The sequence below is a fragment of the Sceloporus occidentalis genome, unplaced genomic scaffold, assembly GCF_023333645.1.
Source record: "Sceloporus occidentalis isolate IW3139 unplaced genomic scaffold, rSceOcc1.0.p SCAF_7, whole genome shotgun sequence".
Taxonomy (NCBI): Eukaryota; Metazoa; Chordata; class Lepidosauria; order Squamata; family Phrynosomatidae; genus Sceloporus; species Sceloporus occidentalis.
The window spans coordinates 83,222,001-83,294,089 of NW_028316987.1; positions in this window are offsets into that span (position 1 = coordinate 83,222,001).

A 72,089-nucleotide genomic window follows, 5' to 3' on the forward strand; every position below is an offset into this window, starting at 1 on the left:
AGAGAAGACAGGGGCTGCATCTGCACTGTAGAAATAATATAGCATGACTCTGCTTTAACTGTCATGGCTCAATGCTATGGAATTCTGGGATTTGTAGTTTTGTGAGATGTTTGGCCTTAAATGCCAGAAAGCTCTGGTGCCCCACCAAATTACAAATCCTACAATTCCATAGCATTGACCATGACTATTAAAGTGGTGTCAAACTACATCATTTTTTCAGTGACGAAGCAGCCTAAGAGGTGACATGATGGCCATCTTTAAATATCTGAAGGGATGTCATGATGAAGATGGAACACACTTGGTTTTTTTGTTTGTTTGTTTTTTGCTGCCCCAGAGATAAGAACACGAACCAGTGGATGCTGATTACAAGAAAAGGGATTCCACCTAAATATTAGGAATATCTTCTTGACTCTAAAAATTTTTGAACTGCGGAACAGAATGTCTTTCAGAATGGAGGGGCATCTTCCTTTAAAGGTCTTTAAACAGAGGCTGGGCGGGCATCTTTCAGGAGTGCTGTTGTTGGTATTTCTGCATGGTTGGCATCTCAACTAGATGGCTCTTGCACTACCTTCCAATTCTTACATTCTATGATGTGCAGCTGGACATACCTGGACACTTGCTCCCTTTCTCCCCGACAATAATCTTTCATGGCAGTGTCCCTATGTTCAACAACTACCATATTGAAGTGGACTGGAAAGGAGTTACACATATGGAACATTGCACTCTGGACACTTCATTGCAGGATCAGTGCCATAAAGCTCCAAATTCACATTCATCTTCCTCCTGTTGTGTTATCCATTGTGTTTATTGTCCAAGGGCACTAAAACATGTCTGGATGTAATTCTGATTATCACAGATCTTTGAGATTGGAATGCTTTTTCTGATTTAAACCCCTTTGACTTTTAAGTTAGTAAGTTTGTTTTTCTTACCAAAACCCTTACACACTGAGAATTATTTTTTCCTGGAGCACTAAATCCTCAGTCACAGTTTTGAGGGTGACATTTTGGGTGAAGTCTATAATTTCCCTTGGTACCATCCTCATTTCCTCAAAATGTTCCATGCATCCAGTGATGTCTTGTGCTTTTTCTTCTCCCATTAGAAATGCGATGTCCCCTGACCTTGAATTGGCAGAGTAAAAAGTCTTGTCTAGTTGTCTAAAGTGAGGCTTCCGTACTGTGCTTTGCTTCCTTCTAAGTACATGACCATCTCTCACAGGAAAAGATGTATAAATAAAAAAATAAACCTGCATAATTTTGAGGTGACTGATCTTTAATACTTATTTATTTTATTCATTTTATATCCTGGCTTTTATGCAAAGGATGGGACTCAGGGTGCAAGAACATTCAGTTCAGTTCAATTCAATTCAAAGATTAAAATAAAGGCAACCCTCTGTATCCACTGATTCTTTAGTCTAGGATTCAAGCATCCATGGCTTGAAAATATTCCGAAAAGCAAACCTTGACTTTGCCATTGTATGTAAGACTCATCATTTTACTATCCATTGTATTTAATGGGACTTAAACATCTGCAGATTTTGGTATCCATGGAGGGTCCTTGAACAAAACCTCAGCAGATATCAAGGGCCCCACTGTACAAAGTTTAAAATGCAATTTTAAAACACACCATAAAAGAAAATCCTGTGGAGGAAAAAACAAACAGGGTCAATTGCTAAAGCCCACCTGAATGAATAGCATTTACCTCTGGCAGACAAACAGATGGAGAAACAGCCAAGCTACTTGTAATGGATCAGGGCCTGATTGGGGCCAGTATACTAAAACAGACTCAGGAAAGACATTCATTCATTCATTCATTCATTCATTCAAATATTAACATGCCCTGTGTATCCAAGGATGATATACAATAACATTAGTTCAGACAATATAAAATAATTTAAATTTTAAAGCTGTAAAAATAAATTACAGTCTAAAAACATTAAATAATAGCAACAAGATAAAACCATTTACACAAAGAGATTCAGTACAAGCATCCAAACCCAAATGCTTTGATAAAAAAAAAACACCCTGCATTTTAACTTGACACTGAAATGATCCCAGTGTCAATCCAGCCCCCAAGGAGAAGATTCCATGGCAGAGAAGGATCCTTCGCATGTCCTCACGAAGCTCCTATTGGAGGGACATAAAAGAGAGCCCTTCCATCAGATTTTAGTCCTTGGGCAGGCATATAAAGTTAGTGGCATTCCCTGAAATATACACAGAAAATAGCCTTATCTGTGAAGAAATTTTATTTTCTGCACAGCAAATGTGATTTTCTGCATAGGAAACTTGTTTTTTGCACAAAAAAGCCCAAACTGCAAAGATTCTTACCTATCTAGGGGGGTGACTACCTGAGCCAAATAAAATGGTCTCACTTAGTTCTCATAGCAAGCTGTCCAAACAAAATGCACGATGACTGAGGCAGAATCTGGACCTTTACATTGTCTCAGGGCTTTAAACCAGAGGAAAAGAAGTGTGGATTTATAGCAGTTTTGGGCAGAATATCTGGATATTCATGCATGCATGTGGAATGCACTCCATAATGATGACAATGGTGGTCTGTGGGGAAGGGGGGAGGAGTTCATATATATATAGCTTAAATCAGGGGTCAGCAACCTCCGGTCCGCGAGCCGGATGCAGCCCTCAGAAACCTTTTGGCCGCCCCCTGCCTGCCCCTGCCGCCGCCGCCGCCACCGCCGTTGCTGATTCTGGCTCCCAGGCGCCACCATCTTTTTCAAAATGGTGGCGAAGTCTTGCGTGACCTTCCCTGACCACAAAAAAGGTCACGCGAGACTTCGCGGGGGCCCGCTGCGGCTGCCGGAGCCCTCGAACAGGGCTCCGACGGCGGCAGTGGGCCTCAGGGAGGCCTGTTGCCGTCGCTGAGGCCCTCCAGGAGGGCTCCGGCGGCGGCAACGGGCCTCCCAGAGCCCTGTTGCCTTCGCTGGGGTCCTACAGGAGGGCTCCGGCGGCGGCAGCGGGCCTCTGGGAGGCCCGTTGCCTTCGCTGGGGCCCTCCAGGAGGCCTCCTGCCATGGCAGCAGCCCTCTGGGAGGCCTGTTGCCTTCACTGGGGTCCTCCAGGAGAGCTCCTGTGGTGGCAGCGGGCCTCCCAGAGGCCCGTTGCCTTCGCTGGGGTCCTCCAGGAGGGCCCCAGCGGTGGCAGCAGCCCTCTGAGAGGCCCATTGCCTTTTCTGGGGTCCTCCTGGAGGGCTCCAGCGGCGACAGTGGGCCTCTGGGAGGTCCGTTGCCTTCGCTGGGGTCCTCCAGGAGGGCCCCAGCGGTGGCAGCAGCCCTCTGGGAGGCCCGTTGCCTTTGCTGGGGTCTTCCAGGAGGGCTCCTGCAGTGGTAGCGGGCCTCCCAGAGGCCTGTTGCCTTCTTTGGGGTCCTCCAGGAGGGCTCCTGCAGCAGCAGTGGGCCTCCCAGAGGCCCGTTGCCTTCTCTGGGGTCCTCCTGGAGGGCTCCAGCGGTGACAGCAGGCCTCTGGGAGGCCCGTTGCCTTCGCTGGGGCCCTCCAGGAAGGCTCCTGTGGCTGCAGCGGGCCTCTGGGAGGCCCGTTGCCTTTGCTGGGGCCCTCGAAGAGGGTTCCTGCGGTGGCAGCGGGCCTCCCAGAGGCCCGTTGCCTTCACTGGGGTACTCCAGGAGGGCTCCTGTGGCGGCAGCGGGCCTCTGGCGTCAGGGGCAGGCAAAGAGGCGGAGGCCTCCAGCGCTGGCGGCCCCCGCTGGCTTTTTTGCCGGCCTCTGTCAGGGCCTGGGGCCCCGTCAGGGGCCGGCAAAGAGGAGGAGGCCTGGCCCCCGGGGGGTGTGGAAGCTCTGCCCCCGGGGTAGAAACTCCACCCCCGGCACTCAGCCCCACCCCCAGAGGGTGGAAGCTCCACCCCCCCCCCGGCTTCGGCCCCCCAGTTGTCTGAGGGACAGCAACCCGGCCCCCGGCTCAAAAAGGTTGCCTACCCCTGGCTTAAACAATTCATTATATTCAAAATAAGTAGATTTAAGACAACAGAGATGTGCAGTGGACCCTTGTTAAACCTTGGGGTTGGCTCCAAGATCCCCTGTGGATAACAAAATTTGTGGATGCTCAAGTCCCATTAAATATAATGACATAGCAAAATGGTGTCCCTTATAAAAAAATGGAAAATCAAGATTTGATATTTGAAATTTATACTTTTTTTTTAACCTTTTCAAACCGTGGATGCTTGAATCTGTGTATAAGAAATCCATGTATAAGAAGGGCCTACTGTATTTCAGTTCTGGACAGGGAGGAAGTTACCAATTTGATTTTGTAGAGGAAGCTGACTTGCATGAAAGATGCATTTTTGGTGTCTATATGACTGTTATGCAAACTTATAAAGAATAGAATATATATTATTTTATGTTGTTTTTTGATGTTTGTTCTTAATATAAATACAATACAAAACAAAATAGATAAAAAGATATCAGAGTTGAGACTCCTGGTAAATTCTTGATGCTTTCCAGGGCTCTACAGCATTCCTGGATCCTGGATGTCTTATTGACACCAGAATCCCTAAAACACACTTCTCTGCCAAAAGGTACCCTCCTCAATTTCTGAGTTGCTAGGCAGTGAAGGTTCATTATGGGATGGTAATATGTGACCTGCTTAGTACACATGCATATGAAATGTGACCTGCTAATTTGTGACACTATGGCTATGTAGAAATAGCCTGCTGTGTGATTATCATATGGGAAAATATATATGCATGAATGTCTCTTTCTTTCCTTTGTGTCAGTCTTTTGGGTCACAAGACCACTGATACCTATTTGCTGAAGCAAATAAAACTACAAATTCTTATTTCCCCATGTCAACATTGGCTTAATCACACCAGGGCAATGGATATCGCCTTGTTATGCAATTGATTGTCTGTTGCTTTGAACTCTGCCTAGACTCTTACTATTCTTTTGGATTATCCTTTGGACTGCTTTCCTGGACTGAATACTGTCTTGTGAATGACCTGGTCAGGACTAGACTACCTCTGCTTTTCTTCTGACACATCAGTGAGCTTGGATGCTCTCTCCCGCTCTCTCTGCTTAATACCTTAGCAAGACACTAAGGCTTTGTTCTTGGAGTCTGGCTAGCTTCCCAAGGACAAAACAGGACAATGCTAGAGGGAGAATGAATGTAGTGTACTGGTTAATGTGCTGCTGCACACTGCTGCAACCTATCCCACTTTATGTGTTATTCCTTATTAATAGCTTTTGCCACCTTGACCACACTTTCATGTTGCTTCTCCACATGTGTCCCAAGTTTTCTTCTCTGAAATGTTACAGGGTATATGATACTGAAAAGGATTCTAGAGGCCATCTGCCTGGTGAGAGGACCATATCCAATACAGTTGCAAACCCAGACTGGCCCTTCTACACAATAGAACATCTGCCCACCATAGATGAAGTTCTGATTTATGAAGATCTTAGCCACAAAAATCTACTTTCTCCCATGATTGGCAGATTGTTTTATTTGTAAATGTGTCCAGATAGATTTAATTTGGGGTAGATTTCGTACTAGCAGGAACACAATTTTCATTACTGTAGGAAAGCTGCTAGTGAGCATGCTCAAACGTTAGATCTTACATCTTAATTACCTTAGACTAAGCATGAAAGCTTATCATTAAAAATTGTATTTTTGTTACCATATTAAATTCAGCTATAGCCTATGATTGCCTCTCCACCAAGGAAACATAGCCATTAATTTTGAGATAAGTAATTTCTTTGGGAATAAGATTCTGAAAGGGTATTTAGACTTATCAGTCATATAAAAGCGTTCATATATTTCAGTGGGATTTTAATATTCACAGTGAGTAGAATTTAGCAGTCTCCTTCTGTTCCTCTTCATTTCAGCTGAGATGACATACAATAATGTAGTTTGTTGTTTTCCTGGAAATTAAGCAAAAATATTATCAAAACACAATATGTCGAGCTTCAGTTTAGATTGCAGTGATATTATAATGTTCAGCATAATTAAAGCAACAGACAGCAATGGCAGCTGATCGCTTCCATGTTGATGGGGTGGGGGATCCATTTAAGGGTTTAATCCAAATTATAAAGGAATTTTTCATGATGCTGAACCTATAACTTTGAACCCAAACAAAAGCACATTCAGTTGTTGTTATCGTCATTTATTTATATAGTACCATCAATTTACATGGTGCTTTACAGATACAAGGGGGAAAAAACAATGCGTCCTATCAGACATTGTGAAGTGTGTGCATATACATACAGTATGTGTAGATGCATGTAAGACACCAGCCACCAGGTGCCATCAGTGGACTTAGGTTCTCACAGCTAAAGTACAACACTTTAGGCCTATGATTCCGAGTTGAGGTCCAATATGCCAAGCAGAAATCAGATGGGGTCAAGTAGAAAATGTAAGTGTTAGTATAGAACTGTAGATGGTTATTCTTGAAGTATGAAATTTTCAAATGATGAGAATTTCCAATAAAGTCAGCATGGCAGTAAAGGCTTCAGGCAGGACTGAAAGTGTAGCAGACAGAAAGTAGTGGCTGAAACTGGTCAATTCCTGACACTGTTTTTCCTCCCAGTTTGGGAATCCTCTATGGATAAGCTTCACATTGAACTGATCGAGAGGTTGTACAGCTGGGCGGCATCTAGCTGCCCCTTTAGTGGCTGGATCGGTGCCGCAGCAACTGCATGCCATGGCACTGATCCAGCTTCTGGAGAGTGCAAAACGGAGCCACAAAAAGCGGTTCCTTTTTGCACTCTCTAAAGGGTGTCATAGTCGCAGCCATGATGCCGTGCATCATCTAGTAGGGTGCGTGGCATCATGACATGATGGGGTGGAGTCATGGTGTCCAGTGTGCAAATAAAAACAAACAAATAGCTTCATTTATATACCACATCATACTGAACTAACAGTGTCTAAACGGTTTACAACTGTAAGCTAATTGCCTCCAACAAGCTGGGTACTCATTTTTGCGACCTCAGAAGGATGCGGATGCTGTGCCGTGGGTCCGCCCACAGGCCAGAACAAAGTGCCAGTCTGTACACTACCTAAGTGTCACAGAACCTGAGGAAAGGAGGACAAAGAGCCTTTGGTAGCCATATCCCAATAGTGATACCACCAAAGACAAGCCAGCTCAAGTTTTAAAATCTTGTGGGGAGGATTTTCTCTCAGTTCTACCACAAGTTGGGTGAGGGGACAGCCTTCTAAGTGGTTGTTCCCAGGCAGTGGGACTCCTTCTAGTCTATCTTTCTACCCCGAGGCAAAATCTTTATATTTAGGCAAGACACTGACTCTTAATTCATGCGGCAGATGGCTGTTTTTTCTGTGATGTCTTGTCCTTTTGTCTTTTTATTATGTTTTTAATTTGTTTTAAATAGTGTTAATGCTAAAGTCGATCCTCCATATTCTTTATCTGTGGATTCAACCATCCGCAGCAGGAAAATATTTTTAAAATATATAAATTGCAAAAGGCAAAGCTTCATTTGACCATTTTATATAAGGGATATCATTTTACTGTGTCATTGTATTTAATGGGACTTGAACAACTGTGGATTTTGGTATCCATGGTGCCCCAGGAAGCAAACTGTAGGAGGTCCCAAGGTCCCAATGTATGCTTTTAATAGAATTGTTTATTTAATTGTTTTTAACTTTTGCTTAATATGATTTTAGCTGTATTTTGTTTTAATGTGTAGTGCATCAGCTAGGGGACCCATGCTGGAAGCAAGGCAAGATAGAAATAAAATAAAATAAAAAATAAAATACTATCTGCAAGCCAAATTAGGCTTGTGTGCCAGAGTCCCCCCTCCCCTTGGTTTTATTTTAAGACAACAAAATTATAACATTTCAGGCTAAGATCTCTAAAAGTGTATGCATTCATGGCACATTAATTGTTTGCAGTATTTATCCTACCTGCTGAGTGGATAATTGAGGAGAAGGGAAATGGGAGACAGCAGACAGAAATGGAAGAATTCTGAATTTGCTCATTTTTGACTGCAGTATGTTGTGGGTAGATTTTAAAAAAAAAGCTTCAACATAACATTCTCAATTTGTAATAAATTGGTACCTCTTTACTATACTATACCTTTCTTACTGTTGTGAATTTTCTTTCCCAATTTTTTTTAAAATGGGGAGACTAAAAATTGCAGCTGACCACCTACAGACTGAAACTGTACCAAACAAATTTCTACTTCGGCCTTCAATATTAACTTGTCCCATCACCATCTCTCAGCAATCTTCCAAGACTATAATCTCCCCAGGACTGTTTAATATGTGGCCTGACTCTTGCAATGTGCAAATAAAACATGTTTTAAAGTGACTGTTTAGCAGACTAATAACATCAGTGCTTATCGCTTATATACATTCATGCTGCTGTACAAACATTAACTAATCACCAAAAGCGAGAGCAATCAAAATGTCAGGCGCTCTCTGGCTCATGTCCTGCCTCACACATCCATAATAACAAGGATAGGGAGGCTATAGCTCTGGGCTGAGGAAGAAGCAGGGGAAGCTTCACCTTAACCAGCACACACTTCGATATATTGTCATAAACTCTTAGGAACAGACTTATGGAAGAGAGGGGAAGGTTATCCTCCTGCTGATAGAATTCAGGAAGGACAAGGTTACAGACATGGCTCAATCACAGGAGATAAAAAAAAAATGAAAGCCCAAATATGTAGGGTAGGATCACACATCAACACTGCAAAGCATAATAAATATCCATATCATACTCTCCAATAGTTCACAGATTAAAACAGGGACAAATGTGGCCAAGCAACATCAGGGTGTGCTCAAGATGGTAAAGTTATTAATGAGGATGATCAGAGAAGGTAGAAGAGGCTGTACCAGGTTGCTTTAGCTTGTGCCTACTGGAAAGGGCAATATTTTGCCCTCTCCTTTCCTTCCTGATGAGTTGAGCACAAACTATGACTGGAATCCTGTTATCAGCTTATACTTAATTAAGTACTTAACTAAGTAACTTCTCCTGATAGAGCACACACACCCCCCCTCAAACATGCTCTGATCATTGGCAGAATGGTCCTCCTTCTCCTCATGTAGTTGATGCCCGGTAAAGTGGGCTTTGGGGGTAGTTACAATCATGGAAACAGTGTCAAAATCATGACCAAGATCTTTTTTTCATTATCCAGAGGGCCTGTTCCCCCACCTCCACCCCCATTCTGGTGTCGTTCTCTTCAGACGATGCATGTCACAAACCCTAGTTCTGTTGCAAGCAGTCTGGACAACATCTGAAATATCCCAGACCAGAAACAGGGCATAACAACATTAAAACAAATTAAAATACCTCAGCTGTAGGTTGGAATCTTTTGGGAAGGATCTGGAGCCATGCAGAAGTTGTTGTCTGCACGGGTGTCCTGTTGTGCTGACTGGTTTGTCCACCGCCACCAGAGGTTGCTTTTCTTTTTTTAAGGTCAGAACAAGGCCCCCAGCATAAGACCATTGCTGGGCACTATGTTCTGACCTCAGAAGTGAGTGTCTCACAGTGGCAGCTGATGTGTCAGGTGGCCCAATGGGATGCCCATGCAAACAGCTACCACTGCAAAGGAATGGAGGCCAAGCTAACGGAATCTGTTTATTTATTTTATATTTATTTTGCTATTTATAATATATTTATTATGGTTGGGGCAGCTGAAGGGCCAGGATGTTCTCGGCTTTGTTCAGAGGGAGCTTGCCTTTGCCTTCCTCTAAAGCTGAAAGAGTGTGACTTGCCCAAGGTGGATTTCCATGTCTGAGTGGGGATTTGAACCCTGGTCTCTAGAGCTGTAGTCCAGTGCTCAAACCATTACATCATGTTGGCTGTCAACTACTTTTTTGTAATTCATGTAGAGAACCACATTGGCTCCCATTAAGATAGGATATTAAAGACAGACAGACAGACAGACAGATGAGAGCCAGTGGTGTATAGTGGTTTGAGCATTGAATTGCAACTCTAGACACCAGGGTTTGAATCCCCTACTTGGCCATGTAAACTCAGTGGGTGACTTTGGGTAAAACATGCACTCTCAGCCACAGAGCAAGACAAAGACAAAATCCCTTCTGCACAAATCTTACCAAGAAACCCCCGTGATAGGCTCACCTTAGAGTGGCATATGTCAGAACTGACTTGAAGGCATATAATAATAATAAAGATAGAGAGACAGACAGACAGACATTGATTACCATTACCTTCTCTATCCTAGAAGAATAACAAGACATTATGTGAATGGGCTTTTTCCTGAGTTTTACTTCCTCTCCCTCTGTTTAGATCTTGAAGAGAAATACCCTGGCTCAGGTTGGCTTCTAGCCATTCTGGCCTTTCAGTCTGCAGCCTTGCTACATCAACATCAGCTAATCTTCTGGCTTCTTCATCAGCCTCCTGGCTGTGACTTAGCCATCCTGGCTTCCAACTCCTTACAGCCTGCCCTTGGTCTGCACAGCTTACTGCCACTATGATTAATGATCATTTGTTGATTTCATGATGATGATAACTACTTCTTGCTCTTTGAATTAATATCAGTGGAATGGATCTTCCATCCCAAATATCACCCTTGGGGAGGACTTCTTTGAGCTGGCCAACTAGCAGGGCTGGTGAGAGTTAAAAGACTGTAAGGAGTTTTTGTTTATTATTCCTGTCTCAGAATCAGAGTTCCATATGGAAACAAATACAGTGTTTAGTTTTTTGTGGGTTATTTGGGTTATGTGGCCACGTTCTAGAAGAGTTTGTTCCTGATGTTTCACCAGGATCTATAGTTAGAAGATGCCAGCCACAGATGCTGGCAAAACATCAGGTACAAATTCTTCCAGAACATGACCACATAACCCAAAAACCCACAAAAGACTATGGATGCCGGCCATGAAAGCCTTCGACTTTACAAATTCAATGTTTTCTCCAGACATTGTGTATTGCATGTATTATTAAACCAGCTTACCTCTGTCTGGTTTAAGGATTAATTCGGGCCACACCCTGATCTTATCACACAATTTTTACCACCAAAATTGCCACCCAATTACATCTCGGGGCCATCCCCACTTGCAGATCCACTCCTCACAGTTCTTCTCGAATCGGGGAGTTTTCCAATTTAGGAAAATGGCCACCGGAGGAGGTCTGTAAGTGGGGATGGACCCAGGCTGTATTCGGGGGGGGGGGGGGGCTGCTTTCGGCAGTAAAAAGCATGTGATAAGACCAGGGTGCCACCCAAATTAACCTTTATACCAGATAGAGGTAAGTCGTTTTATAATACATGTGATAAGCTCCGTTGTAATATGATCATACCAATTGCCACAGTCAATGGGGGATACGTTTATACATATATCAGTAAGTGAGCTAAAATGCAGTCTTATCCACATATATCTGGAATGAAGCCCCACTAAATACAGTGGCCAGAATTACATTGTGGTTTTAGGCTAAAGTTACTAGGGTTGTACTAACAGACCTACTTCTTCCAATGTTGTGTAAGGAAATACCCAGTAACGCCTTACACAACAGCTGAGCTTGGCAGCACAATGCTTTCTAGAGAGTACAAGTCTATGCTGTGGCCCCAGTGACCACTGATTGACTGTGAGTATGTGCTGTGTTCTCCCTGTCTGACAACAACAACAATTTTTATTTCTTCTCTTGCTCTCCCCAAAGCTCCAGCGGGGTACAACATGGATTAAAACACATATAATCATTTAAATGCTGTAAAACACTGTTAAAACACATAAACCTAAGACACATTAAATTAGGAGCATATATCCCTATGCAATGTCAGGAAAAATAAAATAAAATCTTGACAATAAAGCCTCATGATAGCTTAATTTAGGGTTTCCGTAGGTTGGAAACAACATGAACGCACACAACAAATATTTCATTCCATTATTATTATACCTCCCCTTTTTAATTGTAAGATAATTTGAGGACTCATTGCTTCAAACTGACATTTTATATTTTCTTCCTGAACTTTTTTTTTTTTTTTTAAAGATCACAAGGATTGGGGGAAATGGAAACAAAACAATGATTATAAAATAAACATAATCTTCACACTTTTCAATGGTTCTAAGCATTCATTTGAAAAAGGTTTCATGGATGTCAATACAGTTTAGGATCTTGACAGTCTTAACTCTCCCATTAATCCTTTTGTTTTGAACTAATCTCCCAATAACAAGGAAAAAAGGGAACAGGCAGGTAAATGGGAAGGAGGGCTGTTAATTCCTATAAGCCAGCAAATTAGTTACAGAAAGTCAGGTTGGTAGAAGAAAAGCATTGCCTCACATGATGTCTAATTAAATGTCTTGTTCCCCCAATAAAGCAGCTGTAATGCTAACAAAGGAGAAACATGAATTGTTTCAATATTAAATATGCCCAATGAAATGGAGACTGCTTTGATGTGACAGAAAGGAGATTTCAGAAATCATATTATCTTCATCCGAAAAAAGGAGGAAGCCTCTTCCCAATCTCATTGAAATGTAAGAAATTGTAAGGAAGGATAACAAAAAGGAAGAGAGAGAGAAAGAGGGAAATAAAAAGAGAGAATAAGACTACAGTGAAACTATGGTAAGGTATATCTCTGGATATAACTGTGAAGGATTATAATATAAAGAGACAGTTTGGAGCTGCAGATCGGAAAATGTCTTAGAATGAAAGCTTCTGCCGGCCCCTACTGTTCCTGCTTTGCTGGTGATTAAAGCTCATGAAAGTAATATAAACAGGAATGGATAAGAATAAAGAATGGGAAGAAATAGCTGCAATGGGTGGGGAATTCAGCTGCAAAAAAGGATGGAGAACTGCAGGCAAGCATAGGTTACTTTAACATTGATTTGATTTGGATGAAAACTAAACCTGACATTTTGACCCTAAACTATTGTTCACTGGTATAGCAGTACTCAAGGATTATTGTGTCTCTGTGTGTTTAAGGATACACACACACACACACACATATGGTTTTTATAAAATTGATTGTTTAATCTTGTTGTAACTTTTGTATCTTGTGGATTTTTAATGGTATGCTTTTTAATTTGTGGTAAGAAGCTTTGAGTCTCGAAATGGGAAAAAGGCAAGACAGGTAAAAAGAAGAGGAGGAGGAGGAGGAGGAAGAGGAGGAGCAGCAGCAACTGGTCTGGAAAGAATCAATTACTTGGCATAGAAAAAGGAAATTCCACTCACCTATATCAAATGTAAACTGCCTTGGAAAGATTGCAGCCTTGATGAACAAGGAGATTATAATCAATCAATCAATCAATCAATCAATCAATTAAAATCTCAGAGGCTCCATTACTTGGCATAGAAAAAGATTATTCCACCTCCCCATTTCAAATGTAATCTGCCTTGGAAAGATTGTAGCCTTGATAAAAAAATGAGAGATTATAATCAATCAATCAATCAATCAATCAATCAATTAAAATCTCAAAAGCTCCATTACGTCTGCAGATGATGACCACTTACAGAGTTCTAAAAATTCTTAGCCCTGTCTCTCTCTACCTTATCGCACACATTTTTTCCTTGTTATGGGCATGGGAAGGGGACGCTCGGGGCCACATGAGGCCAAGAAAAAACGCATTTTACTGCACACCAAAATGTCCTAAAAATGGCCCCATTCCATCGCCCAGAGCTAAGTCGTTCCCATTCAGTGCTGAGGTGCATCCTTTGGCTTGAACAGAAGTCTTCCGGCCGAGTAAAATGGCACATCTCAGCACTGAATAGGAATAGCTTGGCACCGGGCAACAGAATGGGGCCATTTTGAGGACACTTTGGTGTGTGGTAAAATGAGTTTTTCTCGGCCTCGTGCAGCACCGAGCATCCCCTTCCTGTGCCCATAACGGGGGGGGGGGGGGATGTGTGCGATAAGATACCTAGTCTCTCCCTCTTTGTTTGTTTTGAATACCTCAACACAGACCTAGATGACATATTTTATGCACAGATCTAAATGACATCATCTCTAGCTACCAGGGCTTCCAGATTCATCATAAGGAATTAGCAGCCTTGCTAAGCTACAATTTTGTTGTAGTTGCTTTTTGGCAAGAGCCTAAAAATCATTTTGAAAAAGAACAACCAAAGGTCTGCATCATGACCACAGAATAAAATACAGTGGTGGTTATTTTGGTGTCAATAGGATTCTTCATTTGGGATATGCAGTGGGAGATTTAGTTTAGCCTACAAAGAGAGTCCGAATGACACAAATTGGATTTAGCTACCAGTTTCCTGGGAATTTATGGGAACAATAAAGCAGGTGGAGTACTCCTTGATAGTTTTAGAGGATTGAAACAAGGGAGTTTCAAGGCAAAAGCCATATAAAACGTACACTGAGGAGCACCAAGTTCACCAAAAAAATAATGAAAATATGTGCACATTCTGCAGGAAATTGCAGGGACTGTGGTGAGACATTTTTCTTGAAGACATTTATAGAATTTTGTTCAATTGCTGGCCATTCTGGGGGCTGCTTTACATAAGCAAATTATCTCCTAAACTCTGTCTCCTTGTCTCCACATCTCTAAGCCTAGTTTTAACAGCCACTTTTCATGTATTTGAACACGTCATGTTATGATGTGAGATAAAATGGATATGCCATGGATGGATGTTACTAAGCTACATTATTTCTGACACTTTGCATGGTTATAAAAGAGTGATGGGGAACATTATGCCTTGGCTTGGTGGTGAAGAACATCCATAGAGCCTACATCTTGCAGGGTATTTCAACTGCAAGCATGAATGTTTGGGGCCCTAGAAAAGTTCAAAAATAGAGCCCACTTTCTATTCGTTTGTGACCTATTTTACACACATCCAGAAATAAATAGGAAAGACACAAATGGTGGAGGGGTAAAACTTGGGCCATACTTTGATCGACTATGTCCAATCCCTTCTATAGAAACAGGGCCTCCTCCATGTGGAATATGGTTGAGGCAGGAGTTCCTTCCTGACCTGACTGATCAAGTCACCTTGTACCTACTGCCATGCTTTTCCTTCACAGCTTATCAGTGGCCAAACATATCTGTGTGGAGATCAGCCTTGTTCACAATCCCCTTCAAACTCCAAACTGTTATAGGAGACATGTCCTGAGATGAATCCCAAAGACCATTACCATTCCATATTCTCATAACCACCAACATTTCACAGATGAAAAAGAATACAGGATATTCCACCCAAATGCCAAGTACTGCAGAAAATGCAAGGTGCAATAAAAGGAACCTCAAATCACATGCAATAAAAATGAAACAAAATGTGTGTTGGAACCCTACTTTATGTTTGCATAGTGTAAATCTACACTTACACCCTAACACAATGTTTACAATGCCTCACTACTCTCCTGGATACTGTCACTATGTAACCAGTTCAGTCAGTGTGTTTGTGCATTGTCCCATTGTGGAATGAGGAATGCACAGGGATTGTTTTTGTAATCCCAGTGAATCACGTAGTACACTGAAGTTACACTGACAAGCATGTACACCTGCAAAGCTGTAATCCTGTTGATTAGTCCTGAGCAGACGACAACCATTGAACCAGTTGTTGAATGGTGAGACAACACATAGGTAAATCTAATTCATTCAATGGATCTATCCTAGCCAAGACTAACTACAGGATTTAGGATCATGTGAAATGGTTACATGTACAGAACTTTGTTCATGTCAACCTGAACTAAATACATTCATTGTATAGCAGCCCAAACAAGTACAGCTGCTTGTATAAGGTGTAAGGGGAATAAGTGAATGGCAACAGGATTCCAGCCATTATTTTAACTGGACAATGGACCCTATCACATGGGGTTAAAAGATCAGTTTACCTTTCCCAAATTCAGTACTAATTCGGAAGGCACACATAAATCACCACTGAATAGCTGCCCAGGTCGTCTAAGCCACTTTGGTGGCCATTTTAGGAGTCAGAAGATTCCATTTTGGACAAGGGGCCATGGAAGCAGCTTAGATGACCTGGGCTGCATCCGAGATGGACCCCGGTGGCAATTCGGTGGCGATTTATGTGTGATAGGAACTGGCTGCCTCCTAAATTAGCACTCAGTTCAGGAAAGGTAAGCTGCTCTTTTAAACTCATGCAATAGGGTCCTAAATGAACCCTGCAATGGACTCAAAAGAGTTTGTCTTCAGTTCATATGGTATGGAACAGTTCCTGTGCTTAGTTTGGCCAATTCTTTATCCCTGAAAGAGGACACAGGTTTTCACCAAATCTGACACATTAATTTACAAAGTGCAAATTAGAAATAATTGCTATAATGCTTGTAAATGCAATACCATTAATCTCACCATATTGAAGAGGACAGTTACCAGTGATGTATGGGTCTGCTCAATGCCCTGTCCAAAGACCAAACATGGATGGGCAATTTAAAAATGCCAGTTATTCTTCCTCCATATGAGTTTTGCCTTATGAATTGGATTGGAAAGACCTTCAAATGAAGAATGTCTTCAGAGAGTACTCAGACAGCCTTTCAGAGAGAAAGCTGTCCTCTGTTTAGTAAGGTACCTGGGTCCAACTTCCCTATGTTAGGCTGCAGACAACCTGTGGCCCTCCAGATGTTGTCAGACTGCAAATCCCATTTTGTGTTGCCTTTGGTTATACTGGCTAGACTGATTAGAGAGCCTATCTAACAACTTCTGGAGGGCTAGCAGTTGCCCACTCTTGAATCAGGTATTTTTTATGTGCCTAATAGAACATGAAATAACTTCTCCATTTTGCAGGAGCTGGAGTCGATGTGAGCCGTTTTCTTGCTAGTTAGCTATGATTTATCTGAACTTCCTGCACCTTACCTCTAAGCCATTCCAGACTCCACTCTTACAAAACACATCTCAGAAACGGCTTCCTTCTAACAAGGCCAATGTCATTCCCCACCTCCTCTTCCCTAAAGCCTTCTTTTGCAATTGCTGCAGACTGGGATTTCTATTTTCACAGCAAAGTAACCTCGAGCAAGCCAAGTATGAAGTCAGTCAAACTAAGCCATGAAAGATCAGGCTACCAGGATTTTTTTTTCTTTATCAGGATTTGTATGTCATAAGATTCTGTGCTTCCAAAAGAAAAGTGGGGGAGATCTGTAAGATTTGTTACAGTCCTAGAGAGTGCATGGAAAAGGGCTCTCATTCAAACAATGTAGATATTTTTGATATAGATAGCAACATTTTTTTAAAAAAAATACTTCATGTTACTTGTATTTTTTTTTCTTTTGAAACTTTTTAAAGACACAAGTTACAGATTTGCCAGCCTTGATGTGTTATTGATAAAGTCATGGGAAACTGATGTATCATTGAAGTTTAGTTAAGAAACTCCTAGTTTAAATTTTGCCTCTGAAATGCATTTGCTAGATGAATGAACCTAAACCAAAATTCTGCTGCTGGTTTACTCTTGGTTACACCAGTGTAAACCTTTTCTTTAGACATTGTGGAAAGAGGCATCCAGAATCTCCTTGTGAGACATTTTCACTTCAGGTACACAAAGACATGTAGGTGAGGCTCAGTCTGTCTGTCTGTATTATTCTGGAACTAGCTAGCTGGAGGACTACCTATTGTTTCTTGTATACAAGTTCAACAAAGATCAAGCGAGGGAAAGAGGAATGTTTGTTTATTGTTTATTGCTTCTGAGTTGACCTCCACTCATGGTGATTCCATGAATGAAACATTTCCAAGATAGCTGGTCTTCAGCCGCTCTGCTTAGGTCCTGCAGGCTCAAGTCTGTGGCCTTCTTGACTATGTCTAACCATCTGATATATTATTTCCCTCTCTTTCTATTGCCCTCCACCTTTCCCAGGATTATTGGTTGTTGTTTTTTAATGTCATGTCTTCCCATTATGTCGCCAAAGTACAACAGCCTCAATTTAATAATCTTGGCTTCCAGTGGGAGCTCTGGCTTGATCTGTTCTTGGATTCATTTGCCTTTTGGGCCATCCACAATATCCTCAGCTCTGTTCTGCAGCACCACATCTCAGATGAGTTGGTTTTCTCTCTATCTGCTTTCTTCACTGTCCCAGTTCTCACATCTGTACATACTCATGGGGATATAATGGCTTGGATGATCCTAACTTTGGTGTTCAGTTTTATATCTTTGCACTTTAGGATCTTGTCTAGTTCTTTCATAGCTGACCTTCCCAGTCCTCTTAGCCTTCTGGTTTCCTGACTGCAATCTCCATTATTATCAATGATTGATCCAAGGTATAGGAAATCTTTAACCATTTCAGTTTCTTCACCATATATAAATTTTCCATGGTCATTACTTTTGTAACTAAACAAAATGATCCTATAGTTTAATGACTGTAATATTGCTAAAGCACTTTAGCACAATAGTTATAACTACTACATAGTAATAAATAAGGCTCAGTGGAAATGAATAAAATTCTGAAATGTTTCATGAGTCTAGATGTGATCAATGGGAGGGGAAGGGAGAATAACATAAGGCAGGAGAGAGTGAGGAAAACTTGGGATAGTTCAATAAAGAGTTTGAATGTAAACTTGGTAATATGCAAGTAAAATCAATATAAAAAGAACTGGAAACTTTCAACACTGCAAAAGATAACAATAAAGATAGGCAAACACAGAGAAGTACTTATATAGTTAGGTAATTTTAAATTCTGGGCTTACTTTTCCTCTGTGGGAGATGTGCCTCACAGGGATGTAGCTAGGATGTTAGGAAGGGGGGGGGGTCCAGACTAAGTGCCACCATTATAATGGGGCTTGGGTGTGGCGGCGCAGCAGCACGCACCATTCATTTTTCTAATGTAAGGGGGGGTCCGGACCCCAAGACCCCCCCCCCTTGGCTACGTCCCTGTGCCTCACATCCTTCAAAATGTAGTTAACTAGCCCCAGTGTGTGTGTGTGTGTGTGTGTGTGTGTGTGTTTGCAAAGAAAAGGAGGTTTTCTGCTCCTTCTGCTTGGAATACATCTGCATTGTAGTAATAATGCAGTTTGACACTCCTTTATGTGTTGTAGCTCCATCTTATGGAAGCCTGGGATTTGTAGTTTTCCAAAGCCTTCTCTGCCAAGGAATGCTGGTGCCTCACAAAACTAAAATCCCAGTATTCTGCAGGTTGGAACCATGGCGATGTCAAACTGTGTTATTTCTACAGTGTAGATGCACCCTGAGACTCTTGCCCCAGATTTCTGCCCCAGATTCACCACTACAGCAAGGAAATGAAAGATGTATGTAAGCAAATGCAACTAAACAAATCCTAGTAGCAGTGCAATTCATCTCCTCCCCCCTGTTGAAGACCATAGAGGTGTACACACAAGAGAGGGTCCCCAAGGGGCTCACCTTTAACTTTCTTGCTTCACCTCTTACTAATGTATCTCATGTTGGATGCATTACAAGACACCAGTTTGCATGAACATGTAGCGGTGAGACTAGTGAATAGCCTCTGCTTCTCCTTCCTGCATGTGCAACCACATGAATGTTTAGGAAGAATGAGGGAACATGAAAAAGTACTCGGAAGGCATGATGGAGCCTCAATGAGCCAATTAGAGCAAAATCTGGAATATCCAGGATTTCAAGACTGACGTTTTAAAGCACACACAGCCACTGGTACTCAGGGAAGGAGGGGTCCTTTTATAATTTACAGCGCTTGGGAGTCTGACCTCCAATTTTCACTCTCATAACTCTAGTAAATGTTATTAGTGCATTTTAAAGTCTAGTCAGTTGATGATACATCCTCTTCCAGCATGAGCAGTAAATAAAAATCCTAAGAATGCAAGAACTTAATGTTATTTATATCTATCCAAGTTTACCAATTAATTTTACATTTAGCATAAATATCGTGCAGGGGATGGGGGTAGGAGCCTTAGTGGTGCAGTCAAGTTAGGTCCCAGGATTGATTTATGAACCCTAGGAAGCCTTTATGAAATCTATACAGTTTTCTGTTTATTTTATTAATAATGAAGTGACAAATAATTCTTTTAGTTTGGTGTTCATCTTTGCTTATTAATTGCCTCTTGAAGTGATGTTTAAGTAGTAAACAAACTGCAAATCAGACAGTTTGTCTGAAGCCATAAATTCTCCAGATGAGGATGGGTAGAAGAGAATATGAAGATGGAATTGAGTATCTTTCTGTGCAGACAAAGCAGTGCTTACAGCATATTAACTTCTGGTACACTGTCAAGAACCAGTCCTTTGGCAATCATGGACTATTTAACCAGTATATTATTGTTACTGGTAATAGAAGTAGTAGTAGTAATAGTAGCATTTCCATTTATATTGCACTTTCTCCATCAGAAATGGGAGTCAAGGTATCTTATAAATTAAACCAGATACAGTATGTATAAAAACATATGCAATGCTATTGTGAAAATCTGATAAAACTATCACTGACATTAAACATAATTTAAAAATTATATTAAAAAATAAAAAAAGATGTTGCCAAGCAGTACAGCATGCTATTAGAGCTCCTACTTTACCGTCAGCTCCCTAACACCTGGTATAATAATAATCATCATTATCATCATCAGCAGCAGCAGCAGCAGCTTGCTGAAGGAAGAACTAATAATATTCCAGTCTATACAAGAAAGGAGTTCCATAATGTAGGAACAGCCACAAAAAGGCTCTCTTTCATGTTCCCACCAGGTATACCTGTGAGGATGTTGGGACTAAGAAGGGTTTCTCCCAAAGAATCCAGGGAGTTTTATGTGGAACAATATAGCCCTCCTTTTCACTGTATTGTGATTATATCTGGTTCGTGTAGTCCATCATAATAAAAGAAAAAGTTCACATCTTTCAGAGAAAAAAAATAGTTCATAAAATATTGAGGAGGGTGCCATGACAAGACAGGGCCAGCCCTGCCATTAGAAAGACTGAGGCAGCTGCCTCTATCAGCAGATTTAGGGTGTCGTGAAACCTAAGGGAACTACAAATTGTTTAATTTGTTGTATTTTTTTTCTTGCTAGTGATGGACAGAAGGACATTTTAATGCTTTTTCAGATAGCAAAATAGCTTGGGTTAGCTTTGTGGGGCAACACTTTTCTCTCTATTTGTGTGAAATAGTATGATGTGAGAGTTACAAAGCAGAGATGAAAGACATAAGGAACCACTCTGACATGGTCTGCATAGAGAGGAATGCTAAAACGCTAACATTCCATTCCACAAAGCTAGTTTTGCTACAAAGAAGCATAAGGTTGCAACTGCATTCATGCAAATGTATTCTGGAGTCCCACTGAAAGCAACGAGGCTTACATTTGAGTAACCACACATAAACTCATGCGGTTCCCTTTTTTCTGTCCTTCCAAGGCAGTGAACATTTGCCTGTCGGGATGCTATTCTTTCCATGTCTCCAGTGACAGCAATGCTGACTCTGCTAAATCCCCAAAAGGTATCAAGCGTAAGCATTTTTCTTTCTGTCTGCCTCCCTTTCTTCCAGGTCCAAGCTTTCTAATCAAGCTGTAGGGTACCTTTTGTCACTCACAAATTGCAATCAGATAAAGAGTCCACTTTCTCTTTATCTGAATATTCAAGGATAAATAGCAACCAGGATATACCTCTACCTTCTTGCCCATGCACATTCTACCATTGTTTTGATTCGCAGAGTGTGAGATAGTAGGGATGTGGATCCTTGATTATTTCATCCCTGCATACACTGATGCATAATAACTGTATTTTTCTCCCCCCCTGTGTGATAAAAACAGGTTTTTTTGCTTCTCCCCTCTCCCATCTATTTGAGCATCTCAACATGTTACAGCTGATTTTTCTACACAGAAAAACACCATTTGAGATGGGAGTTCAAACAGAAACACATTTCCAGTGGGGGAAAACATGTTTCGTCCACTTTTTGTTTTCTGTGCAAAAAAATAAAAAATCCCCATGAACATTTTGGGAAACTCAAATATTGGAGAAAACTGAAAGTCTCATTGCTCTATTATTCTTCCCAACATGGTCCCAAGTGTTGGGAAACCCTTTTTCTTCTCTAAAACTAGGAAATGGATGGTAGAGAACATTTATTATTATTATTATTATTATTATTATTATTATTATTATTAATTTAACATTCTTTCCATCTCTATGAAGCAGACATTTGAAAAGCATGAAGAGATGAGAGGCATGGGGTATCATTCCTCAGTATTTGTGACTAGTTAAACCATTCAGTCATCTAGTTCAATCTAATTTGCACATGGAGTGAGGATACTGCAGACTGAGAGGTATATGTAGCCCTTAATTGTATGTGATTTTATTTTGCATCATATAGGTCTTTGATGCTGCTAGTGCAGAATTTCTGAATTCTGGATGTTCAGTCTCTGGGCACTGCAGTAGCCCTGAGGCAGAAAACGTTCCTTCACTGCCTTCTTCTCTTCTGTTTCCATCATTGATAGCTATGGTTGCCAGGTGTGTGGGTGCCACCAGAGACCTCAGAGATTTGCTGTGCTTCCCCAGGTCTCCAGGCAGAGAGATAAATCTTAGGGCAACTCACACTGAAGATAGAGAATGTTTGTCTTTTGCATGTGAGCTGCTTTTAAAGATTGGGGCATCAGAGCCATCTACACCTGTTCTCAGCTGGCATCAGACCTCACTGGGTAGTGAAAAGGTGTTTATGTCTGCGTTGTGTTTGTCCAATATTGGAGCACCAAGAAGCAAGGGAAATTTACTTCACCACTGCACCTGCTATCTGGGTTTCTTTTTCAATTCAAACAGCAGCCGGGGAGGGAGCTTTCATTGTAGGAAAAGAGTTTTCCTCCTGTCTATGTGTGCCAAGGGTTTGAGGCTGGTTAGCCCCATAATTCTCCACTCTACAAAACCTGAGTAAAGGAAATGGCAGAAACAAATTTTGATGAACAGAATACCTTAAAGAGAACCCAAATGAGATTTGTTTGCTCAGATTAACAGGCATTATTCACAGAAAACCTGGAAGCAGTTCTTGCCTTGAAAGGCTCTACAGGTGTCACAGATACAGTTAATGTTGCAAATTAAGATTCAATGTTCAGGCAGACGGGGACATGGAGGATTTATTACTGACTAAAAAATGAGAATGTCTGCTGGGCTCCCTTAGAAAAGAAAGTGTCCCATAGGTGAAGAACAATTCTAGGCATTATCTGATTCATCTTCACCTGTGGCAGCACTGAATAACAGCAATAATAAAAAAGAAATGATCTGCATCCTCCTTTTTTCAGAAATGTGTTCCCCTAGCTGCAAATAATTTGATATGTTTACTTTTTGGTTCCAGGCTAAAAGCAGATGATGTTGATTGCTCCTCTCAGTCCAAAAGTAATAATTCAGCTCTACTTTCTCCCTCTGTCTTTAAATGTCCATCCAGGTCCACCATTTGAAAAAGTGAATCAGCCATCTTAGGTGGTAGATCCAAGGATGGCATAGTAAGTGCCCTGACCATTCCTTGTTTAAAGGCCCTATCACACCACACTACACAGTTATAGTGCTATGATTCCACTTTAATTTCCACGGTTCCACTGTATGGAATACTGGGATTTGCACTTTAGGTAGGGCTATTCTGAAGTCTCAGTCAGAGAGCTCCACAGAATGCAGGGATGGCAATTAAGATTGAGTGTGGTGTAGTGGTTTGAGACTATAACTCTGGAGACCAGAGTTCAAATCTCCACTGAGCCATGAAACCCACTGGGTGGTCTTGGCAAGCCATACTCTCTCATTCTCAGAGGAAGGCAATGGCAAACCCCCTGTGAAGAAACTTGCCAAGAAAATCCCATGACAGGTTCACCTTAGAGACACCACAAGTCTAGAAGGCACACAACAACAACAACAACAACACTATAATTATGCTGTGTGAAAGGGCCTTTAGAGAACAGACCTCTGTGTGCCTGTCTTGAACATCTAAACACGGTCCCCTTCTGTATGTCAAAGAAAGGTATCCCATTCCAGTGATGATGTAAGATATACCTGCCAGTCCAGTACCACAGTCTACAATGAAAGAAGGGAGTACAGGGGTAAAGCAAATAGCTGCATTACCCCTCAAATAATAATTCTGTCCCTAAATGAAATTTTCCTTCCAAAATGTCTAGCATTGAGTGAGATGCTGAAGATTGTTCACATCTAGAACACTGATTTGAATGCCTAAATTGTATTTCTAAATCTAGTTTTAGGTTTCTTCAATACTAGAAGTTTAGGGGCTGAAGGAAAATGTTGTGGGGTTCAAATTATTATTAGAAGGGTAATGTTCTCATTTTGCTCTCCAAATAGTTATACCCTTGAAGGGGAACATGTTTCCTTTCTGCCTGAGGCAGCGTTAGTCCAGTCCTACCAAATGCTACTGCTGCTCATTATTCTTGGGCCAAATTAATGCCATTAACTCCCCCTTTTAATCTATGACTACCCTACAGATCCTTGCAGTGAGAAAAAACCAAGAGGCCTGTGTAAAAGTACTGATGTTTAGTCATTTATTTACTTATTCAATGTATAAATCATGCTGTCCTGTTTCCCAGCTGTTTGGGGTGATGTGCAATAAAAAACATGATTAAAAAGACAAGTTACGCAAGAAATATAGGCACAACCCATACAAAACAATTTGAGAGTGGCATTAAAATTTAAAATGAAAGAGTGGCAGAATATTATACAGTGTTAGAAGGCCCGTAGTATAGAATCAGCTTTTCTTCCCATCTTATGCAAAATAAGGAAAGGGATAATTTCATTTCTTTAGAAAGGAGTTCTACAGATGGTGTGCTAGCGCTACCACTGAATAGGGCCTATCTGAAATATCCACCAACATAGTTTCTGGATCATTTTACTGGGTAGTGATTGATGTTTGCATGGACAACTTTTTGATGTGGCCTGTAAGGACCTATACTTTCCTTATATGTTAAGATTCGTCTTTGGGATAACCTCCCATTAAAATGACATCTGTCAAAGAAAAACTGAAATAGAAAATGCCAGAGCATTCTCAAAGGAAAATTGCCATAGGTATGTGCTATTAATCCTTCCAAGTAATGTGATTGCCTTAGAATAATCAGGTGAAAGCAATACACACAGGGATCTTCAGTGTATATTCCAAACTATGAGCCCCACATCCCATTCTGGGATCAAGGGTAGGGAGGTGTAATAAAGGAGTCAAATTCTAACAGGAAGCACTAATAAACTGGGGACAAACTTTCATAACCTAGAATTCTCCCAGGATTCTCCCTTGATAATATACACTTGTCTTGGGGAAATAAACCATAGTGTATGCTCTCTTTCAGCCTAGTCTTCTATTTCAGAAGTGTATTACTATAGTCATTTCTGTTTTTTTCTCAGATCCTCTGATCACCTGAACCCCCATGAGACCTTCATACTTTATTCATTCAAGTCACATACAGCAGGGGAAACAATAAGACCAGACTGTCGGAGACGGTCATAACAAAATCATCTCTCTTGTGTGGGAACTCAGAAATTGGTGGCATGACTAAAGATGATCTAGCAATCTCCCTGTGGACAGGAACTGATCCTAATCCCTCCAGCCATGAAGCTGTGATTGCTCTTACTACACTGATCACAGAAAATATAAAATTCCATAAATAACAGGATTTCTTCAGGTATGTGAGCACATCTGTTGTTGTTGTTTTTTTCCTTGCAAGCTTTTGAAAGCTTTGCAAAAGTAGGTCCTGGAAAGTATGTCACTAGCCTGGATAACTAGTTTTTTCATAGAAGGTAGCATATTTTCTCCATAAGTGCATCACCTGGGAGATTCAGTACAGACAAAATCTAATTCTTTTATACAGAATTTGTCACCAGAAGTGGCCATGAGCACCAACTTAGAGCGTTCTAAAAGGAAATAAGCAAATCTATATTGGATAGTTCATACAGGACATATGTCACCTACAGTATCAGAGACAACAGGTCTATGAATTCTAGTTGCTGAGGGAAAAACAATAGAAGGTTATTACTCCCAGGTCCTGCTTCTGAGTTTCCCAGAGGGAATTGGTTGATCACTATGGGTAATACGATGCTGGAATAGATAGGCTCAGCATGGCTTTCTTATTTTCATATCTCCCTGCTTCCTGGTAAATGAGTTGGGAAAGGGTTATACATCAACAGGATGTTCATTTCTGAACACCTTGAGTTAAAGAATCAAGATAAGAAACACATCTGCCTAAATCCCTGGAGATGAACTACTGAAAACAGTGGTCATGTGGTGGTGTTTTTGCCTTCAAGTCATTTCTGACTTATGGTGACCCTAAGGTGAACCTATCACTGGGTTTTCTTGGCAAGTTTCTTCACAGGTGGTTTGCCATTGCCATCCTCTAAGGCTGAGAGACTGTGACTTGCCCAAAATCATCCACTGGATTTTCATACCTACCAGAAGTTTGAACCCTGCTCTTAAGTTGCAATCCAGTGCTAAACCACTACACCATGCTGGCTCTCCCTTAAAAGGGTGGAGAACAATCCATCTAAATGGTCTAAGGATTTTCTTCTGTCTCAGATGCAGATCTTAGCATGTTGAGAAGGGTCATTGGGAGAGTCAACCAAGGTAGAATGCTCAAAGTGAAGACACTATCTTATGATACATCCATCTTGTTCAGGTAGGAATAGTCACATCAGCAGAAGAAAACTGATAATTCTATTGGTGAGAAAGGTAGAGAAACTGTGGAAGGAAAGCTTTTGTGCAAGAGCACCAGTAGGAGGTAATACTGACAGAGAGGATCTCTTATTGACAATGGCAGTGGTAGTTTAGCTAACTTCCATTGGTACTGCACAGAATGAGATTCTAGTAACCCCCTCCTGAATGTCTTTTACCTTGAAAACTTTATGATGAGACAATCCAAAATGAAACAAGAGATAGTGGAAGATAAGACCCCCAGGTCAGAAGGCACTCAACCAGCTGATGGAGAAGAGCAAAGGACAATCTGGCAGTACATGCTTCGGTTAATGTTATTAGAGGTGAAAGGAAAGTCCAGAGTTGTACAGTACACATAACAGGAATGCAGAATGTGAGAATCATGATCAGCAAGCTACAAACTATAAAACAAATGTGGATTGGTATAGGATATTTTCAGTAAGATAATTGCAAAGTACTTTATTCTGGAAATTAAAATTTATTATAGCACTAATAGATTGACAGTAAAAGTAGTCAGTGGTTATAATGCAGACTCTGACCAAATAATGCCAGTAAAGCTGCATGGAAAACTTTTTACTATAACCATGATCCAAGTTTATACTTCAGCTACAGAGGAAGAAGAAGAATCAATGGATCTGTGAACAAATTGAGTATGAGCAAACTGATGGCATCCTTACATATCTGTTGCACCACTGACAGTACTGTCCAGAAAATATGAGTAGGCACATTAATGTTGTCCTTAAGAATGTAAGAAGACTGATTCTGGATTAGACCAAAGGTCCATCTAACTAGTGTTCTGTTTCAGTAAAATCCAACCAGATACTTATAGTAAGCCCACAGGCAATACGTAACAATCATCATCTTCCCAAACAGCAGGTATTCAGAGGCATACTATTTCTGATACTGGAGGTAATACATAGCCTTCATTCTCAGTTGCCACTGATAGCTTTATCTTCCATGAATTTATCTAGTTGCCTTTAGTCATCTAACTTGGTGGCCATCACCCACAACTATGTCCTTAATGGCTTTCTATCAAGCAGTCTTTAGTTGTGGATTTCCTCTATTAGCAGGAAGATGGATTAGCTTATCTTTTGGATGCCTTTGACCTCTATGATTCTATGGATTTCCCCAACATTTAGCTTCAATAGATAACTGTGGGTTTTTGTATTACTAAAAGAAAATATTTTGGTAAGATATCATATTAGTAGTAGTAATAGTAGTAGATGGATATCATATTATATTCTTCAGATCTCTTGATTGCCTTGATTGTTTAGGAGTGGGTTCAAGACTAGCATGCTGAGAAAAGCTGCCTTGGGTCCCAGTCTTGGGAGAGGGGCGGGATATAAACAAACAAACAAACAACAACAAATAACTAACAGATAGATATGGAATAATATCAAAGCTGTATGTTCTACACAGTGAGCTCCAGATTAATATTGCAGCTCTGTTCTTAGAAGAATTGAAATTTCCGAGCACTGTTTAGGTTTTTGTTGTTGTTGTTGTTGTTGTTGTTCTGTGCCTTCGAGACATTTCCAATTTATAGTGACCCTAATGCAAAACTATCATGGGGTTTTCTTGGCAAGAAATGTTCAGGGGAATTTGCCACTGCCTTGCTCTTAAACTGATAGAGTGTGAACTGCTCAAGGTCACCTGGTGACCTGATTCCTTGGCTGAGCAGGGATTTGAACCCAAGTACCCCAGAGTGCAAACCCAACATTCCACTCCACTGTACTGTCTCACATCACTATAATTGGAATCTTCCTAGAACAGTACTGGGAATCAGCAAATCCACTAAGATATTGTTGGAGGGCAGTTTCCAAACCCCTTACCATTGGTTATTCTGATTAGACCTGGTTAGAGTAGCAATCTGACATATCAAGGGCCTCATGATTCCCATCTCTATCCTAAATCTTGAAGGCTTGTAATCAGTTGAGTTCAAGTGATGGTTGGGATGACAAGTGTGTGCATATATACAATGATTCAGATTATATAGTTGTACAAAACCCATCATATACTGTATATAATGGAACTTGTGCAGATACAAAATCTGAAACTTTCCAGTCATTTCCAAGTCCAAATTATAAACCTAGCAGATTTGCCATCATTTCCAACTGAAGCAAATCATCCATTTCTGTTTTATCATAATGGTTTGTGCTTTTGATTGACCTGATTTTTTTCCCCTGAAATTTTGCTGGGTAGCTTTAATGAAATAGATGGCCATTGCTGGCGTTGCCAATTTTTTGTTTTTTAACATGAAGGATTCAGCTGTATCAGACATTGTGAAAAATGTGCTGTTTTCCTAATCTGTTTTCTCCCTGTTTTTATGAAACCCTAAATCTATGTGCAAGAAGTGCAATTTATTAAATGTCATGGATGGGTCATCTGACCAGTAGTTTGAGCAAAAAATTCATATCCCATGATTCTGAAGGCTGAAAGGTTAATACATAACAGATGCTGCTGTGGAGGAAACCATTACAGGCAATGCTTTTCAATCAATGAGATGCTATTATGAGCAATAGAGCCAATTTCTTTTAATCAATGAACCTTTATTACTACATTTACAAAGAAAGAGGCCATATGCAGTTCCTATAAAACAGTTTGTTGTTCTCTGCCAGTGCTCCCCTCCCTGGTGAAAGCTCTAGTCTTTTTCATAAACTCTGAGATCCCTGCTACATGGCCTCTGCGTTAACTCAGCAAGTAAGGCTGTCTATTCCTGTAATTTAATCTCTGTTTTAATTTTTAAATCAATATTTCAGAATTGAGAAATGACAAATTCATAGTCAGCATTGCTCCATTTGACTATCTTCTCTATCTTTCTTTCTAAAACAGAACAAGTGGGAGTGTGTCCTACAATTGTCTAATGAGAGCAGGTGACTACCTCACTACACAATTATACCAACCATTGTAGAGGCTGGTATTCTTTTCCTCCCTGTGCAATATTCAAAGCCCCCGCCGCACCACACCCTCAGCCATTCTGTTGCTGATGGAGAGTGGAGGGGATCTGAATAGCATGTGGCTATGTCCCCATAACCAGACACAGATTGGTGACATCATCTCCTCTGACCGCCAGTGGATCTTGGTGCAACATGTCCACAGCCAGACACTTCTCTAATGTTCGCTGCTTTACATCAGCAATGGTATAGCTGTGTGTGGGGTGCATGAGTGGGCTATCACTGTGATATGCTGGGTCCTGATGGTAGTAGTGGTGGTGACAGGGAAGCAGTAGCAGATGCAAGATCTCAGTTATCATTCCACTTTAACTACTTCATCTTTTGGAATCCTGGGGTTTGTAGTTTAGCAAGGCCTGAGAGCTCTTTGGCTGAGAATTTGGTAGGCCCCTTCCTATAACTGTAAATACCAGGATTCCATTGGATAGAACCATGGCTATTAAAGTATAATTCTAGTACAATAATTGTGAAAAGGCCCCAAAGTAAGGAGAACATTGATTTGTTGTCATGTGCTTTCAAGTCATTTCTGACTTATGGTGACTCTAAGGCAAACCTATCATGGGGTTTTCTTGGCAAAATTTGGTCAGAGGGGCTTTGCCATTGCCCTCCTCTGAGGATGTGAGAGTGTGACTTGCCCAAAGTCATCTAGTGGGTTTCATGGCCAAGCAGGGATTCAACTATCAGGATCATCTTTGACCCAGGAAAATACAGGATGAAACAGAACAAATATGTTGCAGCTATAGGATAAATATCCTTCAGCCACATTGCCCCAAAACCCACAAAAAACTAATTCTTAATAATCTTGCCTAAACCACAAGTCCCAGGATTCCATACTGAAAAACTATGGTAATTAAAATGGGGTCAAAATTGGGTTGTATGAAGGGAACAATTGCAGCGGGTCTCAGGGCCATTTTTCTTCCTTGTAAACTAATGGGGACAACAGAGACTGCCAAAATTACCCAAAAACAAAAGCCTAGAAGTGACTGGAAGTCTATATCTAGTTTTGAAAAATGCATGTTTTAAATGTTTAAACAGTGGAAATCTGTTTAAAAGGTGAATTGCTATTCTTGGAGGTTTCCAAGAAAGACTATTAATCCCCCCCCCTTTTTTTTTTTTTTTTTTTTTTTGTAAAATAGGGTAATCTGGAAAAGTGAAGGACAATAAAAACAACTTGGGGCCCACATTCAGATTAAAGGCTATACTTGGCCTAACATAAAATGTAGCTCTTCTCCAAATTGTGATGGACAGATCTCTTCCGGCAGGCCTTCCCGGAATAGATCCCGGCCATGTAACACTCCCCCACAGACATATACAAATGAAGACTCTGCCCACCGTTATTTTATTATTGTAGTATTGTTTTTAGATTTTTATCTGTAATTTTAATGGATGGAATTGTTTAATCCTTTTTTAAGGAAGGGAATTGTATATATTGTATTTTTTTAAAGGTTGTATGCCGCTTTGATTGTGGAAACAAAAAGCGGGATATAAATTAAAGTTTTATTATTTATTATTTTATTATTATATTATTTCTTTAACAGAAAATTTGGTAACAGAAGTAGAAATAACATGGAAAGAATAGGGACTGGTTCCTATACTACAAAACAGAAGAGTAATTGAACATGTTCCAGCAAATGTTTTATTCAAAACTAACAATATGCACATGTGAAATGAAATGATCATATTGGGCAAGTCTTGTATAAATAAACAAAGCATTTTGAACCTTCTAGAGATCACCTGAAGGCTTCTTCCAAAATATTTTGAGGGATACCTTTTTCTTTCACCAGTCTCCACTTTTCATAAGATTTGCATTTTATGTTTGTTTAAACATGCTGGAGGGAGCTGATGAGGCCAGCTTATCTTCTCCCTGGTTTCTCTCTGTGTTGCTGTTCATGCATGCTCAGAAAGGGTTTTTGGAGGCACCTGATCTCACTTTCTCTGTTGTAGTCAGGAACAGATGGTTACTGTAAGACTGTCTATAATAAAACCTGCTCTTTCCCAGGTAACACTTTATTGCATTTTTAAAAAACTGAAGGCACACCATTTTACAAACACCCTTATAATCCTGTCTAGTGGAGAGAAAATTTTGGATTTTTTTAATTCTAGCATGAAAGCCTGAAAGAAATGAAATTTACATACCTATACAGTGGAATCCTATACATGCTTACTTATAATAAAAAATAATAAAATCTTTATTTATATTTCCTGCCTCTCCCCATGGATTGAGGCGGGAGTACATCAGATAAAATCACCATTACAGCAAGCACAAAGTAATCCAAAATTACATCAATTAATTAACAAAGCAATTTCAATAAATTAATACAAATCCATACCTATATATGATTAATGGAAGATAGGGTGTTATCCAGGTTCAGTTATGGTGGATCAAATGTATAAGCCCGCTGGAAGAGATCCATCTTAAGTTCTTTCTTGAAAGCATCTAAGGTGTTGATACAATGGATCTCTTCCTGCAGGCTGTTCTAAAGTCTGGCGGCAGCAGCAGTAAATGTCCTGTCATAGGTCGATTTCAATCTGATTTTGGGGTACTCTAATAATATCTTTTCAGATATTCTGAGTGTGCAGGGCGGATTGTATAGGGAGATACGTTCCTTCAAGTAACTTGGGCCTGAGCCATGTAGGGCTTAGAAGAAAGCCTGATGGAATTCATTGGGGTTTATTCCCTGGTTAATATGCACAGAATCTGCATAGAAACACAATAGAAAATAGTTGTTTTAATGCTATCTTGATGTTTTTCACATGTCGTGGTCAGTTTTCACAAAACAATTTCTCTATTTTCTTTGTTTTGGGATGCAATGGTTCATTCAGACTTTACTGCTGTCACAAAAGCTCTGTTTCTCAACTGCACAAGGATTAGAGGCTTGGACTCTATGCCCAAATCCATCCATGTTTAATTTTTCACCATGAGTCTTTGTATTCAAACCCGATTTCCTCTCCTGTCATATCTGTAGAATTTTTTTTACTCCTGTTTTTTTTTAAACCTAGTTCTTCTTTAGACCTCTTTGTTTCAAATTTTATTTTTCAGAGCCTCATTGTTTTTCTCTTTGTGGTAAAGCTAGATTTAAAAAGGAGGAAGAGAAAGTGGAACAGGAACATGATGATTAGGTCGTTTTAACCATTTTTGAGATCGTTAGTGATTGACTTACTGTATTCTTAGCAATTAAAGATTAAAAAAATGGAAGGCCATCCATATTAAGATATGGATTCTTAAGAATGGTACAGTATTTTAGTAGTTTCCATAACAAAATAATGAGCAGCAAATTGCATCATAAACATTTTATATGGTAAGATAAAAGAAACTCACACATGAAAAGTTTCGTGTTTGGATTATTTTATCATACTTCATAAAAAAATTAACATGCATTTACTGGCCTTTATCTTCTTATTTCTGTAGATAGGAGCATTATGTAACACTGTCAGGGCATCTCTTTTTGAAGAATTTCCTTAAGTGAAACCTTGAATGAAGATTTCACCCCTGTGCTGCCCATCAGTGGCTTCCCTGCCTGGATGTCATCTGATGCCATGGGTGGGGGGTTCCCAGGGAGGTAGGGCTTCAGGGGTGCCATAATTCATGCCCATAGACAATTTGTTATATAAATTAATATTTCAGCTTGGCTTCCATTTTCTTCTAAATGCTTTCTTTAAACGTTCCTAAGTAAAATAACATTTTCTCCAGAATTTTCACAAATTCTGTTGTGTGATGGCTTCTTTGATATCATCTACACTTCACCAACTGCACCATTGTGCAGCACTGTACTTTCAGTACATCACAGCAATCTCTTTTTTTCTTCCTGCTTCGGTGAATTTATAAGTCAGAGTAAATCAATCTGAAACAACAATTATAATAATAAAAATCTGATAAATTATCTATTGGCATGACTTTTGGCACACCCTGTATAGTATACAGTGGAGGAGGAGGAGGAGGAGGAGGAGGAGGAGGAAGGGATAGAGAGAGGTGCATGGTGTAGTGGTTAGTGTGCTGAACAAGGGCTCCAAAAGACAAGGGTTCAAATCCCTGTTCAGTCATGGAAATCCAGAGTGACCCAGGTCCCATTCTCTCTCAGCCTTAGAGGAAGGTAATGGTAAACTTCCTCTGAATAACTCTGGCTAATCAAACCCTGTATGAGTGCTGTTAGAATCAACTTGAAGGCACATGATACATAAAAATAGTTGCAGGAAAGCAACTGAACAGAGTTGTTTTCTGATAGGACCTTGATCCCAGAAGGATGCTATAAAAATGAAGAAGATGTAATAAAATGAATGAAAACAGGTGTTCATAAAAAGCATCAGACATTTGGGCTTTTGCCTTCCTTGGTTATGTCCATGAGAACAGGAGTGACAAACAGCATCCTGAGCAGTTACAGAATTCCCAGGGTCCAAGCATGGAATTCATAGAATGGTGATGGAAACAAGATGGGTATTGTCCCCTAAATTAAGGCCATAAAATATCAAGTCTAAAGATCATGTATGTCTGTGTGAGAGAATATGTATATGGAGGGGGAGAACAAAAAGTGAATCTGTGTGTGTGTGTGTGTGTGTGTGTGTGCACGCGCACATGTGTATGCATGCGTGAACACAAATATTGAAATAAATTATTGGAAATAAATTATTGGAAAGGGAAAACTTGTTACTTTCCCAGAATCCCCCAAGAAGCATAGACCCCACCAAAAATGGTTGAGGAATGTTAGGACTCCTAGCACCCAAAGTAAAATTTCGAAGCTTTGATCTGACATGTAGTACTGTCATGCCCATAGGCAATTTTTTAATATAAATTAGTGAATTCAATTCTCATTTACTTTACACCTTTTTGTGATGTCCTTCCCCCTGCTTTCTCCATTTCTTACACTATTTGCCCAATGCATTCCTTCAAAAGAGTGGGATACTTCTAGCTATCCCAAGCGTGCTACCAACCTGAAAGGCACTGCTAGCCTGCGGATATATTTTGGATACCCAATTTTTATTTACTTTAAAAAAAATACTTAATTCTAGTGGCAATTTCTTGCTCGTTTTGATTCTGTGCATAGGATACGGTTATAAAAATGGAGATGTGCCAAAGCCCAAAGAGCTTTAATACTGAAATAATATGAAAAACAGCTTGTTGTTTCTATGGCTTTAAATTGCATGTTGAGAAAGCAGATGGCCAGTTCCTGGGCGGTAATTTCAGTATTGGAAATATTGTGGAGGGCAGGTGGGAGGAGGGAATCAGTTTCTAATGATACCTGCTTCTGAGGAAGTACATTTAAGTCTGCAAAAGCCTATGCTGCCAACGTTTTTCTTTCTCTCAGTCTCAAAGGTGCTACAAGATCTCTTTGCATACTAATAATACACTTCTAAATGTTTCATATGTTGAGAGTTTTAGAAATGAACACATATACACTCTCCATATATATATATATATATATATATATATTCCAAGTTGACAATCCAACATTCATTTCCATATCCCTAATAATAGTGTATTTCAAAACTAGCATAACAAGTGTGAATGTCATAAATTTATTGACATTCTAAGCAACATTTTCTTCTTATTTATTAAAAGTAACTTTTAAAGGCCTTTTTAGAGGGATTTTCATATACTTATTTTCCAAGATTTATATCCATCTTAATGTTGTTTTCCCCTCCAAGTACTGAAAAGAAATGTGTAATTCAACAAGGAATGGAAAGGGTCACTTTTTGAACAATGGTATGAGTTACAGCATTGAATTACTTTTCATAAAACACTGTATTGAGTAACAGGAAAATTTACTTTTTAAAAAGTCACGTTGGCTACATACGCACTGTAGAAATAATCCAGTTTGATACCACTTTAACACTCATGACTCAGTGCTATGGAATTTTGGCAGTTGTTTTGTGAGACATTTTGTCTTTGTCAGAGACCTTTTAACAGTTTTTAAGAACTGTTGTGACACATGAACATTCTTGCAAAGTTCTCAGAGAGAGTTCCCAGAATTCCATAGCATTAAGCCATGGCAATTAAAATGATGTCAAACTGGATTATTTTTTCAGTGTGAATGCACCCTAAATTAAGTATACCTCAATATAACAATTTCATTTTGGCTGGAAAATTGTTGTTTTCATTCACCTGCATAAATTCCATTACACATGTAGTTGTGTTTTTTTTGGCCACTGTGCAAGGAATATATTCAGTATAGGGTTATATAAATGAGTTTATGAATGAATGAATGAAACTATTTCTATACCGCCGTTCCTACGATCACAGCGGTTTACAACATGTGATGAAATACAAAAATACAAAATACAACACAATAATCCCCCCATGTTAAAACAATACAAAAACAACATTAAAATCCATCATTCATTCCAATTAGAAGTTTAGAAGTATAACCTTTTCACATGGTCATAAATCCTATTGCTAGTTCACATTACAGAGGAACCATTGAATAAATTGTACTTACCTACATGTAGATTCAACAACTGATTCAATGAGTCTGCTCTAGTTAGGACTAACCAACCTATGCAGTTGTGTATTCTTGGGTGGCTCATAATTATTTGTCAGGGTCTTCAATGTACTTAATTTGCTGGGATCACAGAAGCAGCCAATGCGTATTCACCATTGCACAAGGAAGCATAAAACAGGCAAATACACAGTCAATTGTACTATGACCATGTTTAGCAGAAGGATGATTAGTGCAACTATTGTAAAACTATGGGTAGATTTGCCTTACACAAAAATGATGTTTTTGGCCCTTTTGTGTGGTGTAGAGGATAAGAATACTTGATTCCAGAATGGATCTGGTGGTTTGAACATCTGGAAATGACAGATGACCTTTGTTAATGGCAGATCACCCTATCCTCAATTTAGTAAGCCCACTCTGATTCTGTCATTCAGCATGGAGAACACAGGGGAGAACAGATGAGCTACAATCCTCAGATGACACATTCTTGCTAGGATATTTAAGATAACGGATGCAGTAAGCTGTGTTGCTATGAAGGATGGGTTTTAAAGGGGCGTTTTTTCTTTTAAAAATGCTTCAATGGAGGCTAAATTCAAATCCAAGAGTGACATAAGGCTCTGGTGAAATAAAGGAAAGGCACATAAGAACACAAATCTTAAAGCCTATATTTCTTTGCTGTTGGAAAATGTATTTTTACATTTAGGTTCTGCAGATCTTTGTATTTTAAAGTGTTCAATTAATCTCACTTCCCAGAGATACTATTTTCAGTCAGATCATTAGACTTGATACCAAAGAAAGAAAACCTGGCTTTTTATCAGACAGATGTGGCAGTTACGTTTCAGCATTACAGATATATTCTCAACATATTTTCTCCAGAACAGCTAGTACTTAGGCAGAGTCTGAATCTTGTTTTCTGGTGACATTTAAGACTAATGCCCTGTGTGTGATGATCTATCAGTGAAGAATCACCTGGCCCTCCTTACTTACATTTGAAAAATAGGATTCATGTTTCTAAGTTTGCAGTTGCCTACAGTCCTCTAAAGAATTCTTCCATTCAGTGCCTTCCCATTTATTATTAATACAATGGCTGGCCCTGAGAAATGGACACAGTTGGACTTGATGATGCACTCATAAAATTGTAGAGTTGGAGGCATTGGGAGGTTTTGCAGGCTGTGTAGTCTAATCCTTTTCTCAGTACCTTAAATGCTGTCCTTGGTTTGAAGATCTTTAGTGAGAGAAAGCCCATATACCTTCAGCAGTTCCTAACTTTTGGCATTAGAGAGGTACTGAATATAGTTCTTCAGTGCAATAATAACCAAAATCCACAAAACAGCAATATCTTTATTGCCAGCCAAAATGCACAGAGTACATGACACAAGCTTTTGAAGCTCTTCTGGCTTCTTCATCAGGCAAAGGGATTAAAAATTATACAGGAGAAATAAATATATAATGATGTTAGAGACACTGAGATGTTGTTGTTCTCAGTAAAGATGGTATGGGTGGATATCCATGTAGGCAGAGGTTATTACTTTTGCCCATATGGGATCTGGAAGACAAAGAGCTTTAAAGTCCAAGAAATAAAATTTAAGCTCCAATAGCAGCACAAAAACTCTATTAGCAACACAAAAAGATTCTTAGTGTTCCAGGTTGCTGCTTTCTTTTACAATGCTACCCACCCCCTTATTAGGCAGAGAACAAGTCCCACAAGGGACAATGTCTCAAGTGGATTCTGGTCTGGAATAGCCATTTCCCCACAGATAATAATGTCTTGTATCTTTCACCAGCTCCTGAAGGCCAAAAGAAAAAATATGAGCTACAGCAATGGAATTCCATGTGATGTAAGGATGGAAAGAATATATAAGAATAATCCTAGACTGACAAAAAATCTTTGCAATTCGCAACTTATTCTGTGCAAAATTTACTTATGTTTGATTTGCACTGCAAACAGCATTCTCCATGCAGAAAGAAATATTTCCAAGGAGAAATGTTACTTTCTGCACAGAAAAAAAATCTGTTTCCTGCACAGAAAATGCTGCTTTATGTGCAAAACATGCAAATTTTGTGCAAAATAACTCCCAAATTTTGAATAGGCTTTCGAAATCCAATCATGAATGTGGTTTTCAAAGTCTTTATTGCAACAGGAAGAAAATGGCTAAAATTACTCATTGCTTCCTTTGATAAGATAATTAGTGATGAATTGCATCCCTAATGTTGTGGTTGCCTCAACATCCTCAATAAGCCAAATAAGAAAGATTTATCCCAGATCTAATCCTATAGGATGGAGAAGGATGTGGATTGAAAATTAGATAAAATGGCAATGGGGTGTATGTGTGTAATGGAAATAAAGTAGCAAATCCTGTGTCTCACTTAAGAAAATAATCATAACTAAAACAAAGATCTTGTCTGCATCAGCCTGGGTACTCTGGGATCAGCCTGGAATATCTTAGCCCTAGAGCTGCCCTGACCTACCCCATTACCTGACCCTCTATTGTTAGGCTAGGTGGCTGTTTGAAACATGTCCCGCTGAACCACTCTGAGCATCCACCACTGCCATGGGTCACTTCACTCTGAGCTCAGAACAAGGTGCCCAGTGATGATCACATGGCTGGGCACTTCATTCTGACCTCAGAACGAGTAACTTATAGCAATCAGTCAGGAAAGAAGTTATCATTTGTTGAGTTGTAGTAATAATGTAATAAAAGAGCACAATTTTAACTCACCAAGATGGCTGAAAGGCAGCTGAGCAGACACTAGAGCTGCATCCACACTGCAGAAATATCTAATTACTTTTACAAATAACATTGACCCCTTCCACACCATATCATTCCCCCAAATGCCCAGTCTACATCTGGAGTAGCTAAAGAGAAATACAGTGATCAACAGACAGCCATTTTATGAAACAGATGCCATGGCTGCTGTGTATTTTAAAGAGACCTGGTGCAACTGAAGTGGCTCATAAGGAAGGATGTATGTGCGTGTGAATACGTTTTAAATCTTTATCTTTAAATCACACTGCCCCAGTTTTGCAAAGCCTCCACATACACATTTGACCTCCCTTTTTCCTTTGAAGCTCCACACATGATAACTTTTGGTTCGCCTTGAAAGGTGTGACTTGCCCAAGAATGCTGCACTTTGTTCACTGAACAGGATTTGATTTAGGGTCTCCCATTTTCAAACCTGCCCTTTTCCCCACTGTACCATACTTATTCTGTATTAGTAGTTCCTGATGATCTTTGGCCTGATCAAAATGCTAAAATTGCAATTCTGAAATAACTTACTTCTGAGCAACCCTATTGTTAGGGAAAATGGATTGATATGATTTTGAAGATGGCATCCTTAGCATTTTGATCAGATAAAAGCAAATATGAAGAATACAGTATTGCAAATACTGAAATGAAAAGAAGCTCATGGTACTAACTTCATCTGAATAGATAGACTTCACTATTACAAGATAGGAAAAACACATCAAGAATGCATTATGGATGACTTTTTTTTCTATTGGAAGTATAGATTACTCTTGAACATCTTTAGCTTTTGGTGCAGGCCACATTTGTATCCTGCATTTGAGTTATATTGAAATCTCCCATGGCTCTACTGGATAACAGGGAATATATGAAATCATCAGTCATGCTTAAGACAGGAATGACAGGCCAAGAGAGAAATTGTCAGAAAAATAATCTGTGCTTCAGAGGCAATGGGAAACTTCTCTAGAGTTCATCTTTTCAAAAAAAGATGATTAATGCAACTCACTCTTTGCAAAGCAATTTATCTGTATAAAACTTATTAGTATAATGAATTACTTCCTGAAAGAAACACTGCTGTTGGAACTAAAACCTGTACTACTGACTAATGGGAGTTTTTGGATTTGTTATGACTGAAAACCTGGGGATTCCTTGGGACTGTGAAATGAGAGCAGCATTTGGCAGTTCTAATGGAATTCCTTGCAGTGCCAACTTCTGGGTGACCACGGTTGGCATACTGCAACCCAGATACTCTCTCTATAGCACTCTCTAGTAGCTCTGATGCCCATGAGGCAGTAAATCAATTCCTGGTTTTAGTATGAACGCAAAAGGAACCTCCAAATAGATTCATCATCTTGGTTAGCTCTTTTCAAGTTCACACTAAATCCCAGACTGGATTCCTTAACCCGCTGACATGGAGTTTTTGGCATTTGTTATATGGGAGCTGCCAATTACTCCTGCCCGCCATTCCATCCCCACTCCTCCAGAGAGGTGGCACCCCTGAGAGAGCAAACAAGAGCAGTAAAGAAAACGAGTTTTATGTGGGGGAGGATAAGAAAAGGTGGATTTATAGTCTTTTGACCAAGCAGTTTTTAAACTCTTTTGAGCTCTGGTTTGCTCACTGTTTATTCTGGATTTCACATTCTTCCCGCTAGCTGCTGCCATGACCTCTGGCACCTGGTTTCTTATGGAAGGGACTTTGGTTGCTTTACATGAGTGACTGAGCCGTGGGCAGGGACACCAGAAAATTGTTCACATGTAGCCTGCAATCCCAGAGAGCTCTCCACCCTGAATGAAGAGAAGCAGCAAACAGGGAGCTTTTCATGACAGTTCAGTGGTGGACGTTTAGGGGAAGTCCAAGAAGTGGGACAAGCTTCATGGAGGAGAGCCCAACTCTCCTACTACAAGTACAATTTGTCCTGACCAAGCAGGTCAGCCCACTGAGGAGATGTTGGAGTAAGCTCTGTGACAGCACAAGAAGTCTAGAGCAGTCTATTCTTTCCTTTTCTCCAAGAATAAAAACAACATAATTGGGGAAAATACCTTTAAAAAGTAATTAGAACAGCCTACTGTATATACTCGACTTTAAGTCAACTTCATGTATAAGTCGAGGGCAAGTTTTGCGGCTAAAATTAAGGATTTTGACATGACCCATGGATAAGTCGAGGTTAAAACCTAGGGGCATGCAACAAAGGATCCACAGGATGAAGCAAGGCCAAAAATTCCCAGCAGGCATGTTTGTGCTCACAGTAAAGGCTGGATGGATGAGAGAATAGAGGGGTCAGTGATTCCAGGAGAGAGTATGCTTTTGCCTTTCTCCAGGTAATGTTTCCTTTTTAAAATAAGAGTTAAAGTACAGTGCATACACTGACCCAGGGATAAGTCGACTCAGTTTTTTGGGGGTCAGTTTTTTGACCAAAATTTTTAGACTTACACATGATTATATACTGTAAATCTTATTGGTAGGTCCAAGCACTGTCCCACTGCCAAATTTTGCTTGTCCCCAACATGATCAAAATCCCATTCACTCTGAAATAAATCCAGTTTCCACCAGGAGAACAAGAAGGTCAATGGCTTTTTTTTTTTTTTTAAAGAAAGCTGAAGCACTAACGTCAGATATGGTTTCAGTTGATGTGAGGGGAGAAAATGCTAATACTTTTTTTTAGTTGTTGGTGGTGTTTTTTTAAAAAAATATTTCTGAATAATTCTACTAAAGTCTTCTCTGGTAGAAATGTCAACTGTTTCAATCATGTTTCATTTTTAGATGTTGTGGGGGTGAGGGGGATGTAAGGAACAGTGGCATAATTGGCCTGAATGAAACTGAAACACAGGTCAGCCATAAAACAGTAGATATACAACACAGCTGTCTGTGATTTGAAAATTAAAGAGTTTTTTTTTTCTGGTGGGGGGGGGGAATAATGTTAAAATGGTCTTCTCAGCACCTTGTATTTAACACTAAGATGAGACGTTTTGGTATACAATTCACATTCAAAGACATTTAGGTGTACAATTCATATTCAGTGTATCCCCACCCCACCCTGATCTGCACATCCCTTTGAAATAATGGAACCTGCAAAATATTTTTGTTTCTTCCATATTATTATGAGTTATGCTCAATAAATATGAAATATTAGACTTTGATGCATAACACAGGAAAACTTTCTGTCACCAGACTCTGCACATTTGTTACGAAAGCATACTGGACCAGCTAAGGCTGGTGTGACCTGGACCTGTCCATCTAAACAAGTCAAGCCTTTTTCTAAACTGCAAACTGGAAGTTGTACTCCAAACTCCCTTCTCTTGCTGACAGGGAAATGGTTGCATTGATGAAGGCAATAAGGGCTTAAATGTCTTGTTTACCTCCATGAAATGGAGACCTGATGAACTGGCTCAGACTGGTACATCCCGCACCTGCCCCATTGTGAAATATCCTCCAGCTTGCAGAGAAGCTGAGCAAACCTATTTGGATTTGAAAGAGGAGATATGTCTATATTGATTGGCTTTGTCCTGTGTACACAACCCAGTTATTCAATACCAGACAAACCATTTAAGAGTCATTGTGAGAACATAAAGGGCACATTAATTTCTGCCCTTTTGTAAGCACATGTTTTGGTTGAGGTGTTGTCTTCAAAAGTTAGGAAGACCTTCCAATACAGAGAAAAAGAGAAAGAATCCCTTTAAAAAAACTGCTCCCCTCTCTTAGACCTACTTCCCTGTTGCAATCTCTAGACATCTTCTTCACATTGCATGGTGAGAAAATCTGTGTGTGTGTTTTCACCTGTACTCTACTAAGTTTAGCTCTAGCCCTTTTTAGATTGGTCAGGAGTTTTGGCTCAAGGTAGAGTTTTAGCTTAATATGTGCAGTGTGCCAGGAAACCATTGCCTCTATTCATCTACTGCTGATGGATTGGAGTTTGTGAATATATGCCAATCTCTCTAGAAGTCAAAATGACTAAACTGAGGCTATTGCTCTTTGAGCATATCATGGAACAACATCACTCATTAGAAAAGATAATAATGCTTGGCAAAGTGGACGACAGTAGGAAAATAGACCATATTATAGGTAGATTAATTCAGTCAATGAAGACATAGCCTGAGTTTGCAAACTTTGATGACTAGAGCTCTTGGAAGACTGTCATTCATATGATCACCATAAGTCAAAGCTGATTTGACAGCATTTAAGAACAACAGCATAAGCCCTCCTTCCTGCCCCACTATAACTGAGGTGGTGTGTGAATGGACAGGAAAACCTGGCTTACCATTGGGGCTTCTGGAGCCACAAGGAAGATAAGATGTTGGCACTACCTGCACCCACAATAGCCTGATACTAGCAGCACATCTCAGGAAATTTCCACGCACATCTCAGGAAATCCCTCTTTTTTTCTCATGGCTTTTGAAGGCAACAACCATCCTACTCAGCATTGGTACACTATTCTGATGGTATTGTTATGATAATGTGTACTTGTGTGATCAGCTTGCATATCTGCAAAAGGAATGGCACCAGAGTAGCCATGAGAACTTGAAGGTGAAAGTGTTGTGTGGGGATCTGGAAGCTTCTGACAGGAAAGATCAGCAGTTTGCCTACCCACTGATGCTCCTTCCCCCCCATCAATGCACCAGTATGCAGTCCAAATGCTCAAGGAATTCTTCACAATTTCCACCCAATTCAGAGCAAACAGGCACTCTTATTACTCCAGAGATTTGCCCTCGAGTTCAAATTGGCCCCTGTTTCACCCATTTTGGCCCCGTACATCATCTAAACAGCTCAATGTGTAAACAGGTGAGAATATTTCTTTTCTTCCCCTCTCTGGTTCTGTACCAGGAAAGCCCAGCTGGTAACATGAAAATGTAAAAGCAAACCCCAGAATGATCAAAAGTATCATACTTAGATAAGAGAAGGAAGACTTTGTAAAATTTAAATTTTGTTCTGAGTCATGGTGGAGGGAAAGCAAGAATAACTTATTAATGCAAATTGTTAAGAGTTTTTTAAAAAAATGATGGCGGGTTGAGGGAATCCTTCAAGCTTTTATCCTTTTTCTGCATCTGCACTTACAGAAGAAAAAAGAGAGAATATAATTGCTTTGGAGGGGTGCAGCTAAATTAATACCAGTTATGAGGAAGATTAAAGAAGCAAAGCTTTTGGGCTCATTTGCAAAGTGGAAACTTCACAGTGGTATTGCTGAAGTTTCTTCCAAACTGGGGGAAAATGGCTTTCATAGAATATATCTATATATATATTAAAAGACTTAAGAGAGTTTGCTGGTATCAAGGCAGTTGATACTGCAAGAGGAATTGCAATAAGCAATGCAAATGAAATGCCCCAGTCCCAGGCTCAGTGAGGACTTGTTTGCATACTAATAGCAATTGCAATAGCATTTACATTTTATACCACTTATCAGTGAACTCAGCACTCTCTACGTGGTTTATAATCTGTAAACCAATTGCCACTAACAAGATGGATACTCATTTTATGACCTATGAAAGGATGGAAGCCTCAGTCAACCTTGGAGACCTGGAATCAAACTCACAACCTTCTGGTTGCAGTACCGGCATTTAACCACTGCTCCACCAGGGCTGCATACTAAGGAGTTCCTGAGAGGAGAAGCTAGGAAACTGCCACAGTGGAAGCCACATTGGTTGGCAGGGAACGCCATATCACTGCCAGCGAGCCAGTGTTTTCGGCTGTCTGAGGAAGAGGAGTTTCCTTCTCTGGTCCACCTATTTATTATATGGATGGCTGGATACTGACACTGATTCTCAGTACTAAGACAGTCTCCCCTACCCTCTCTTCCTCTTTTCTTTTCCAGCTTGTGTTTTGATTTAGGCTGTATTTATTTACTGGTTAACAGAGAAGGGAAGGATTTTTTATAAAATCATAGGAACCACAAGTCATTTAATCCAACCCATGCTGAAATACTCAATGAAAGCACTTTTCAAAGATGGCCATCAAATCTGTGTATAAAGAATTCCACAATAAAGGAGACTGCATTACCCTCTAAAGCAGTCTGTTCAGTGGGAGACACACTTCCAGCATGCCCAAATACCTGTTTTCTTCTGAAGTTCCTCTCAAAATAATGACAGAAGTGAGATTTTGAGAGGAGCATATGAGAAAAAAGGAAGTATTTAAGGGTAGTAAAGGGTTCTGGGGTGCTTCTAGGGGTGGGTGTTTTACTGTATTTTCACACTTTTGAAAGCCATTGCTGCATGATTTTGGTGCAAAAATTGTCTGAAAATCATGCCAATTTTTTTAAAAAATTGGGGGGGGGGCTGATTAAACAGCTTTAGGGGTCTTAAAGGAGGGCCCAGAGACTGTATGCACTGTGGCCTTACATGGAATTACCTATATCTTCACTCTTGGTATTTATTTTAAACAAACAGCCCATCAAGGCTGCCATCAGGATTGGGAGATGGATACCTTGTGCTCAACCTTTTCTCCATCCTTTTCTATCTCTCCAAATCATCACTTCAGTGTCCCTCCTCCCTGTCTCACACAGAGAGATGTTTGTAGTTTTTCTCCTGCAGATGAGAAAAGCAACTGGAGTTGTGAATTTGAGAAGAAAACAGCTGTCAGGAAATGGGTCAATCACTCCCTCTCCCCCTGTCATTTCTCAGCTCTCAATTGCAACAACCTTCAAGCAGCAACCTTCTTTTTAAAAAATGAAAAGTAAGGGAGAAGAAAAAAATGGAGAGTGGATGGGACTGTGAATAAAGTGCAATTTAACATTCAGATCTTCAAATATTTTATTCTTTTGACAAGTTTGCATGCCATTGTTTACCAAAGGGCCATTGTCAAACAAAAAGGATGGATGTTCACATGGGTGTCTTTTGTCATCAAGGTTAAACCCACTAGTGGTTTGCTCACTGTTCTGTTTTAAAGCAGGCAAGCACCCAAGAATGTATAGCCCAATCTCACAGGCACTGACCTGGGGAAAACCAGTCCAGTCCCAAGGTGATATAAATATCTGTAGAAGCAGAAGCTCCAAAGGAGACCTCTTCCAGGTAAGGCATGACACCTATTTGCATAAGGAGGTCTGTGTAGCCCTTTTATGCTAGCATCCTCCTAGGTGGTGCTACAGTCCACAGCATTTCCAGAATGATGTGTGCACACAATTCTGTGTACCCCCATGTGCCAGTCTGAACACCTCAGTCCTCTCCACAATCCTGCACAGATATACTGGTAAAGTATTACAACTATACTAGCTTTCAATAAGATCTTAGTCAACAGGTTTTTGTCATTAGCAGACAAATTATGTCCAAAGACGGTTTGGTGTAGTGTTGCTTTAAAAAAATGCATGTGTCTTTTGTGACAGTTTCTCCTTCTTTCTGTCCTTCTCTGACTCTTTGTAAAGGGGTGGGGGAAATCAACATGAAGCGTGTCCATTTAGAAAAAAGAAAACTAAAATGAATTCGTGACAGATACTAAATGGGTGCTTATGAAATTGATGCCTGAAAATAAGGTGCCTGATGACTGGAGGGGAAAAAGAGAGAGGGGGGGGGGGGGCTATGGAACCGCAGTGGATTATGAATGAGGCATTCAGCATCATGGAGAGAATATGATTACAAAAATCAAGAAAGGCGCATACAGAAAAAACCCTGAATGAGCTGAATGTGGCAGGATCTTTGATTGGGCAATGGAACTGATGAAGCGAGGCGGGTAGAGATTCATCAGGAGAAAATAAAAGTGAGGAATTAGAATAGCAGAGTCAAGGAAGGTAAATATATATATATGTGTGTGTGTGTGTGTGTGTGTGTGTGTGTGTGTGTGTTAGCTTTGGTGTCAAGAACAATGTTCTAAGTCACTCTGTCTCCTTCCAGTGTCATCAAGGCAGCAGATGGCAAAGAGTTAACGATGCTGGGAAACATTGCCAACTGCTTCATAGAGCGTCTTATAAAAGGACATGGAATAGGAAAAGATAGTCTAGAAGAGCTAAAGGGGCCTAAATATTCTAAAAGCACTAGATCCTGTCTGATCCTGGCAGCTAAGCAGGGACAGCCCTGGCTAGTACTTGGGTGGAAAACCACCAATGTAGGCTATATTTCAAAGGCAAAAACACAGCTCAGTATTCTTTGCCTAAGAAAACCTTATGAAATTCATGGGGTCACCTGTCTGTTTTTTTCAGCTCTCCCTTACTTTCTTCCCAGTGGTGATGCAGCTAAAAATGTCCATCTAGACAGAGGATGAGGAGAAAAGAGGGGCTGGACAGATGCAACAAAAACTTTGTAGTTTCTTTGTGAGATGCTTTGTTACCTGACATATGCCTGTATAGGTCTCACACTTTTCCTATTGCCTTCTCAGGTTTTAGGGACACAGTTCTTTGCAGAAACCTACTGGTGTTCTCCACCTCCCCCCCCCCCCCCCCCCCAGTGGACCACAACCAATTTTTTTGCTTCTGATTCCTTTCTTGGGTTTATTTTTGTTGGTTTACTTGTTTCTCTGCTCTGCTTTTTATCTTTTCTTTTTTTGTCAACAGACTTGATCACACCAGAATGTTTTGCTGCTAAGATCGTGTTCTTTTCAAAAAGTGCTATGCAATTGAGACTGCTCTCTTCTTTATCACACCTTCACAATCTTCATTATCTTTCTAGCCTTCATTCATGCCCATACCTTATCACATGCAGCATTTGGCACTGCCAGCCTAGTATTTCCCTATGACACACACAAAGCGACACCCCCAAAGAAATATAAATGAAAATTCATCTTACCTTTAAAAAGGCTTTTTCCCCCTGGGGAGAGGAAGACTAATTAATAGACTCTGTGATCACTCTGCCAGAGATTATGGTTGTTTTCCTAACACAGGAACTCACTGGCAGACCAAGGGCAAGCAACACCTGAAGCCAACCCACAGTCCACCCAAAATCAGGTTTAAAGCAGAAATGAATTGTTGTACAGTACTTCACATGCTAGCACCACAGAAGCAGGAAAGCAGGTAATTCATGTAGGTTTTGCATGGATGAAAGGAAATGGATGGCAAACACTGTTCCACCAAGACAGAAAGGAGGCAATGTGTGATAACACCCAGCAAAAGACACTATTAACCAGTTGTTTTTGCACTTTATTGCCTGGTGTGATAAAGTCATTCACATCTCCTTCAAATTCACTTGCGATTCCTGCTCCGTTTCAGTTCAGCTTTCACTTCTAGCTTTCTTCCACAAAGTATGCAGTTAAGGGGAAAATGTGCAGTTGGAGGAAAATGTGCAGTTGAAGACCTGATAATATCCATTTGGAAAAAAAAATGGAAGGGAATCTGGAAACATTAAGCTCATTAAATGTTTGTGAAGTGCTCAAATGTCATCAGAAGTATGCACACAAACTAGCATACACTTTAAGAACAAACTGTACAAACCAGACTGAAACATCATCTTCTTTTTTGGCCAGAACCTTAATCTTTTCTTTTTCCCTATTGACTGCATTATTGACTGAAGGGTTAAATGTACTAGTTTTAAGCTGTCAGTTGAGTTGTGCTTAATAGACAATATTGGTGAAAAAGAGAGAAGCATGGATTTGGAGAGGTACCAGTTCTGGATTACAGATTTAATGAGGTGGCAGAAATCACTTCAAGTGACTTAAGTATCCCTGAATTTGGACGAGTGATACATGAGTCACTGGACTGCCTGCTTAGTGAATGAACTAAGGAAGATTCATAGATGAATTGTATATAGTATATAGGAGGAGCCAGTGTGGTGTGATGGTTTGAGTGTTGGACTAGGGCTGTGGGGCTGATGTCACACTGCAGAATTAATGCAGTTTGACAATGCTTTAATTGTCATGACTCCATCCTGTGGAATCCTGGGATTTGTAGTTTGTTTTGACAGCAGAGCTCTCTGATAGAGAAGGCTAAATATCTTACAAAACATCCCAAAAGTCCATATCATTGAGCCATGGCAGTTAAAAGTGGTGTCAAATTGTATTAATTCTGCAGTGTAGAGTCAGACTGGGAAACCAGGGCTCAAATCCCCACTCAGCCATGGAAACCCTCGGGGTGACCTTGGGTAACTCACACTTTTTTAGCCTAAGAGAAAAGCAATAGCAAACCTCCTGTGAATAAAATCTTGCCAAGAAATCCCTATGATAGGCTTGCCATAAGACAGTTTCTACCTGAAGGCACATATCAGCAACACACACTAAATAGGAGCTACTCAGTCTTCTGGGAAAATGGCCAATGATGTTGTGAGCAAGGAGCAAGTTCTCTTTTGTGGGGGTTGTCCAGTGTGGAAGTTGTACAGTTGGAATAGCTGCTTTTAAAAAAATATCCTGAAGCTAACTCTTTAATTCCCTAGTCTTTGCAAGTTCTGTAAATAATTGTTGCATCTTGCTGGCCATCAATACAACAGCATAGTTCTGCTAATGGGAAGCAAAAGACTGAAACAAAAATGACACAAAGAATTGTTATTTCTCTGATATCTTGGGGGGGGGGGGAGATTTGTAAACACTCAATACTCATACCAATTCACAATAAAGGAGGTACAAAAGACTGCAGCAAGTATAGGACAATCGCACTAATGTCACATGCAAGCAAAATAATGCTCAGAATTCTGCAGCATAGACTCCAAACATACATGGAGAGAGAAATTCCAGAGGTGCAAACAAGATTCAGAAAAGGAAGGGGCACTAGGGACCACATTGCAATCATGCAATGGCTTATGGAGTGCACCAAAGAAGTCCAAAAAAAGAATCAGCATGTCTGTACAATATGGCGCTGGCCGTTCCACACGGCCGGCGCCATCTTTACGTATCGGACGCTGTGCGTCCGAACGTGTCACGGCGCTAATGATGTTGCGAGTGCACCAGCGGCGCCTCGCAACATCATTAGGGCGCTGCAGAAAGAAGCTCCATTTTGGAGCTTCTTTTTTGCTCCGTAAGGGAGCTGCGCGGTGTGGCTGCGACGGCTCCCTTACGGAGCAAACGGCAGCGGCGGCAGACCGCCTCAAAGCAGCGGTCTATAACCCACCATTAACAACCTAAGATATGAAGATGACACCCTAATTTTAGCAGAAAACATTCAGAGATTTGGAACAATTAATAAGGAAGGTCAAAGATGAAAGTGCAAAGGCAGGTCTGATGCTGAAAATAAAGAAAAGAAAAACAATGACAGCAGAAAAAATACACAAATTCAATCTAGATAACAAGAAAATTGAAATAGTTTTTTATTAAGAAATTGAATAAGATTTTGCAAAAGGAAATAAAAAAGAATGTTTAAATCATACAGATTCTTACAATTATATAACAATGGTATAAAAACTTTCACATCATACAAAAACATCTGTTATTAAAGTTTTATATAATAAACAAATAATAAACATTTTATTTGTATACCGCCCTTCCGTAGGATCAGGGCGGTTTACAGCAGTTAAAAATACACAATATTCAAGCTAAAACCATATCAAAAATTACATAAATCACACTACAGATAAAAACAAAACAAAACAAAAAAACAAAAACAAAAACAAAAGCCCCCGGGTTAGCCAAACCATTGCCTGTGCGGTCTGTGCGGCGGGGGGGCCTATAGGGACTTAATCGGGGAATGCTATTTGGAACAGGTAGGTCTTCAAATCCCGTTTGAATTGGGCCAGGGAGGTAACTGAGCGGAGCTCTATGGGCAGCGTATTCCAAAGGGCCGGGGCGGCGATGGAAAAAGACCTCCTACAGGTGGAGGATAATCTCGCCCCAGGAACCCTAAGGAGTTGCTGCCCAGATGTTCTGAGGGTGCGAGGCGGAATGTACGGGGAGAGGCGGTCCTTCAGGTATCCTGGGCCCAAGCCATTTAGGACTTTATAGGTCATCACCAGCACCTTATATTGCGCCCGGAAGCGAATGGGCAGCCAATGGAGGTTTTTTAAAACCGGTGTTATATGGCTGGCCCTGGACGTGCCAGTGACCAGCCTAGCTGCCATGTTCTGCACCATTTGAAGCTTCCGGGTTTGGTATAAGGGCTGTCCCATGTAGAGTCCATTGCAGAAATCCAGTCTCGAGGTTACCAGGGCATGTACCACAGTTTCAAGGTCCCTCTGGGCCAGGTATGGGCGCAGCTGGCGAATCAGCCGAAGCTGATAACAGGTGCTCTTGACCGTCGCATTCACCTAATTCAATTTATTTGAAATAGATTGGACCATAAAGACCAATGGCTAAATGGAGGAGAAACGGATATAATAAGGAAAACTGAAATAGTTAAAGAATTCCCATATCTAGGATCAAACATTGACCAGAATGGAGACTGATGTGAGGAAATAAGAAGAAGACTAGAAATGGGAAGGGCAGCTATGAAAGAACTGGAAAAGATATTGAAGAGGAAAGACATACAACTGAGCACTAAAGTCAGAATTGTTCAGGCCGTTGTATTCCCAATTACCATGTATGGATGTGAGAGCTGGACAGTGAAGGAGGCAGACAGAAAGAAAATCAACTCACTTGAAATGTGGTGCTGGAGAAGAGTACTTAGGATACCATGGCCAGCCAAGAAACCAAACAAATGAGTACTTGAATAGATCAGACCAGGGCTCTCCTTTGAAGCTAAGATGATGAAGTTGAGACTATCATAATTTGGTGACATAATGAGAAGGCATGCATCACTAGAAAAAGCAATAATTCTAGGAAAGGTAGAGGGTAGAAGAAACAGAGGAGGTCCACAAACCAGATGGACAGATTCAATCGGGGGGGGGGGGGATTATGGGTAGGGGCTTGCAGGATCTGGGCAAGACAGTGGAGGATAGGGATTCTTGGAGATGTTTCAGCCACAGGGTCGCCATGAGTCGGACCTGACTCGAGGGCAGCTAACAATAACAAAAACACAGGCAGGCAAAATCTTTTTTGTACATTTTGTATGAAAACGAGGTTCATTATATCTATTTCAGAACAGACAGATGGTTTATGTATAATTACTATTTCATATTCCCAAACTTCTAGCAATAATCTTGATGACATGATCCACTTTCTTGCCATTCTAGCAAGAAAAGTCCCCCACATGCACAGACATACTTTAATGTTTAGCTTTAAGTTACCTTTCTGCACATTAAACCTATACACATTAAGCCCATTAACTCATATCTCAGCCTCAGCTTTCTACATATTTGAAACTGCTATTTTTGTCCTTCCTTCAGGCTAAAAGTTGCCACATTATTATTTCCTCATTGATTTTTGCCTTTGAAATCCTCTCTAATCTAAGTTGATCTTCCCTAGACCATCCAGTTTATCTGCATTTGGTTTATCTACCTGAATTTAATCTTGACACCCAGAAAACATTTTTTGAAAACATGAACAGATTAATTAAGGGGAAAAAAATCCTTAAAACTTAAGTTGGCCAAATTGGAAAAGTAAAATCCCTTTGGACAGGAGCCATTCTGTATTGCTACTAATGTCTGCAAAATCCTCCTGTGCATGAATCTATTTCTCATTCTATTTCTTGAGTTCCAAGCAACAGATATCTATGAGTAATACAGCTCTGTTTCTTAATTTCATTGGACTCTTATTCTCTCTTCCTTTAATGTTGTCATTTCTTTGCTTTCATCTCTTTCTACATATAAATTTTGCTTCTTTGCACAATGCATCATGGCATTTTTAGTTCCATAAAGTTGTTTGGGATCTAGTCCTGTGCAATGTACACTTAAAATGAAGTAAATCTCATTGAAGCCAGTGAAATCTAAAATTGAATAATATATGCACAATTATACGTTCTGTCTCATTACTTCATGGGCTTTTTAGTCTGAAATCTGCACACAAAATCTGCTGTTCTTTCTCATACACATTTGCCATACCTGACAGTGCTAGACTTAATGGGATAGCAAGAGATAGGTTAGTGTTACATGAATAAAAGAGAATGAGAATGAAGCTGACTTGGTGCAAAAGTAATGAAATACCATCAGACTGCAAATATAAAAAGGATACAAATGGTGACTTATTTTGAATGGGTTAGTTCTCTCTGATGAGTGTTTAAAGGATCTGTCCCTTACAGCATTCAGTTCCTTGCAGCAAACAAGGCCATATAGTTGTCTGGCTTTCGAGGTAGTTTTCATATTTCACTCTTAAGAATTTTTTAAGAAACCTCTTTCACCTTTTCTTTCCTTTTCAGTTCACAAACCAAGACCGAACAGACCATTTATCAAAGGAAAATGATATTAATGGCAAATTGGGCTGATTTTGCTGAATGTGCAGAATTTCACCCAACAGTTCTGAAACATACAGCACTCAGAAGACCTTCTTCATCATCTTGTTTTAAATTCCTGCGACCTTTCAGATCACTTCTGACCTTCTTCTTTTAATTTAACGCATGTCCTAAGTTACAAGTTATGTTTTACCAGCCTTTTGGCATTTCTATCCCTTAGAAGTGGACCCTGAAGATTTAATGGCTGGGCAGGTGTATGCAAGAGCAATAGCTTTCTCTCCTGAGCCACTATTGTTTCTGCTTTAGCTAATCGCTAAGATTTCTGGCTTTGGGATTTCATCAGCTTCCATATCGAGTCAGCAATTTTCCTGGAGAGCTAATATTGTGGGAGGCATTTCATTTTTATATAAAAGCCTCTTGAATCATCTTTTGGAGCAGAGATCAAATGTATCCTTTGCTTGTTGTGGCAACATGCTACAAAATTGATCCTCATATTTTTTGATACCAGGGCACAGGGCATGTGATCTCCCCACCCATGGGTTATAACAGGAAGTACATTTCATTAGACATTTAGAAAGATATATATGCATTTTCTTCAAGCAGCCATGTGTCAGTTTTTCCCTTTGTCTCTCCCCACTGTCTTTGAGGCAGTCCTTCATGTTAATCAGCTGAATTCCAACAAATCCTTACATCATCCCAAATCTGAGCAAGAATTAATTTCATCTGATGTTTGATTGTCCAATTAACTGGCATTACACTGGTCACATCACCAATTTCTTCATATGTGTAACAGAAAGAACATGGGCTGTCATTCTGTATTATAGTTATGGATTCGAAAGCTAGAGTTACATTTCTATAACTGCTCTATATTCACTAACATTACACAGTCACTGTTGCTATGATTGTCAATGCCTTCCCAAACATATTTTATCAGGCAGCAGCCACACTGAAAGATGAAGGTCTGTTCAGTTGGTGGTCGGGGCATGGGATGAAGTTTCTGGTATCCATCCACCACTGGGTCAGGCTGCAACAAGGCATTGCAACAGCGGCCTGATTTTAATTGTCACAGCCTCAGTCACTGGTAGGAGGGGTGGAAATGTCATACTCCTGCATCCCAATTGACAGCTGAACAGACCTCCAACTCTCAAAGTAACTTCTGCCTGGTAAAATAGGTTGGAGGGGATCAGGATTAGCTACAAATTCATAAATTGTGGCCCATATTCTACTTTGCTCACTTGTTATGCATTTGCAACTAAGTAGGAGATGTAACAAATGGGTTCTAGAACAGATCAAGCTGGAAACCTCCCTGGGAGCCAAGATGACCAAACTGAGGCTGTCGTACTTTGGGCACATCATGAGAAGGGAGGAATCGTTGGAAAAGACAATAATGCTGGGAAAGCTGGAAGAGAGGAAGAGAGGAAGGCCACATGCTAGATGGATGGACTTGATTAAGAAGGTCAAAGGTATGGGTTTGCAGGAATTAAGGAGAGCAGTGAAGGATAGGGGGTCATATCCATAGGGTCGCCATGGGTCAACTCGAGGGCAGTTAAGAACAAAGGAAATACAGAATATGGGCCATGAATTTTAAAAAAATCAATGCAGAAGAGAAACGGACAGATTTGACCACCCAGTAAAAAGTTGCAATTTTTATATCTAAAAATCTAGTTGCCTGGGAGGCCGGCGCTAAAAACCACATGAAACCAAGTTGGATGAAAGGCCACAACTTTATTAGCAACAGCAAACAAAAACAGAAGGGTTGGCACAAAACATAAGATCAGGATCTGAAGCATCGACTAACCCCACGGTTAATCGATAAGCAGCATACCTGGTGACCGCCAGGCGTTGGGATGACCTAGGGGCTAAGGAACGCCAACTGGCCGCCATCACACCAGGCGCTCTCTTGTTCTCAAAGCCCCTAGTCACCGGGTGGCTTAACCATGTTGTGGCCCCTGCAATGGCCACAAAGCATGTCCAGCTCGCCCCCGGGTCCCTATTGATTCCCAAACCAGTGCTCCATAGCCCTGGTATCCAAACCAACCAGATCCTGGTCTATGCTTCTGCCCCAAGTTGTGAATAAAAACCCCAGCACCCTAGCGGAGGGTGGGTGGGAGAGCCGAGCGGCAAATGGCTGCGGGGCCCGGCCGAGTGGCCTATTTAAAGGCCAAGGCCCCACCTCCTCACCCCATGGTGAGGCTCCTCCTCCAGGGCAGCCCAACCAATGAGCTGCCCTGGAGGACTGAAGCCTCACCATAGAGACTTCTTCCGCCCCTACAGAGCGGTGTGGGCAGAAGGGGCGGGCCCTTCCGCCCAGCCCACCAATCAGGGCGGAGGTTGGCCCCAACCCGGAGGTCGGGGCCAGGGAGCCGCACCAGCTCCCGGCGGCAAAGCAGCTGGTCTGCACAATTGATGAAGTAGGGCTTCCCCCTTTCCCCCGTAGAAACACTTCATTTTTAACAGCTACATGGCATTTGCCCTGTGCCTTTATCTAAGAGTGATTTTGCTCAAAGTAACAGGAAAAGAAATATTTTCTTACTATCTGCAGACCTAATATTTAATTGCATACCACTGAATGATATTTGCATTTTTCAGACCTCTGTGCATTAAATACAAAGACACTTGATGCTTTATGTTTGGCTCTCATCCTAAAAGCCCAACTTTAGTAGGACCAATAGAGAGCAAAGGACAAAAAGATGCCTCTTACCAGTATTCCCTATATGGAAGCTGACTGTGCTAGCAATGAACCTTATTTTAACATAGGCAATGGGACAGGGTCCCTTTCATTGGCACCGGTGAGTATTATTCTTTTGTAGTTAGATATAAGGAGGCTGGATTTAGAATTTTAAAATGGTTGGTGGGGGTTTAGTCATCTTTATTCATATACTATGAATATGTCCATGTGCAGTGAGCTGGGTCACCCCTCTTCCATTTATAAGTGAAGAAGGAAATTACCTTCATTTGCACATTATTCATTTACCACAGCATGTTGTTAAGTCCATCCCGTTTTACGGCATCCTTCTTACCAGCTATCCATACCGTGACAAATATCTTTTTATTCTCACAGGACTTTGAGAATTGATTTGTTTTAGGAGAAACACACTTCTTATACTGTGCTAGATTTTTAAAAAACTTTTTTTGTTTTAACTGATTTTAATTTTAATGGGAAGGGATAATTTTAGTATTTTTTGATGCTGTGAATTTTTAACAATATTTGCTTTAAATGTTATAAACTGCCTTGAGTCCCAAACTGGATTAATATTGAAAAAACTAATATTCAGAAAAAGGAAGAGTGATGAGCATGATGATGGGGATGATGAGGATGAAGGCTGCATTCAGTACTGAAATTACATAATCTGCATTTGCTCTATATTCAGTAAGATTATATATTCACATTTGTAGCGCAATTGCCACAATAATAACTGTCCCTCAAAACCTAGCTTAACAGTCAGCATCCATGTTGAATAATGTAGGTTTGTTCAGCTGGGGAGCAAGGAACAGGAGGACCCTTTCTGCAATTTTAATAGCTTTTGTGTCTTTAACCCCATCTCTTCAAGCAGTCATTCTGACAAGACCAACTCATCTGACTGTTGTTGCTTTCCTGACGTCATCTCCATGTAGAGTGTAAACATTCTGGAAAGAAAGAAAAACCCCTGTAAATAACCACATACACTGACAAGGTTAATAAACCCTGTCATTTACTTTAATAGGGGTGGGAATCTAAACATCATTGTCCATGAGCAAAAACATTATTACCTGGACACAAAAGTTGCAGGCAAATAGTTTTCATTCAGCAGTCAAAAAGAAAAAAGGTGGGAAAAAAAAAAAAGCTCAGGTCAGTCAGCTGCATTACTGGAAGAGATTTACTTCAGACAATAATTTACTCATTCTTTTCTTCCTGCTTCCACAAACCCTCCCTCTATACACACCAAATTTTGATTGGTAGCTTTATTTGTAACCAGCAATAATGTTCCTTTGTAATCTTAAAATCCCCCCTTTTTTATTTCCTCTGGGTGCCTTTGATAAGCACCAGTTGAGGTTAGGACAATTTTATATGGTGGTTCTCAATGTAAAAGTCAATTTGAGCACACTGGATGGGAAAAAGCGGGAAGAAATGAGCGAAATAGCTACAGAGAGCAAATTAAAATCTGGAGATTTTCCCTCTGACTTCCTGTCCTGTAGAAAAAAAGGGGGGGACCGCATTTCATCCTCCCCCCATGAAAAAAAATACTTTTGCCAATAACTATCTCAATACAAAAGCCTGGAGAGTCAAATATGTTGTCTTGTCTTATCATTTCTGAACAGGCTCTGGAGTTTGAAAGGAGTTCAGAAATTTGCTTAACTTGCCATTCGGTGACATAATGAGGGAATCAGTGTGTCTTGCTTTTAGAAAGGCTGGTGGCTTCAGAGCAATTCGAGAGTCTGCCAGGATAAGCAGAAACTAGATTGCAAAAACTTGCTCCTTGCCTGGCTATCTGAGATGAATTCCTGATTTTATTTATTTATTTATTTATTTAGACCACACACATACACACACTCTTTAATGCAGTATTATGGAGAAGTCCTACAGATATCGGGAGACATACTTGTAGCCTCAGCACATTTTAAAATACAGTAAGTCTACATAGGAAAATGACAGGACAACATGATTCAGCACTAGGAGCCCTGGTGGCGCAGTGGTTAAATGCCTGTACTGCAGCCATTCACTCAAAACCACAAGGTTGCGAGTTCAAGACCAGCAAAAGGGCCAAGCTTGACTCAGGCTTGCATCCTTCCGAGGTCGCTAAAATGAGTACCCAGACTGTTGGGGGCAAATTAGCTTACTTGCTGTTCACCGCTATGATCTTTGGAATAGCAGTATATAAATAAAACATTATTATTATTATTATTATTATTATTATTATTATTATTAGTTGACTTCAAGATTATTTACACAGAGGCTTAATAAGGAAGCAGGAAGACAACAAGAAGAGTCTAGATAGTTATTTCTGATCGCCAGATACTTTTTTTGTGACTCGTGGTTGGTTAAGAAGCAGTGGTGTAATGACAATTTTTTTGAAATTAAGGCATTCATGAAGACAGTCTTCAAGAACCATTTATTTATTTATGGGATTTATATCTTGCTTTTCTCCACAAATGAGATTCAAGGAGGCTTGCCATAATTTAAATAGATAGAACTAAAACATTTAATTATAAAAATGTGCTGATCATTGACTGTAATAAATTTCATTCATTCGATTATAAAAGTTAAAAATAATTAAATAGCACTAATATTAAAATTATATGTATATGAAAAGAATAATGAATTAATTACACTTTTTAAGGAAATTCCTTCCTCCAAAAACTGAGGTAACTGTGTGGACTGGTATATGTGTATCTGTGTGTTCTTGGGTGTGCACCCCACACAAGTCAGCAGGATAATAAACAGCTTCATTTATATACCACTTCATACTGAACTAACAGTGTCTAAGAGGTTTACAAATTGTAAGCTAATTTTCCCAAACAATCTGGGTACTCATTTGAATGACCTTGGAAGGATGCAAGCCTAAGTGAAGCTTCAGCCCTTTCACTGGTATTGAACTCGCAACCTTATGGTTTTGAGTGAGTGGCTGCAGTACAGGCATTTAACTACTGTGCCACCAGGGCTCCTATAACCATTTGATAAAGATTGGCTGGTAATCATAGAATGATGAAATGGAAAATGCCAATATAATGGATGTTATCACACTAGACTTGTAAACCGCCCAAATAATGCTTGTGTAGGAAATGCAAACATACTGGGTTGAGGATAATCATTGTCGCACAGCTCTTCAAAAGTGTAATGGTGTAATTTCTGTTCTAGCCTCTGCCTTTAGCACACTCCCTACTTAACCCCTCCCAATATGCTTTTTCGGCTGTATTTATATTTATTTTTATTGTACTTGCACAATCGTGTCAATTTATTAAGTAAAAAATAAAGAAAAAATTGAAAGAAAAAACATCCTGCTTTGGAATAGGGAGGGAGAGGAGGAAAGGAGCATAATCCCACCCACTTGCACCACGTGACTTCCTGTATATTGGAACTGCAGCAGGACGAATTTATCACACATGAATCAAAGTGAAAAAGTAGCAGGGAAGCATTGATAAGTTTTTGATGTCAGGGAGAAAGAACACTCCAGCAACAGATGGACTACAGACCAGATACTGGACAGATACAGCATCATGTGATAAAGCAGTGGTTCCCAACCTTCCTAATGCCGCGACCCTTTAATACAGTTCCTCATGTTGTGGTGACCCAAACCCATGAAATTATTTTCATTGCTGCTTCATTAACTGTAATTAAATAGGTGTTTTCCAATGCTCTCAGGCGACCCCCATGAAAGGATCATTCGACCCCCAAAGGGGTCCCGACCCACAGGTTGGGAACCACTGTGCTAAAGGAAGGCCACAGATGCTGCTATCCTGCTCTAATTCCACTTTTCAAGTCTTGTGTGATAAAGTACCACACTGAGTGATGAGACAGCATGGGAAATGGAAAGAATGGGACACATAGTGTTCTCAAACAGCATTAGAAAAACTAGGTGTTCTTTCTCCTAACCCCAAGCCTTAGGGAGAAAGATTTGTTCTCAGTTCAACAGAACAATCCTAGAACTTTTCACCTCTATTAGAAGGAGGGCTTTTGTAAGCCTGTTGGAGACCAAGCTGAGTATGAAACCAAGGATAGCTCACAACGATATAATGTGAGAAAACATGTATTGTAACAATTTGTCCTGCTCAGCCTACCCTATTTATTTCATTCAGTTTATACCCAGCCTTGCTCCTTGTACAAGTCCCAAGGTATCCAGCTACTGTGAAGCTTGAAGCTCAGTTCAGAGCAAACAGGAGAGAGATGTTGGGTGATGGTAGGCATGATGCCCTCATCCCTACTAGTTGGATCGTAGTGCTGTGACCCTATAAGCACCACTTCCACATCACTACTGCAAAGAAGGCTATACAGTCATAGCTTCAGAGAAGTGGAAGAAACCCAGGGAGCCACTTTGCCCAGTCTCCTGCTTAAGCAGAAATCTACCTCTAAAGCAATCTGAAAGGAAGTAATCTAATCTCTGTTTTAGAACTTTCAATAAAAGAGTCAATCACCTTCTGAGGCAGGCTATTCCATTGACAAACAGCTCTTATTACCAGGAAGTTATTTCTAATGATTAGTCAGAATCTCCTTTCTTGTAATTTGAAACTATTGGTTTGGGTCTGATCCTCTGGAGCAGCAGAAAATAAGCTCACTACGTTTTCTAGATGACAGCCCTTCAGATATGTAAATATGCCCATAATATCAATTCACAATCTTCTCCATATTAAAACACACCTAACTCTCTCAATCTTTCCTCGTAGCACTTGCTTTCCAAACTCTTTACTTTCATGGTGACTCTCCTCTAGATGTACTATAGCTTATCACTAAGCTACTTAAACTATGGTGCTCAGAATTAGATGTAGTATTCCAGGTGACGTCTGACCAAAGCAGAGTGCAGTGAAACTATTACTTTTCTTGATATAGATACTATTTTTGTTGATGTAGCCTAGATTTGCATCAGGTTTTTCCCCCCACTTCATCACACAGTTGGCTCATATGAAGCTGTGCTCTAATCAAGACCTCTAGATCCTTTTCACACTCACACAGGGATCAGAGCTGTCAAGGTGTTGATCATATTATATTTGTGCATCTTATTTTTCCTGCCCAAATGTAGCACCTAATATTTATCCTTGTTCATATTCATTTCATTAGTTTTGGCCAAACTCTCCAATCATTTAAGGTCATCTTGAATCATGATTTTGTCATCTGATGTATTAGCTACCAGTCCTAGTTTAGTGTCATCTGCAGATTTGATGAGCATGTCCTCTATTCCATCATCCATGTCATTTGAAAGATATTGAACAAAACTGGGCCTAGGACAGAATCCTGAAGCTAATCCCCTATAAAAAGGGATTAGAAAGGTTCATGAAGGACAGGTTTATCAACAGCTATTTTTAGGCTGGATAAATGGAACCTCCAGGTTGAGCTCATCTTGGAAATATTATTCTATGACAACAACTCCCAGATCCCTCCATCCAGCCTGACCAGCATTTATGGTGGCAGTAGTAGTAATCTGGGAATTGAGTCTAAAACTAACTTTTCAAGAAAGACCATACAGAATCAACTTATGATTAACAAAGAAGGTATCAAACCAAATTTGTCATAAGATGTCTTTTTCAACTGTAACAAAGCCAACAGATTGTTCAAAATCAAACCACCTCAAAATACTTTTATTGTTTGTGAAAACAGGCTACCACCACATCTTTGTGGGTAGGAGTTACCTGAAAGAGCCTACCTGGTGCACCATCACTTCTCCTGAGGTAACATGCCTGTGACCAACAAGGAGTAGTTGTAGGTAATTTCATCCTTGTTGACCACATGACAGGGTGCACTGTTATGGCCTCAACAGAAGTGATGATGCACCAGGCAGACTCACAAGGAGCTTGGATACTTATTGTATCCTAAGAAGCCTTGCATTGACAGGTGCTCAGTGCTCCTTCCTATATACAACAATCATCCAGATGACAACAGGGAACCTGTCTGAGATGCAGTGGTCAAGATCCTGAATCACTGGCATATTGTAAAGTAATGTCCTGCTTCCCTCCTTTCTGCTCTGGGTTGCTTTCTCATGGCAATTTAATGACTGTGGGAGGGCAAGGGATGGCAAAGCAGACACCCATAGGAAGATGACCTATCCAGGTTCTTCAGAAGATCCTCAAAATGTCCAGCAGGATGCCCTTTCTTCCTATGGTTGTCTTGCAAGAAAATAATTGGAGGCATACTCTCCCACGTTTTCCCTGGGCCATTAAATGAGTGTGAGGGTTCACCCCAGTGGTGGATAGGTTGAGTGTGGAGGAAGTTGCTGCTGATGGAGGTGCTGGATATCTCTGTATGAAATGACCATAAAAAGCCATACACTGTTGTAATGTAACATTATCCCTCTATATTTTACCAACAGTATTCCAGCCCTCAGATGTTAACATTATGCTGCCCCCCACCCACCCCACTGAAGTATATGAGTTTTGCAAAGATGGATGGATAAACAGATAGAAACTCAAGAATCCATGGATAACATCCATATCATTTTAGCTATAAAGTCCACAACAGAACCTGCATATAGCAAAAAGGCTGTGGCATTTAATGGGATGACAAAAGCAGCCCATAAACCAAGTTAGCAGCAGCTTGTAAACCGATTTATCATTGCAAAAACATTGCTGTTTTGTGACAGCAGCCATTTTGTATCCTTTTGAAAGCACTTGAGTACACAACAAGGAGAGTAACATTGCAGCCACTAGAGGGAGGTCTTGTGCTAAACTAATAAAGCATTTATTTATTTAATGGTACTTATCTGTTGTTGAATAGATTTATTTTATTTTATTTTATTTTTAAAAAGGACTCAAAAACAAAAGAACCATCTGGAATCATGACTGGAAGATGTGACCTGACAAAAGGAGGAGGAGCTCAGAGACTTGTCCCCGATGGACCCTGTGCTCTACTAATTCTGCATTGTGGTGTATTAAAATATACGTGACTCTAAATATAGATTAACCTGTCACTAAGTTACAGTTCATATATAAAAGCATTGTCTAGAATGCTTTGATAGAACTGGAAAACATTTTTAAAGCTGGATTTATTAATGCCTTGTAGGTAAATCCAGTGGAATATTTGCAACCTCATTTGAGACCTGTTTTCTTTCTTGCAGACAATGCTGTGTCCTTATGCCTTTGCAGATACAATAAAAAGGATTCCTCTCAGGGGTGAAAATAAAGAGGCATGGTTGTCATTCAGTAATACAAAGAGGGGAAAGTGGTCATGCTACAAAATAACAATTCTTGGCATTACTGGGAATGTTTAGTGTATTGGGACATAAACTCCAAATTATGCTGAGAGTAACTTTTATCTGGAATAACACATGCACACATGCAAGCTTTGTTTGTTTTAAAACAGAGTATTTAACAGAAGAAGTTTATACAGCCAATATAAACTAAAGGCATTTTGAGGCTGAAAATAAAGCTATTTCCTGCGGGAAGTAAAGGGTAAGAATGTAAAAGAAGCTATTTTGGATCAGCCACATTGAATCATACCGCCTAGTTTAGGAAACTCTTTCCCACAGTGCCCAGCCAATGTTTCTGGGACAGAGCTTGGTAAAGTTTAAGGCAGAGCTTAGGAAAGTCACCATACTAGTTTGGGGAGTCTGAGAGTTGTAGTTCTGAAACAGAAGTTGGGGAAACCTTGCAATGATACCAGGAAAGCTATAGTTCTTTCTGTTTCCAGGTACTTGGAAGTTTTTTGTGGGTTTTTCGGGTTAAGTGGCCATGTTCTAGAAGAGTTTATTCCTGAGGTTTCGCCAACATCTGTGGCTGACATCTTCAGAAGTTTGTTCTCCTGAGCAAGGAATGGGTGAGAATTTTGTTAGGTCTGGGCCTTTTTGTAAGAACTTAACAAAATTTACACTTTCTCCTAAGAACATGCTCACTTCCTGATATGGAAATGACTGACATCTTTTTCATGGGGATCCATGAGAAAGCGTGGCAGCACTATCACTGATCTGGAGGCAAGTTCTGACTGGTGATTTATTCTCTGGACAAGGAAAGGGACAAGAAGATCACTCACAAAGATGTGAAAACCTCACCAAACTTGTGGGGACTGTGGCAGTGAATTACAACCAAAGTGGAATAAGCACCATAGGACAAATTCCATCAGCTCATTCCACTGTCTGTGAGCCTTAATGGACATTTTTGTAACAAATGGGATTCGTCAGTGGTTGTCATCAGTACATGGGTTGAATTTTTTGCCTTTTGTGTGTTTAGACGAGATCCTGGAGATTACTGATAAAATGTTTTAAGACTGTTAACTGAAGTCAGAAAGTTTAATAACATTGTGAGCAAAAGGGAAATTATTTGTGGATAATGACATAGCAATGTGTAATTATGACATAAACTCATAAAGCTGGAATATTGATGGTTTTTGTAAATACCTTTCGCATGAAAATGGATTAAAAGACTGGTTTGTTTTGAGAAAGCAGAATTGTTTTGGCTGGAAGAGACTTCTCATTGAAAACAGCATGAGTAACATGGGAGTTTAATCCCTGGGCTGTGTTGCTGTTGCATTGTATTGGTAGAGTTGCTGTGGAGTCAGAAAGGTTAATTCTTTGGATGCCAAGATGTGGTCTAATAGAATAAGGGAAAAGGTGTAACCCTAGGAAGAGAACTGTATTTCAGTAACACAGCAAGAGATACAGCAGGAATTAAAACTGAAATCCAGTTACTTTATGAATTATACAATGAGATTTAGACTGAAATTTGGATTGGAGGAGGAGGATGGGGAAAAGGAATTCTTAGAGAAGGAAATGGAGGAACAAAGAATCCAGGAATAGAAGACCAATGAGAATTTCACTTGGAATGAGAAAAGAATATTATAAACAGCAGTTTGTGGCCAGATCAAGGTTTTTTGAAGACCTGGAAGTGATCCTGGAGAAGAATGACAGTAACATTTCAAATGACTCAGAACAGAAGACCAGCAAAGAGTGTGAAGAAAATGGGGAAACATTGGGGGTTGAGGGGGATGATCAGATTAAGTTGTTGCTTTTGTTTGTTTGCTTGTTTGATGGAGAAATTGTTTTCCCCCCTCCAGTACTGTATAATTAGATTAAAGGTGCCCATTACACTCAACTGAATTTGGTATAATGCTGAGGGTTAAATTCAGCTGGACTTAAGATGGTGTTATGGGTCTTGTTATATGCTGTTGGTTTAAGATTTCAGTAACGGTTTTGTTATTTTTTGATTGATTCAATGTACAGGAATGGGTAATAAAACAAAGTCTGTTGATTTAGGACATTATTTTCAAAGGTTACCAAGATTGATTTATATTACTTTTGAAGGTCTAGTTGGCTATAAGGGATATAAAATTCCTAGTTTTCTAAAAAAAAATTCACGCTTTTATATTTGTATTTGCTTTTTTTTCTTTCTTGTCCCCTGCCCTGTCCTACCCCATCTGCTCTTTACATATTAGACACTGCTTTTATATTTCTGGAAAACTTTAATTTTTTTAAAAAAAATAAGACTGAACAGGCAAACTAAGAGAGGCAGCAACAATTTCCTTTTTCCTGAGCCTACTGGGAAGGGCATGGTTGTGTCCCTCCTCTCCCTGTTGAGTTAATGGAGTTCAAACTACTTTTGCGCTTTGAACTCAGTTTGCAGCATTTGAAGTAAGATGAGAGAAACTGAGAGTTTCTAAAAAAAAAAAAAGCAGCTGAAAAACTGGACAGAAGATTAACTGGCACAGTTGGAGAGTATGGGGTTGCAAGCTTCTCCTTTCTCACCCAGGATTCATGTACCTACTAGTATGAAGCCTTTCCTGACTGCCAGAAGTGGGAAGATATATCCAAAATAATGGTAAACTTGTTCTCATAGGGCCTCTACAGACGGGAGGCTAAATGACGCCCCTTTGAGCTGCAGGTGGAGGCCACCATAACCACACGTCGTGGCATCCAGAAGGAGCAAAAAGAATCCCCCCCAAAAAATCCCAGAAGGGGTGTAATAAGCACTGCAGCATGGCATCATGACGCCCCTTTTGCACAGTGCCATTTAGGTGCTGTGCTTGGCATGCCATGCGGATGGGTAGACACTATAATGGCAGTCGAGTGTGCAAACGCTCAGCCCTCAATGCTCATACAGGCCAGCACAAAGTGCCAGTCTGTACAGCCCCTGAGACTCTAAATCTGCCAGTCTATCTTTTCCTGGGCTTCTCATGTTACAGCTACTGGTAAAGTCTTTATATGGAGATCATTTAATTGTTTACCATACTTTCACCAGTGCATTGCCCATTTCCCTATTTTAGGACATTCTGGAGTTTGGGATTCTCTCTCCTGTATAGGCTACAACTTCTGCAGACACCTGGCACATTTTCTTCTTGCATGACAAACCTTTTTTTGCATGGGACTGATGCCCACAGTTATGGGTGTGAAAGCTTTTTGTTCATCAAATCAGCCTTAACATATTGCAAAAGAAGCACCTTTGTACTCTGAAAGACTCATTCCCTCTGTCTTTGGTAAAGTCGTTCAAGGGCAGAATTTTCTTTTTCAAAATTAATTTAATCCAAGTCATTAACTATGAAGCCTCGAGAAGTTTATAGACCTTAAAAATACAAATAACAGAGTGTTCTGTGTCTTTAATTAGTAACACTCCAGATCTGAAATGGTAACCTAAAGGTATAAGGCTCCATACTCCATTACCAATCCCCTGAGCCATACCCATCTGTCAGAGGGCTGCTTCCTCTTCAAGTAAAAGCAAAGGAAGCCCTTTGCAAGTTCACACTTTCCTACCATTTCTGCTCCTCAAACACATTAAAGAAGCTTTGAAAAAAAAATATCAGTGAGTATGAAATGCAAAGTACATATAAATGGTAAGAAAAAAACCCAAATGACCAGTTTCTCTTGCTCGAAAAATACTCGGCATGCAGCAATTGCAATAATGAACACAACTTGAAAAAGGTTTTCCTGCATGAGAAATGTGAAGAAAACACTTCACATGTTTAGCAATGTCATGAGATTAACAGATTTTGCATTCCCACTACAAATGAGGAATGCCTCGTATAAGGGGAATTTGTCAGGTAATGTCAAATGAAAAGAACACGTGAACATCTGAAAAAGCCAATGCAATTCCAGGCTGCATCAATAGGAGTGTAGTGACTAGAATGAAAGAAGTAATAGTGCCTCTATATTGTGCTTTGGTCAGACTTCAGCTGGAATATTGACGCGGTACAGACCACCCAAAAAGGGTGGCCTCCCGGAGCCTGTTTTTCCACTGGGGAAGCCACAGCTGCCAAACCGCACGGCTTCCCGCCAGCGGAAAAAGAACCTGCAAAAAGTGGGTTCTTCTCAAGCCGCAGCAGCGGTGTAACAAGTGCGCCACTGGCACACTTGTTACATAAGCACTGTGTGGACGCCGCACGGCACTTACATAACAATGGTGGCACCCATGTATACAGGGCACCACCATTGTTACGTCCTCATCATGTGCAAGAGTTGCGGGGCGTGTGGGCGCTCCGCTCCCCCCAGACAACCCTAGCACATGACAAGGGCGTCAGAAAGGCCCATCTGTTCCAGGCCATTGTGCCCAGTTCTGGACATCATAAATCAAAGGATGTGGACAGCTGAAGCATGTTCAGCAGAGGGCAACCACAGTTATTACTGGTATATACAGGTGCAAACAGTCCTAAAAGTTACACAGCCTCTTTCAAAAGCTAGTTTCCCGAACAATTAAAGTAATGCTGTCATATTTGGTGGTGAGCCCCGCCCCCAGGGTTTCACACCTTTCTTTGGGTAAAAATACCATGCCCTATGAGGAGAGACTTAGGGAGCTGGGTATGTTTAGCCTGGAGAGGAGAAGATTAAGAAATGACATGATAAACATGTTTAAATATTTGAAGAGATGTCATATCTCCCCTTCCTGTCCCCCTCCTAACCAAAGGGACCTGAGGATCATTCCAACCGTGCCACAAACCCTGTCGCTGCTCCTGTGCAATGCCAGGTCGATTAACAACAAGACCCACATTATCCACGATTTGTTGGAGGATAGTAATTGTGACCTGGCTTGCATTACTGAAACCTGGCTTGGGCCTGAGGGAGACGCTGTGTGGGCACAGGCCCTCCCTGCCGGGTTTTTGGTGAAGGACCAGACCAGGTTAGGTGGGCGGGGGTGTGTGTGGCCTTGGTACATAAGAACACCTTGTCTCTCACCAGGAACCACATCCGTCAAACTTCCTTTATCAAGTGTATTTACTTGATCCTTAAGGCTAGGGACAGTCTAGGGATTCTGCTGGTGTATCGGCCACCCCGTGCACTAGCGGACTCCCTTAACGAGCTGACACAGCTGGTTGCGGAGCTGATGCTGGAAACACCCAGGCTACTTGTCCTGGGTGACTTCAACATCCCCTTTGCGGCCAACTATGTTCCATCCGGTGCAGCTCGGGAATTCATGGATACCATGGCAGCCATAGGCCTGTCCCAGCTGATCTCGGGTCCAACGCATTTTGCGGGTAATACACTGGATTTGGTTTTTTGCACGGATGCGGAAAATCCGTGGGCGGAAATAACCAATATTTCCCCCCTGTCATGGACGGATCATTTCCTCGTGGAGGCAAAAATCAAGGCCTCTACCCAGATCCCCCCCGGGGGGTGGTGGACCTATTAGGATGGTCCACCCTCGAAGGCTGATGGAACCCAAAAGGTTCCAGGAAGCCTTAGAGGGGAACATGGTTGGAAATGACGGCGACTCTGTTGATGCCCTGACTGGTATTTGGAATACCGGTCTCTCTAGGGCTATACACAGTATCGCTCCCAAGTGCCCTCTCAGGCCTGCTTCCAAACATAAGCCCTGGTATACGGAAGATCTCCGGGTGAGGAAGCGGGTTCTGCGACGACTAGAGCACCGCTGGCGGAAACACCAACGCTTAGCCGACAAGGCTCTCCTGGACCACCTTTTGGAGGACTACAGAGAGGCGATACGAGCAGCTAAGAATTCGTTCTATGGTGCTCGTGTCGCGTCCACGGAGTTGCGTCCAGCAGAGTTGTTCAGGGTGGTCAGGGAGCTAACTCAGCTCCCTCCCACCCTGAACCAGATCCTTGAACCTTCTAAGGCCTGCTGTGACCAATTTAACAACTTCTTCGCGGATAAAACCTCTCGGATAAGCGAAGGTCTTAACGCCGGCATTAGGGCAGAACCTATAGTAGAGGCATCCAGAGCCTCCGTGGACTCTATTAAACTGGATCAGTTTGAGCCGGTTAGTACCGAGGATGTGGACAAGATCCTTCAAAGCGTTTGGAAGACAACCTGCTCCCTCGATCCCTGTCCCTCATGGCTAGCGGCTCAGGGGGGACCGGTGGTAACTTCGATGTTACACCGGATTATCAATACATCTCTGAGGGATGGGCAATTTCCATCCAGCTTGAAATTGGCCACTATAAAACCGCTGTTTAAAAAGCCCTCCCTCGACCCCCTGATGCATAGTAATTATCGGCCAGTCTCACTGCTGCCATTCTTGGGGAAGGTGATCGAGAAGGCGGTTGCAATCCAGCTTCAATCGATCTTGGATGAAACGGATTATCTGGACCCATTTCAAACTGGCTTTCGGATGGGTTACGGGGTAGAGACGGCCATGGTTGCCTTGGTCGATGATCTCCGTCTGGGCATCGACAGGGGAAGCGTGTCCCTCTTGGTGCTCTTGGACATCTCAGCGGCTTTCGATACCATAGACCATGGTATCCTTCTGGAGCGCCTGGCAGAGGTGGGAATCGAGGGCACTGCGCTCCAGTGGTTCCAGTCCTACCTCTCCGGGAGGTTCCAGATGGTGCAGCTGGGAGACGTGAGCTCCGATAGGAGGGCCCTTATATCTGGGTTCCCTCAAGGAGCCATTCTGTCTCCCATGCTTTTTAACATTTACATGAAACCGCTGGGAGAGATCATCCGGAGACATGGGGCGCGGGGTTATCAGTACGCTGATGACACCCAAATAGTCTTCTCTATGTCTCCGACTGATGCAGTGACCGAGGATGGCATCTCTCCTCTCGTGGCCTGCCTGGAGTCAGTAATGGGCTGGATGAGGGAAAACTGACTCAGTCTGAATCCAGAGAAAATGGAGGTACTTGTGATAGGTTCTCCTGGCCCGGGAATGGCGGTGGTTCCACCTGTCCTGAACGGGATCACGCTTCCTGTGAAGGACTCCGTGCGCAGTCTGGGGGTGCTCCTGGATTCGTAGCTCCACCTTACATCTCAGGTGGATGCGACGGTCAGGAGCACCTGTTATCAGCTTCGGCTTATTCGCCAGCTGCTCCCATACCTGGGCCAGAGGGACCTTGAAACGGTAGTACATGCTCTGGTAACCTCTCGATTGGATTTCTGCAATGCGCTCTACATGGGGCAACCCTTGTACCATACCCGGAAGCTACAAATGGTACAGAACATGGCAGCCAGACTGGTCACTGGTACATCCAGGGCCAGTCATATTACACCTGTACTTAAAGATCTGCACTGGCTGCCTATTCGCTTCCGGGCGCAATACAAGGTGTTGGTTATAACCTATAAAGCCCTACATGGCTTGGGCCCAGGATACCTAGAGGACCGCCTCTCCCCATACAATCTGCCCCGCTCCCTCAGAACATCTGGGCAGCAACTACTGAGGGTCCCAGGGGCTAGGTTAGCCTCCACATCGAGGAAGTCGTTTACCATCATCGCCCCGACCCTCTGGAACACGCTGCCCATAGAGCTCCACTCGGCCCCCTCCCTTGCCCAGTTCAGGAAGGAATTAAAGACCTTCCTGTTCCAGTTAGCATTCCCGGACACAAGTTCCAGTTAGTCTCCCCCCCCCCCCCTCTCACAGCAGTGGCAAGCTGGCCAGAATGGGTTTTTAATGTGGGTTTTAATTGTATTTTTATTATATTTGTAATTGTTGATATGTTGTGCACCGCCCTGATTGTAAGAAGGGCGGTATAAAAATAAAACTTTTATTTATTATTTTTATATTGAAGATGGAGCAAGCTTGTTCTGTGCTGCTTCAGAGTACAGAACATGGAGCAATAGATTCAAGCTACAGGAATAGAGATTCCACCAAAAGATTAATAAGTTCCTGGCGGTTAGACAGTGGAATATGCTGGCTTGGAATGTGGTGTAGTCTCTTTCTGAGGCCTTTAACAGAGGCTGGATGGCCATCACTCAAAGATGCTTTGATTGTGTGTTCCTGCATGGCTGAGGGTTGGACGGAATGGCCCTTGTGATCTCTTCCAAGCCCATGATTCTATGATTCTAATAATCTAGATGAGATGCCTTACCATATTGCCAATACCCACAGCTGTGGAACACAGGAATTAGTGTTATACTGAATCAGGCCACTGCTCCATGGGGTACTGGCAGTACAGACTGGCGTAATCCCATCAGCATTTCAGGCAGAATTATTTTTTAACCTAATCTAGCTATACCAGAGATTGAACCTGGTACCTATGCATGGAAAGAAGATGGACTGCCACAGTGTTGCAGCCTATGTGCTACAGTCCCCTCTTCAGGCTGTTTTTAAGCCATCTGAGGGTGCATTCAGATTGAATGGAAAAAACAGAATGTTCAAGAATTTATCCTTATCAGAGATGCACAAAGAATTTTATCCATTAAAGCACATTTAGTGACTCCTTGTTTCAGCCCTTTTTTGGCATTGGATATCTGGCCTACTGGCTTGTGTATTGACTTGTGAGCTGGCTAAGTACTTAACCCTTCACCTCTCTTCATCTTCCTAGATTACTTGTGCACAACCTGGACTGGAGTGGCTTTCCTCTAGCTGCTTCCACTAAATGAATCTCTCCTTTTGGACACTTGCTACCACTAGGCATGGGGGAACAAAATCATGCCACTAAAAACACTTCAACAATAGTTCAAAGCCACAAGCTTCCTAAATTTGTAGGTGATGGACATGGATAGATTACTCTAAGAAGGACATTCCAAAAGGTGTCCCAGGACTTTTAAAAACTCTACACCTTCCATGACTGATAAAAAAAAGGCAGGATGTGAATAAAGAAGCTCAATCTGACCTATATGAGCCAACCTTCATCCTCACAGATTACAACATTGCAACAATCTTTAAGATTCACAGGAACTATCCATGATGTGCAACAGATTCTGGGAACAGAGATCAGTACCTCAGATAAGTTTTTAAAAAATAAGACTAGTTCCCAGAATGGATTCACTTCCCCACATAGAAGTCCAAATTGCTACTAGTCTGAATTATGGAATATATAATCAAATCATGCAATGATTTCAGCAAATCACTACAGGTAAAGGATTTGTGTGGCATAAACCACGTTGTGAAATAGCAACAGTGCTTTTATTTATTTTCCTAGTGTATTCTGCCTAAGGAAAATTAACAATACTAAAAGGAAGGGGAGAGTGTTTAAGAGTTTAAATCTGCAAAACAGTGGCACAATGTAATCCCACATTAAATTGATGGTGTATGGTGGAAATATAATTATGTAGAACAGGAACAAATAGAAACTTCACGCATTTGCAAGAACACTCTGTTGCGATGATGCAAGTATTTTTTTGGAAACATCACTCTCTTTTGTGCTTGTTTATTTTGCAGTCCTAGCAAAACTTTCAAAAAATATTTGTCATTAACTTCCAATGAGCCTCTCCTTCTAAATTAACCTCATGATCTTTTCTCTGCTTTGAAATCAATGTGACTTTAAACACAAGTCCATTTATTAAGTCTTTTTATTAGGTCTTTCATTATGCATGCTTGTAAAGATCTTAATAGAGATGTTAAGTAATGAAATTTTGCAAGTTACTAAAATCTTCATAAATCTCCATAAATTGTCTCTTTATGAGAAACCTGCTTTCATTGTCTGACTTTTTTTATTCATATGCAACAAAAATGTTAATATACTTTAATTACGCTAATAT